The sequence below is a fragment of the Canis lupus genome, chromosome 10, assembly GCF_003254725.2.
Source record: "Canis lupus dingo isolate Sandy chromosome 10, ASM325472v2, whole genome shotgun sequence".
NCBI lineage: Eukaryota > Metazoa > Chordata > Mammalia > Carnivora > Canidae > Canis > Canis lupus.
This window is the reverse complement of record NC_064252.1, coordinates 17,108,603-17,180,691: the sequence shown is the minus strand read 5'-3', so window position 1 is coordinate 17,180,691 and position 72,089 is coordinate 17,108,603. Positions and strand designations below refer to the sequence as shown.

The following is a 72,089-nucleotide window of genomic DNA, read 5'->3' as shown; positions in this document are numbered from 1 at the left end:
ACAGAGATATCTTCACATATTCTACAGCACCTTTCACAACACCCAAGATAAAGGAAAAGACTTCATGTTTATTGATTAACAAAAGGAAAAAATTAATCTCTACAATGAAATACTATCCCACGTTAAGAGGAAGGAAATCTTGGGCAGCCTGGGTGGCTCAGTGGTTTAGTGCCTGCCTTCAGCCCAGGACCTGATCATAGAGACCCGGGATCGGGTATAATTAACTAATTATATATACATGTTTCAATGCAAGTAGACTGGCTATTTGTTACATAGTTGAGAAAAATATCATATTTTCACCATGCTTACACCTTACATGGGGAGAAATGGGATGAGGGTTAGAATAAAGCTAGTATCTATAAAAAGTGTAACTTTGGAAAATGCCCAAAGTGTAAAAAGTAATGTGTGTTTGTGACATTAATTGAAACATAGACACTCATATTCACAGGGTGACCTTTGGGCAACCATTTAGATGAAGGTAGCAACATGTCCCCGCAAATACAGAACTACATACCCATTTTGGGAGAAACAATAAGGAAGACATTGTAAACCATTGATAAAACAATGTCAAATATCCTCCATATCAACCTTTCTGGATTCACACTTAATTTCTGAAATGAATAATTTGAGTATATAATTTGGGACAGTACCAAAACCTGGAAATAGATGTGGCCATATTTCCCCCTGTGAGGACCTTTGTGGTGACAAAGGTGAGGGGTGTGGGTCACCTGTTCTTCCAAGTGATCATGAGGGATGCAGGATATAATAGGAAGTAAGACATGTTTTCGAAATGGAGGCACAATATTAAGACAGCTAGTTTGGTAGAATAACCAAAAAATAGAAATGGAGGACTAGAACTAACGAAAACACATAGGTACGACTCCGCATGACAATTCGGGGAGAGGAAACATTAAACAATAAGAAAAATAGTTTGAAAAACAGTTAACTATCCAGTTGGTAACAAAGACATCTTCAGAAGATCCTTATAAACATACCTTCGCAGGAGCAACAATTGAGATTGCCCATCATCAAAGATGCTAGATAGAGAGCTGAGAACTCACTCAATATCAACTTTGAACTGCTCAGCTCAAAGAGTAGAGTTGGGAAGAAAGGCAGAGGTATATTTCTCATCACCATGGGAACGTGTGACATCATAGTCCTTTCACAGTGAATGCAGCTGCACAGCAACCAACTTCTGCTGTCTAGACGGGAGTATATCTGGGGAGACAAGGGTGGTATTTGAGAGGAAACACTTTGTAACAGAATCTCTATTTTGAGCTTCCTGAGGACCCTACACACTGTTTTCCAGAGTGGCTGTTCCACGTCTCATTCCCATCGTCAGTGTCAGAGGGTACCCCTTTCTCCAAATCCTCGCCAACAGTAGTTGTTAAATTTAGCCATTCTCACCAGTGTAATTTGGTATCTCATTGTGGGTTTGATTTGTATTTTCCTGTTCACAAGTGATGTGGAGCATTCTATCACGTGCCTTTTGGCCACAAGTAGGTCCTCTTTGGAGAAATGTCTTTTCCTATGCTCTCCATTTCACAAGTGATATTAAATTATGTCATTAAAATATAAAAGTTAAAAAGGAAAGATTTCAAAAAGAAGAGTTGATTAAATAAGAAATTAGGTGAATTGGGAATATATGAAAAAATAGAGTACAATTTTATCTTGAAAGAAAAATGAATCATAAAAGAAAAACCTTGAATAGCTATGCTATGTTCCCCCAGTTGTGGAAGTTCCAGTACTGTTGGTCAGGAAATGTGCAGGTCACCTGTCCTTCCAGGTGATTGTCCCAGGAATAGCCTGCTGCACATATTCTCAGGTGTCTCTGCCTGGGTAGCTTCACTGACCTTGTCAGGGAGCCAGTCTCACTGTAAGCTGTTTGCTCTATGAGCATTTTGTTCCCTAGAATCTTTCATGCTTATTTTGGGGGTGAGAGGAAAAAAGACCAGCACATCGATCTCCAGCCCCAGAGATGAGTGATGCGATGATTGACAAATCTGGAGATGCCAAATTGCCTGCCTACTCCAATTACCCCCTCGTAGACATGGGGGGGAGACACTGAAATATGCAAAGTTTAGGTTTCCTCAGGCAGAGTCTTTGCTGCTTTTGCTCTCATCCCCCTCTTCCTGGAAGAAGTGGAGGTTTATCCCTTTTTGTGGTTGCTGACCCCCCTGCAAGGAGAAGATTCAACTTCTCCAATGGTCACCCACTCTGCGTCTCCCAGATGAATGGGGAGGATGTATTCCAGTCCCCTGTATGGACCCAACATGGACCACGGTCATCTGGCCCAGCCGGTGATCTTGGTTGATGGCTCCACAACCTAAACATTCTCCCAGGCTTGCTGATTTAAATTCATTTTCTTGAACCAATACTTGGGAACTCTGCTGGCTCAGGCACATGGGTACTTTCTGGCCTCCGGGAATATAGAGATCCCTACTAACTTACTTGTGGTTCTGCACCATTTCACCAATGAGCCCATTTTAGGGAGGAAAGTCTCTTGAGGAGCAGATTTCTAAAGGTCCAGATTTTGAATTTCAAGGCTCTTTCACTTTCCTGCAGCTGGCTTACACGTGCTCCCACCCCCACTCTGCCCATTATCCTCTGATAAATCCATTCCATTTTATTTCTCCACACTCCACTGTGCATAATTTTTTCACTTTTTATTTATAGAGTCAGCCATTCTTGTTTAGACTTCAGCTTGAATTCACTGGTGTTTAGGATGGCTTGAAAGTTATGTAGCTAAATATAGGGGACTAGCTGACATGAGGACCTCTACCCCACCATCTTACATCCATTTGAAATTTGTTTTCTAATGGGTCTAATCCAAACTGATTCAGATGATTAGTCCATGAAACCTGTCTTTTCCCAAGAAATTCAAGTTTGTTTTTCAAATAAATTCAGCTTTATTTAGGATCACGTAAACTAGAGACAACTAGGCTGTCCCTCTATAAGCGAATGAAAGAGAAACTTCAGTTCAACCCATACATGGAAATACTATTTTGTAATAAAGTGATTGAGCTCTTAAGGAGCCTCTGTGTCTCAGTCGGTTAAGCTTCTTACTGGATTTTTCCACAGATCATGACCTCAGGATCTTAGTTCAAGCCACGCAACAGCCACGTGCTGTGCCTGGAGCCTGCTTAAGATTCTCTCTCCGTCTTCCTCTGCCCTTACCCCTTACACTTGCACTTTTTCCCACTAAATAAATATTAGAAATAAAATAATTGAGGTATCAAGCCACCAAAAAGACATGGATGAACATTAATTGAACAATTAAAAGTTAAAAAAATAAGGAAATCCCAAACAGTGACATGTTTTATGACTCTAATTGTGAAAAAAAAAGAAAGCTGTACAGATGACAAATCTAAATGGTTACTAAGATTTCTATAGAAAGTGCATAAGCATTAACAGTTGAATCATGGGAATTAAAGGCAGTGAACTGACACTGTACATGGTGCATGCATGATATTATGCATTTGTCAAAACCTGAACTATGGCACATCACAGAGCTGACCTTCATAGAAATGGTAGACTTCAATGAATAACAATATCACTATACTGGTTTCTTCTTCATGACAAAGGTATGTTCTACAATGATGCAAGGTTTAATAACTGTGGAAATTCTGTGCCAGGGAATAGGGATATAGGGAAACAGATTATATTACTTGTTCAATTATTCTGACTTATTCTAAATAATAAAGTCTATTCATTAAAAAGTAATAAGATCAATTTTTGGTAATGTTTAACAACAAACTAATAATCAAACACTAGCTTCATAATATCTACCATCGAATGAGATCAAACTTGAGTTGTAAATTAAATTTTTCTACTGTGGTTATAAAGTAATGACTCAATAGAAAATTAAAATGTACACACATGAAACGAAAATAATATGCCTTAGTATGATTCTCGTAGGTATGCCACACTGAGTAAACTAGAATAATGATTCATTTTATTATTTTTTTTAAGGCAGAAAGAGAAAGTATGAGGAGAGGAGGGGCAGAGGGAAAAAGAAAATCTAGAGCAGACTCCATAGCCAATGCGGAACTCAACATGGGGTTCAATTTCAGGATCCAGAGATCATGACCTAAGTAAAAATCAAGAGTTAGACACTTAACTGACAAAGCCACCCAGGTGCCACTAGAATAATTAATCTTGAATCAACTCAGTGAATGAATTTCCATGGTATCTTCCATTGAATAATTTGTATAGTATGTCCTTTTTTTTTATTTAGTATGTCCTTTGTTATCTCCAAGATACAGGATTTGCTGTCCCACATCCTCAAGGAGATAGCAGATCGATTTGAAAGGTTAGGAATGTTGTTGTCACATGTACTTGAATAAGACCCTGGGAAATGCATTACAATACAGTGAAATGCTGACCTCTTGCTGTCAAAACCATACAAGAATGAGTGATAATTTTCTCAGCGTTCAAATATTTGATCCCATTACTCATCATTTACCATGCAGAGCCACCTGTGTGAGAGTGTGCTTTAGAAGGTCTTGGAGTTGACACACATTTAAACTACCCAACAGAAAATAAAACTGCTGACTTTAGTGCTAAAAACAATAGGGAGGGATCCCTGGGTGGCGCAGCGGTTTGGCGCCTGCCTTTGGCCCAGGGCTCGATCCTGGAGACCCGGGATTGAATCCCACATCAGGCTCCCGGTGCATGGAGCCTGCTTCTCCCTCTGCCTGTGTCTCTGCCTCTCTCTCTCTCTCTCTCTCTCTCTCACTCTCTCTCTTTCTGTGACTATCATAAATAAATAAAAATTAAAAAAATAAAAAAATAAAAACAGTAGGGAAACCTCAAAAGACTTTATTTTTTTCTGAAACACAGAGGTCTTTTATTTTTTTCAAGTAAATCAGATTATTTATTTATTTATTTTTATTGTAGATCAATATGCCAATATATATTTACTCAGTAAACATTCTCAAAAAAACAAAACATACACAAAAAAACAAAATCATTACACAGCACATATTAGAGTCCTGATACCAAGGGTGGCCCAACAGTGCAGATCAGACCATGCTGGTAACCAAATGCCTCTGTATTCTCTAGCCCTCTATTTATAATGAGCAACAGTCCCAAAATTATTCTCTAGTTTTCTTCAAGCTTCACTTTATGTATTTGAGAGAAAGAGAAGAGGGTGAGAAGGGAGAGGGAGAGAGGCAAAAACATACCCTTTCCTGAGTGGAGAGCCCTGCACTAAGCTTGATTTTAGGTCTCAGAGAGCCTGACTTGCGCTAAAGGCAGACTCGTAAATGCCTGAGCAACTCAGGCACCCCTACCTGAGTTATTCTTGAGTGGTATAAAAATGTACTGATGGGTACTCTGTGTCCTTCTAGATGCACCCTATGATCCTTTGGTCATTACTCTCTTCCAGATGATCTGAATGGAAGTGATACTTAATGATATCAACGTTACTAGTGAAACAGTCACTTAATTGTCCACCTTGTGGACAAGGTATGATCCCATGTTCAGGATTCAGCTCCATGTTGTGTTATAGCTCATGGGTAGCCTACTTCTCATTCTAACCCTGTCCCCACTCATGTTCTCTATTTCCATCCCTTTCCCTTTCTCTCCCCCAAATCAATCAATCACTCCTAACTAACCGGCTCTGCAGGTTGTAGGGCAGCACAGCCTGGGAGCTTGATTACAGCAGTGCAGGCCCCGGAGCACAAGGCACCAGGGGACATAGCCCAAGATCCTATGCTCCCCTGGGGCAGGTGGAGGCCAGGAGGACACAGGAGAGCAGGGACACTCCGGCCACAAAGTGCCCCGAAGCTGTACAGATCAGCAGCCCCCGCCCCTGCCCCAAGAACAACCAGGCCCCTGTGGACTGGGAGCTGTGGAAGTTACTGCTGGACCTGACTTCAGAGCCGGAGAGCTGGCCACCACCGCTGTTGTTGCTCCTCCTCCTGTCACCCTGTGCCTGGGATGGAGCTGAGCAGCCAGGGAGCAGACACATCACAGGATAAACAGCTCCCATTGAGCCATGAACTTGGCAGGGGGCGGGGCAGCTCCCACAGGTTCACAGACCTGAGAATCAGCACAGCAGCCGCTCCCCAAGGAGACCAGCTGAAAGGGCAGGGGAAGCAAGATCGTGACCAAGCACCGCTGGAAAGTTCCAGGGGAAGTCTAGGGACTTATATAGAATCAGAGGATACACCTCCTTGTTTTTTGTTTTCTGTTTGTTTTACCCCCACCCATCTTTTTCTCTTTCTCTCTTTTTTCCATTACAACTTGTTTTTAGCAACTCTGCACTGAGCAAAATAACTAGAAGGAACAACTCATCACAAAAGAAAGAATCAGAAATAGTACTCTCTCCCAGAGTTACAAAATTTGGATTACAATTCAATGTCAGAAAGCCAGTTCAGAAGCACAATTATAAAGCTACTGGTAGCTCTGGAAAAAAAGCATAAAGGATTCAAGAGACTTCATGACTGCAGAATTTAGATCTATTTAGCCCGAAATTAAAAATCAATTAAAGGAGAGGGAGGAGCAAGATGGCGGAAGAGTAGGGTCTCCAAATCACCTGTCTCCACCAAACTACCTAGAAAACCTTCAAATTATCCTGAAAATCTATGAATTCGGCCTGAGATTTAAAGAGAGACCAGCTGGAATGCTACAGTGAGAAGAGTTCGCGCTTCTATCAAGGTAGGAAGACGGGGAAAAAGAAATAAAGGAACAAAGGCCTCCAAGGGGGAGGGGCCCCGCGAGGAGCCGGGCTGAGGCCGGGGCGAGTGTCCCCAGGACAGGAGAGCCCCGTCCCGGAGACGCAGGAGCTGCACCGACCTTCCCGGGCGGAAAGGGGCTCGCAGGGAGTTGGAGCAGGACCCAGGAGAGCGAGGATGCCCTCGGGCTCCCGGGGACAGTAAAGGCAACTGCGCGCCCAGGAGAGTGCGCCGAGCTCCCTAAGGGCTGCAGCGCGCACGGCGGGACACGGAGCAGCTGGAGGGGCTCGGGCGGCGGCTCCGCGGAGGGGGGCTGCGCGGCCGGGGAGCGCGAATCCAACAGCGCAGGCTCCGGAGCACAGGGCGCCGTGACACAGCCCAGGATCCGGCCTCCCCCGGGACAGGCAGAGGCCGGGAGGGCCCAGGACAGCAAGGACGCTCCTGCCCCGAGCTGAGCAGATCAGCGGCCCCGCCCCGGAGCCTCCAGGCCCTGCAGACGGAGTTCCTGCCGGAGCTGAATCCAGGTTTCCAGAGCTGCCCCGCCACTGGGGCTGTTCCTCCTGCGGCCTCACGGGGTAAACAACCCCCACTGAGCCCTGCACCAGGCAGGGGCACAGCAGCTCCCCCAAGTGCTAACACCTGAAAATCAGCACAACAGGCCCCTCCCCCAGAACACCAGCTAGACTGACAACTTCCAGGAGAAGCCAAGGGACTTAAAGAACACAGAATCAGAAGATACTCCCCGGTGGTTCTTTTTTTGTTTGTTTGTTTTTGTTTTTGTTTTGTTTTGCTTTTTGATTTGTTTCCTTCCCCCACCCCCTTTTTTTCTCCTTTCTTTTTCTTTCTCTTTTTCTTCTTTTTTTTTTTTCGTTTTTTTTTCTTTTTCTTCCCTTTTTTTTTCTCTTTCTCTTTTCTTTCCTTCTTTCTCTCCTCTCTTTTTCTCTTTTTCCCAATACGACTTGCTTTTGGCCACTCTGCACTGAGCAAAATGACTAGAAGGAAAACCTCACCTCAAAAGAAAGAATCAGAAACAGTCCTCTCTCCCACAGAGTTACAAAATCTGGATTACAATTCAATGTCAGAAAGCCAATTCAGAAGCACTATTATACACCTACTGGTGGCTCTAGAAAAAAGTATAAAGGACTCAAGAGACTTCATGACTGCAGAATTTAGAGCTAATCAGGCAGAAATTAAAAATCAATTGAATGAGATGCAATCCAAACTAGAAGTCCTAACGACGAGGGTTAACGAGGTGGAAGAACGAGTGAGTGACCTAGAAGACAAGTTGATAGCAAAGAGGGAAACTGAGGAAAAAAGAGACAAACAATTAAAAGACCATGAAGATAGATTAAGGGAAATAAACGACAGCCTGAGGAAGAAAAACCTACGTTTAATTGGGGTTCCCGAGGGCGCCGAAAGGGACAGAGGGCCAGAATATGTATTTGAACAAATTCTAGCTGAAAACTTTCCTAATCTGGGAAGGGAAACAGGCATTCAGATCCAGGAAATAGAGAGATCCCCCCCTAAAATCAATAAAAACAGTTCAACACCTCGACATTTAATTGTGAAGCTTGCAAATTCCAAAGATAAAGAGAAGATCCTTAAAGCAGCAAGAGACAAGAAATCCCTGACTTTTATGGGGAGGAGTATTAGGGTAACAGCAGACCTCTCCACAGAGACCTGGCAGGCCAGAAAGGGCTGGCAGGATATATTCAGGGTCCTAAATGAGAAGAACATGCAACCAAGAATACTTTATCCAGCAAGGCTCTCATTCAAAATGGAAGGAGAGATAAAGAGCTTCCAAGACAGGCAGCAACTAAAAGAATATGTGACCTCCAAACCAGCTCTGCAAGAAATTTTAAGGGGGACTCTTAAAATTCCCCTTTAAGAAGAAGTTCAGTGGAACAGTCCACAAAAACAAAGACTGAATAGATATCATGATGACACTAAACTCATATCTCTCAATAGTAACTCTGAATGTGAACGGGCTTAATGACCCCATCAAAAGGCGCAGGGTTTCAGACTGGATAAAAAAGCAGGACCCATCTATTTGCTGTCTACAAGAGACTCATTTTAGACAGAAGGACACCTACAGCCTGAAAATAAAAGGTTGGAGAACCATTTACCATTCGAATGGTCCTCAAAAGAAAGCAGGGGTAGCCATCCTTATATCAGATGAACTAAAATTTACCCCAAAGACTGTAGTGAGAGATGAAGAGGGACACTATATCATACTTAAAGGATCTATTCAACAAGAGGACTTAACAATCCTCAATATATATGCTCCGAATGTGGGAGCTGCCAAATATATAAATCAATTATTAACCAAAGTGAAGAAATACTTAGATAATAATACACTTATACTTGGTGACTTCAATCTAGCTCTTTCTATACTCGATAGGTCTTCTAAGCACAACATCTCCAAAGAAACGAGAGCTTTAAATGATACACTGGACCAGATGGATTTCACAGATATCTACAGAACTTTACATCCAAACTCAACTGAATACACATTCTTCTCAAGCGCACATGGAACTTTCTCCAGAATAGACCACATATTGGGTCACAAATCGGGTCTGAACCGATACCAAGAGATTGGGATTGTCCCCTGCATATTCTCGGACCATAATGCCTTGAAATTAGAACTAAATCACAACAAGAAGTTTGGAAGGACCTCAAACACATGGAGGTTAAGGACCATCCTGCTAAAAGATAAAAGGGTCAACCAGGAAATTAAGGAAGAATTAAAAAGATTCATGGAAACTAATGAGAATGAAGATACAACCGTTCAAAATCTTTGGGAAGCAGCAAAAGCAGTCCTAAGGGGGAAATACATCGCAATACAAGCATCCATTCAAAAACTGGAAAGAACTCAAATACAAAAGCTAACCTTACACATAAAGGAGCTAGAGAAAAAACAGCAAATAGATCCTACACCCAAGAGAAGAAGGGAGCTAATAAAGATTCGAGCAGAACTCAACGAAATCGAGACCAGAAGAACTGTGGAACAGATCAACAGAACCAGGAGTTGGTTCTTTGAAAGAATTAATAAGATAGATAAACCATTAGCCAGCCTTATTAAAAAGAAGAGAGAGAAGACTCAAATTAATAAAATCATGAATGAGAAAGGAGAGATCACTACCAACACCAAGGAAATACAAACGATTTTAAAAACATATTATGAACAGCTATACGCCAATAAATTAGGCAATCTAGAAGAAATGGACGCATTCCTGGAAAGCCACAAACTACCAAAACTGGAACAGGAAGAAATAGAAAACCTGAACAGGCCAATAACCAGGGAGGAAATCGAAGCAGTCATCAAAAACCTCCCAAGACACAAGAGTCCAGGGCCAGATGGCTTCCCAGGAGAATTTTATCAAACGTTTAAAGAAGAAATCATACCTATTCTCCTAAAGCTGTTTGGAAAGATAGAAAGAGATGGAGTACTTCCAAATTCGTTCTATGAAGCCAGCATCACCTTAATTCCAAAGCCAGACAAAGACCCCGCCAAAAAGAATTACAGACCAATATCCCTGATGAACATGGATGCAAAAATTCTCAACAAGATACTGGCCAATAGGATCCAACAATACATTAAGAAAATTATTCACCATGACCAAGTAGGATTTATCCCTGGGACACAAGGCTGGTTCAACACCCGTAAAACAATCAATGTGATTCATCATATCAGCAAGAGAAAAACCAAGAACCATATGATCCTCTCATTGGATGCAGAGAAAGCATTTGACAAAATACAGCATCCATTCCTGATCAAAACTCTTCAGAGTGTAGGGATAGAGGGAACATTCCTCGACATCTTAAAAGCCATCTATGAAAAGCCCACAGCAAATATCATTCTCAATAGGGAAGCACTGGGAGCCTTTCCCCTAAGATCAGGAACAAGACAGTGATGTCCACTCTCACCACTGCTATTCAACATAGTACTGGAAGTCCTAGCCTCAGCAATCAGACAACAAAAAGACATTAAAGGCATTCAAATTGGCAAAGAAGAAGTCAAACTCTCCCTCTTCGCCGATGACATGATACTCTACATAGAAAACCCAAAAGTCTCCACCCCAAGATTGCTAGAACTCATACAGCAATTCGGTAGCATGGCAGGATACAAAATCAATGCCCAGAAGTCAGTGGCATTTCTATACACTAACAATGAGACTGAAGAAAGAGAAATTAAGGAGTCAATCCCATTTACAATTGCACCCAAAAGCATAAGATACCTAGGAGTAAACCTCACCAAAGATGTAAAGGATCTATACCCTCAAAACTATAGAACACTTCTGAAAGAAATTGAGGAAGACACAAAGAGATGGAAAAATATTCCATGCTCATGGATTGGCAGAATTAATATTGTGAAAATGTCAATGTTACCCAGGGCAATATACACGTTTAATGCAATCCCTATCAAAATACCATGGACTTTCTTCAGAGAGTTAGAACAAATTATTGTAAGATTTGTGTGGAATCAGAAAAGACCCCGAATAGCCAGGGGAATTTTAAAAAAGAAAACCATATCTGGGGGCATCACAATGCCAGATTTCAGGTTGTACTACAAAGCTGTGGTCATCAAGACAGTGTGGTACTGGCACAAAAACAGACACATAGATCAGTGGAACAGAATAGAGAATCCAGAAGTGGACCCTGAACTTTATGGTCAACTAATATTCGATAAAGGAGGAAAGACTATCCATTGGAAGAAAGACAGTCTCTTCAATAAATGGTGCTGGGAAAATTGGACATCCACATGCAGAAGAATGACACTAGACCACTCTCTTGCACCATACACAAAGATAAACTCAAAATGGATGAAAGATCTAAATGTGAGACAAGATTCCATCAAAATCCTAGAGAAGAACACAGGCAACACCCTTTTTGATCTCGGCCATAGTAACTTCTTGCAAGATACATCCACGAAGGCAAAAGAAACAAAAGCAAAAATGAACTATTGGGACTTCATCAAGATAAGAAGCTTTTGCACAGCAAAGGATACAGTCAACAAAACTCAAAGACAACCTACAGAATGGGAGAAGATATTTGCAAATGACATATCAGATAAAGGGCTAGTTTCCAAGATCTATAAAGAACTTATTCAACTCAACACCAAAGAAACAAACAATCCAATCATGAAATGGGCAAAAGACATGAACAGAAATCTCACAGAGGAAGACATAGACATGGCCAACATGCATATGAGAAAATGCTCTGCATCACTTGCCATCAGGGAAATACAAATCAAAACTACAATGAGATACCACCTCACACCAGTGAGAATGGGGAAAATTAACAAGGCAGGAAACAACAAATGTTGGAGAGGATGCGGAGAAAATGGAACCCTCCTACACTGTTGGTGGGAATGTGAACTGGTGCAGCCACTCTGGAAAACTGTGTGGAGGTTCCTCAAACAGTTAAAAATATACCTGCCCTACGACCCAGCAATTGCACTGTTGGGGATTTACCCCAAAGATACAAATGCAATGAAACGCCGGGACACCTGCACCCCGATGTTTCTAGCAGCAATGGCCACTATAGCCAAACTGTGGAAGGAGCCTCGGTGTCCAACGAAAGATGAATGGATAAAGAAGATGTGGTTTATGTATACAATGGAATATTACTCAGCTATTAGAAATGACAAATACCCACCATTTGCTTCAACGTGGATGGAACTGGAGGGTATTATGCTGAGTGAAGTAAGTCAGTCGGAGAAGGACAAACATTATATGTTCTCATTCATTTGGGGAATATAAATAATAGTGAAAGGGAAAATAAGGGAAGGGAGAAGAAATGTGTGCGAAATATCAGAAAGGGAGACAGAACGTAAAGACTGCTAACTCTGGGAAACGAACTAGGGGTGGTAGAAGGGGAGGAGGGCGGGGGGTGGGAGTGAATGGGTGACGGGCACTGGGTGTTATTCTGTATGTTAGTAAATTGAACACCAATAAAAAAAAAAAAAATAAAAAAAAAAAAAAAAAAAGACTGCTAACTCTGGGAAACGAACTAGGGGTGGTGGAAGGGGAGGAGGGCGGGGGGTGGGAGTGAATGGGTGACGGGCACTGGGTGTTATTCTGTATGTTAGTAAATTGAACACCAATAAAAAAAAATCAATTAAAGGAGATGCAGTCCAAAGTGGAGGTTCTAACGATGAAGGTTAATGAGGTAGAAGAACAAGTGAGTGACATAGAAGACAAGTTGATGGCAAGGAAGGAAGCTCAGAAAAAGGAGAAAAACAATTAAAATCATGGGGAAAGGATAAGGGAAATAAATGACAGCCTCAGAAGGAGAAATCTACGTTTAATTGGGGTTCCAGAGGGAATTAAAGGTGACAGACGTCCAGAAAGTGTATTTGAACAAATCATAGGTGACAAATTCTCTAATTTGGGGAGGGAAACCGGCATTCAGATCCAGGAGAGAGAGAGATCTCCTGCTAAAATCAATAAAAACCGCTCATCACCTTGACATTTAATAGTGAAACTTGCAAATTACAAGATAAACAAAAGATCAATAAAGCAAAAAGAGACAAGAGATCCCTAACATTTATGGGGAGAAGTATTAGGTTAACAGCAGACCTCTCCACAGAGACCTGGAAGGCCAAAAGCGGCTGGCGGGATAGATTCAGGGTCCTAAATGAGAAGAACCTGCAGCCAAGAATACTTTATCCAGCAAGGCTCTCATTCAGAATAGAAGGAGAGAGAAAGAGCTTCCAAGATAGGCAAAAACTGAAAGAATATGTGACCACCAAACCAGGTCTCCAAGAAAAACTAAAGGGGACTGCAAAAGCAGTCCTGAGGGGGAAATATATCACAATACAAGCATCCTTCAAAAAACAAGAAAGAACTCAAATACAAAAGCTAACCTTCAGCCTAAAGGAGCTGGAAAAGGAACAACAAATAAAAGCTTCCACCAACAGAAGAAGGCAGTTAATAAAGATCCGAAAAAAACTCAATGAAAGAGAGACCAGAAGAATGGTGGAATAGATCAACAAAACCAGGAGTTGGTTCTTTGAAAGAATTAATAAGATAGATAAACCATTAGCCAGCCTTATTAAAAAGAAGAGAGAGAAGACTCAAATTAATAAAATCATGAATGAGAAAGAGAGATCACCACTAGTAGCAAGGAAATACAAACAATTAAAAAAACTTATTATGACAGCTTTATGCCAATAAACTAGGCAATCTAGAAGAAATGGACCATTTCTGGAAAAACACAAACAACCAAAACTGGAACAGGAAGAAATAGAAAACCTGAACAGGCCAATAACCAGGGAGGAATTTGAAGTAGTCATCAAAAACCTCCCAAGACACAAAAGTCTAGGGCCAGTCTGGTTTCCCAGGGGAATTCTATCAAACGTTTAAAGAAGAACCCATACCTATTCTGCTAAAGCTGTTCAGAAAGATAGAGATGGAGTACTTCCAAACTCATTCTATGAGGCCAGCATCACCTTAATTCCAAAACCAAAGACCCCACCACATAGGAGAATTATAGACCAATATACCTTATGAACACAGATGCAAAAATTCTCAACAAGATACTAGCCAATAGGATACAACAATACATTAAGAAGATCATTCACCATGACCAAGTGGGATTTATCCCCGGGATGCAAGGCTGGTTCAACACTCGTAAAACAATCAATGTGATTCATCATACCAGCAAGAGAAAAATCAAGAACCATAGGATCCTCTCAATAGATGCAGAGAAAGCATTTGACAAAATACAGCATCCATTCCTGATCAAAACTCTTCAGAGTGTAGGGATAGAGGGAACGTTCCTCAGCATCGTAAAAGCCATCTGCGAAAAGCCCACAGCAAATATCATTCTCAATGAGGAAACACTGGGAGCCTTTCCCCTAAGATCAGGAACAAGACATGGATGTCCACTCTCACCTCTGCTATTCAACATAGTACTAGAAGTCCTAGCCTCAGCAATCAGACAACAAAAAGACATAAAAGGCATTCAAATTGGCAAAGAAGAAGAAGTCAAACTCTCCCTCTTCGCAGATGATATGATACTGTACATAAATCTCAAAAAACTCCAACCCAAGATTGCTGGAACACATACAGCAATTTGGCAGTGTGACAGGATACAAAAGCAATTCCCAGAAGTCAGTGGCATTTCTATACATTAACAATGAGACTGAAGAAAGAGAAATTAAGGAGTCAATCCAATTTACAATAGCACCCAAAAGCATAAGATACCTTGGAATAAACCTAACCAAAGAGGTAAAGTATCTGTACCCTAAAAGCTACAGAACATTTCTAAAAGAAATGGAGGAAGACACAAAGAGATGGAAAAATATCCCATGCTCATGGATTGGCAGAATTCATATTGTGAAAATATCAATGTTACCCAGGGCAATTTACACGTTTAATACAATGCCTATCAAAATACCATGGACTTTCTTCAGAGAATTGGAACAAATCATGTTAAGTTTCGTGTGGAATCACAAAAGATCCTGAATATCCAGGGGAATATTAAAAAAGAAAACCATATCTGGGGGCATCACAATGCCAGATTTCAGGTTGTACTACAAAGCTGTGGTCATCAAGACAGTGTGGTACTGGCACAAAAACAGACACATAGATCAATGGGACAGAATACAGAAGTGGATCCTCAACTTATAGGTCAACTAATATTCGACAAAGGAGGAAAGACTATCCACTGGAAAAAAGACAGTCTCTTCAATAAATGGTGCTGGGAAAATTGAACATGCACATGCAGAAAAATGAAACTGGATCATTCTCTTACACCAGACACAAAGATAAACTCAAAATGGATTAAAGATCTAAATGTGAGACAAGATTCCATCAAAATCCTAGAGGAGAACACAGGCAACACCCTTTTTTCACTTGGCCACAATAACTTCTTGCAAGATACATCCACGAAGGCAAGAGAAACAAAAGCAAAAATGAATTATTGGGACTTCATCAAGATAAAAAGCTTCTGCACAGCAAAAGAAACAGCCAACAAAACTAAAAGACACCCTACAGAATGGGAGAAGAGATTTGCAAACGACGTATCAGATAAAGGGCTAGTATCCAAGATCTATAAAGAACTTATGAAACGCAACAGCAAAGAAACAAACAATTCAATCATGTAATGGGCAAAAGACATGAACAAAAATTTCACAGAGGAAGACGTAGACATGGCCAACAAGCACATGAAAAAATGTTCTGCATCACTGGCCATCAGGAAAATACAAAACAAAACCACATTGAGATACCACCTCACACCAGTGAGAATGGGGAAAATTAACAAGACATGAAACCACGAATGTTGGAGCGGATGTGGAGAAAGAGGAACTCTCTTGCACTGTTGGTGGGAATGTGACCTGGTGCAGCCACTCTGGAAAACTGTGTGGAGGTGCCTCAAAGAAAATGAGTGAGAATATCAGTGAGAATGACAAACATGAGAGACACCTAACTCTGGGAAACAAACAAGGGGTAGTAGAAAAGGAGGTTTGTTGGTGGTTGGGGTGTTTGGGTGATGGGCACTGAGGGGGACACTTGTCGGTATGAGCACTGGGTATTATGCTATCTGTTGGCAAATTAAACTCCAATAAAAATAATTTTTTAAAAATAGAGCTGTACACTTACATGACTGAGTCATCAAGGTGTCCCTAGAATAGTTATATTTAAATCCATGCTTGAATTTCCATGGTACCTTCAATTGAGCCATTTATATGATGTCCTTTGTTCTTATACCCAATGGAATGTCCTTGCTCACTTGAGGAGGCACAGAGATTTACAACCCTTGGTATGTATTATTTTTGGAGTCTCCTGAACCTAAACTCTTCAAACAGCAATGAAATAGAATAACATCTTAATATCTTACTGTCAGAAGACCATAAGGAGTGACTGATAACCTTTTCATAGTTCAAAATTTTTGATCCCATTCTTCATTGTTTGCCTAGAAGAGCCATCTGATTCAGGGGTTCTGATTCATTGGGGCTCAAATAAGACATGGAATTGCTCTATACTTAAAACTCAAAAAAAAAGACTCGAGACAATGTAAAATGATGCAGTCACTATGACAAACAATATGGAAGTCCCTCAAAATTTTTTTAAAAACTACAATATACAGCAGCACAATGACTCTTCAGAAACACATTTCAAAGATTTAAATCTGAACTTCGGAGAGATATCTGCATGTTCTGCACTAGTCACAACAGCCAAACTTATAGAAACAAATTTATGTCTACTGATGATCAGATTGAGTCTACCCATAAAATGGTATATTATCTCACCTTCAGAGGAAGGAAATCTTAACATTGTTGACAACATGGATGGCCCTGGACGCCATTATGTTAAGGGAAATGAACCAGGAGTTGTAAGACAAATACTGCATGATGTAACATTGGAAACTCGAATAGCCAAAGGCAAAGAAGGAGAAAGTCAAATAGTCGCTGGGGGAAAGAACAAATGAGGAAAGGTTGGTGATAAGAAATTAAATATGTTCTGGAAGGCCTCTTCACAACATAAAGTCCTTGATTAAGCAAGTTGTATTATATTTCTGAAAGTCACTGGGATGGTGTTTCAAAGGCGGGGCCTAAAGTAACGAAGATGGGGAGCACATTAGCAGCTACTGTGTGGGCAAATCCTTCTGTGACACAATAGAAAATGAAGGAACAACACATTCATTGAAAGCATGATGTTGGTAACTTACCAAGAGTTACCAAACTGATGGGTGGCGGGTCCAGAAGAGGAATGCAGTTGTTTCAGTTTGGATAAGATTCTCATAACCCCTGAAATGTCCCTTAGGCACATGAGTTCAAGTCAAATACTCCTGGACCTGGAGCTCTGTCAATCTATTCCTCAAATTCTCCTGCTCTAGGTTCACTACGGGAGATATTCCATACCCTGGAGGCGGTCCCTGAGCAAAAAGAGAAAAGTGAAAATTCTAAATCAATCTCCCACCTCCCACCCTGACCCCAACTACAATGCATTTCCCCAAGTACAGCCTCTTAGAATGGACAAGAAGCTGAAGTGTGGCCCTCCTCCCCAGCATTCACACTATCAGCTGTGTCACTGAGAGCACTCCCTTGGACCACCTGACCACCCTCAGTGACCAGTGAGTGGTCTGCCCATCTCCCAAACTGACTCAGAATCCATGACATTCTAAAGCAACTGTCAAATGGCAGCTCTGCCTGCAGTTGGATTTCCTTCAATTGACCAACCATGATGAGCACTTACTATGAATTAAAGTAGGAAAGTGGTTACTTGGGTTATAGACAGGTGGCTTAATGGATGAAATCTAAGCCACACATGGTTCCACTGACTGTGGGTCTCAGTAACTGTGTGAGCAGCTGGGGATAAGGTCTGCCAGGCAGTGGGCATTGGCTGCACTAGCTCTGAGTGGGCCCCTTTCCTGCTCCTTCCTTGCTTCCTCAGATCCAGTCAATACAGACTTCTCATTATTCTGTAGACCTTACTGTGGCATGTACTAGGTCCCATTCCTCTGCACAGGACCCTTCCTGGAGGCTTGGTTGTCTCAGGAACTTAAGCATCTGACTTGTCAGAGTACATTCACTAAGGTTATGGGATCCAGTCCAGAAATGGGCCCACACACGATTAGGATAGATGTGCCCCCTCATATTGGGACATGTTTAAACAGAGGGCACACCCAAGCAAATTATTCACTCTTGGCATCATCAAAAGACTAAATTAACCGTGGCACTTAGTAAATGTACTCATGTGTTGGTAGGTATTTTAGGTGACCGCATCGCTTTCCTAAAACAGAATTAGGATCTTTCATAAGGGAAGAAGAAGACATAGAGGAAGGGGTAAGAATTGGTTATAAACGACACCACTATATTATAAAACAACCTTTTTTAACCCATGGGGATATCCTGAAAATGCACTACCATAAAGAAAGCCATTACCATAATACAATTATGCAAAATGAAATAGATACAAAACAAACTAATTAAATAATCAGGCAATTAAAAGTTCCAGGCAGACTAGGAAATGACTTTCCATTTCATTCATGAATTGAAAGAGGTGCTGTTGAATAGTAACTCATCTCCTGCTGTCACCCAAGCTAAACCCAAAATTGGAGACCTTACTCATAAACATACATAAAAACAGAAATGAAACTTTTACGTGGATCACAACCCATTGGTAGAGATGAATGGATAAAGAAGATGTGGTTTATGTATACAATGGAATATTACTCAGCCATTAGAAATGACAAATACCCACCATTTGCTTCAACGTGGATGGAACTGGAGGGTATTATGCTGAGTGAAGTAAGTCAATCGGACAAGGACAAACAGTGTATGTTCTCATTCATTTGGGGAATATAAATAATAGTGAAAGGGAATATAAGGGAAGGGAGAAGAAATGTGTGGGAAATACCAGAAAGGGAGACAGAACATAAAGACTCCTAACTCTGGGAAACGAACTAGGGGTGGTGGAAGGGGAGGAGGGTGGGGGGTGGGGGTGGGTGGGTGATGGGCACTGAGGGGGACACTTGACGGGATGAGCACTGGGTGTTATTCTGTATGATGGTAAATTGAACACCAATAAAAATTATTTTATTAAAAAAAAGATATTTTGCAAAGGGTTTTAATTTTGCATTAAAGGAGACAAGAAGGGCAGTGGGAGGGCCTGCAGGTGACACACCTTGGTGTACCACACCCTAAATGAATCACCCAGGACATCTGTAAATAGTGTAATCAAAATCAACACTGCAAAAAAGGTATATCTTCTTGGTAAAACAAGACCAAGCCCTAGAAAAACCCTCCAGTTCAAAGGAATGAAGGTGTTACAAGGAAAAACGAAACACTCAGATTCCTCTGTAGGCTTATGGATTTAAGATGAATTATCTAGAAATATGCACAGTCATTCTCATCAATCCCTGGTACAACCCGGTGCTCCTAGTTGTTTCTTAAATGTTACTCGTGTTAGTGCTGCTCATCCTTGGAGGAGACATATCCTATGCACTGTAGATATCAAATAGCCCACAGATTTTCCTTTACTCCCCACCTAAGGGTCACCACAACCTGTGACCCCTTAACTGAAAACACTAAACTTTTCTTCAGTGTGATTCCTGCCCTGCAGATTTACTTGGGAGAGACTTTCCAAAATTGATTGTAATATTGAATGTACACCATATGGACAATGACTTAAAGTCCCATGGGTCTATCATAACTGAGATGTATCTTCTCTGGATATGATTTTGCCTCCTCCATTAGAGCAACATACCTTCCACAAGGATTTTGGTTGTGTACCTGACATTTCCAGGCTACAAATCCCATTGGCATAGGTAAAAGAATCAGAGCACGACCTAGAAATGAGGAGAGGTAGTCAACAAAACAATTACCTAAACTTCCTCAATTTCCTTTGAGGTGGAAAGAAAGGATCAAAGTTGTAATTAAAAGTCTTTTACCCAAAGTCTTCATATACCCTCCACTAGTGGTAATACCATCTCTGTACTGCCAGAAAAGGCACCAAATGAAGGAAGATACTGATTTGTTTAGGATATTAGGGTAATCAACAAAATTATTTTTTTCTTCCTGTTAGGACATTGCCCAAATGCTGAACTGTTATCAATTCTTCCAAAGCTACTTGCTGCACTACACTGAATATTTGGTCTACTTTCTCAGTGTGCCTCTAGATCAGGAGTCAATCTATTTATCTCTCTCCAGAACAGTACCATGGTATTCCTGGACAATAATGGCCTAGGAGTTTACCCAAAGCCTCTTTGGTTTTCCCCTGTGCCTGATCAAGACTGAAAGTAATTTAGGGTTCCCTTGTAATTCAGTTCTTTTCATATTTTAAGATTTTATTTATCCATGTGAGAGAGAGAGAGAGAGAGAGACAGATACATAAGCAAAAGGAGAGGCCAGTTCCCTGTAGGGAGCCTGATATGGAGCTTGTGATCATGAACTGAGCCAAAGGCAGATGGTCAACCACTGAACCACCCAGGTGTTCCTGTAATTCCTTTCTTTTTCTTTAAAATTTTTTAATAATAAATTTATTTTTTATTGGTGTTCAATTTAGCAATTGAACAGAATAACACCCAGTGTTACAGAATAACACCCAGTGGTCATTCCGTCAAGTGCCCCCTCAGTGCCCATCACCCATTCACCCCCACCCCCCGCCCTCCTCCCCTTCCAACACCCCTAGTTCGTTTCCCAGCTGTAATTCCTTTCTTATACAATAAGTGAACGATCTTCCACTCATCCAGAGGTGAAAAAAAAAAAGTAAAAAAGAATCCAAGAACTAGATTCCAAACATCACAAAAAGAAATATAGAGATTCAAAGGAAATTACAATTTTGCTAAATAATTTCATTATTCATTAAATAACCTATTTAAAGAGGGGAATTATTTTCATTCATCCATTAAAATAGGCAAAACTTTAGGAAACCTGTGAAATCCTTTGGTGCAAATAGACACTAGGAAGGATGGTTATTCAGTCCATTTCCTTCGGTTACATACTGGTTCTTTCATTGTAAATTAGGAGCTGGAAGAACCGCAGATATAGGAATTTCATAACCCAGACTACAGGGCACTACCTTACTACATGCAGAGATGGTAACAAATTAAAGATATCTTAGGATATTACCCAAGTTTTCAGCACCAAGGCAAATGTTCCATAAATAGTCTGGACAGCCTATTCCTGCTCTTCAACTGGAAATGTTTCTGAAGGAAACACAGATGGGAAAAACTTCCCTGACACATCACTGAAAGGGAAATTATCAAGTATTTTTTTCTTTTTTTAATTTATTTTTTATTGGAGTTCAATTGGCCAACATATAGCATAACACCCAGTTCTCATACCATCAAGTGCCCCCCTCAGTGCCCAACACCCCCAACACCAACCCACCTCCCTTTCTACCAACACTTGTTGGTTTCCCAGAGTTAGGAGTCTCTCATGTTCTGTCTCCCTTTCTGATATTTCCCACTCATTTTTTTCTCCTTTCCCTTTTATTCCCTTTCACTATTTTAATATTCCCCAAATGAATGAGAACATACAATGTCTGTCCTTTCTCAATTGACTTATTTCACTCAGCATCATATCCAGTTCCATCCACATCAAAGCAAATGGTGGGTATTTGTAGTTTCTAATGGCTGAGTAATATTCCATTGTATACATAGACCACATCTTCTTTATCCATTCATCTTTCGATGGACACTGAGGTTTCTTCCACAGTTTGGGTATTGTGGACTTTGCTACTATGAACATAGGGGTGCAGGTGCCCCAGCGTTTCACTGCATCTGTATCTTTGGGGTAAATCCCCAGCAGTGCAATTGCTGGGTCGTAGGGCAGATCTATTTTTAACTCTTTGAGGAACCTCCACACAGTTTTCCAGAGTGGCTGCACCAGTTCACATTCCCAAAAACAGTGCAGGAGGGTTCCCCTTTCTCCACATCCTCTCCAACATTTGTGGTTTCCTCCTTGTTAACTTTCCTCATTCTCACCGGTGTGAGGTGGTATCTCATTGTGGTTTTGATTTGTATTTCCCTGATGGCCAATGATGTGGAACATTTTCTCGTGTGCTTGTAGGCCATGTTTATGTCTTCTTCTGTGAGATTTCTCTTCATGTCCTTTGTCCATTTCATGATTGGATTGTTTGTTTCTTTGCTGTTGAGTTTAAGAAGTTCTTTATAGATCTTGGAAACTAGCCCTTTATCTGATATGTCATTTGCAAATATCTTCTCCCATTCTGTAGGTTGTCTTTTAGTTTTGTTGACTGTATCCTTTGCTGTGCAAAAGCTTCTTATCTTTTTTTTTTAATTTTTTTTATGATAGTCACAGAGAGAGAGAGAGGCAGAGACACAGGCAGAGGGAGAAGCAGGCTCCATGCACCGGGAGCCCGATGTGGGATTCGATCCCGGGTCTCCAGGATCGCGCCCTGGGCCAAAAGCAGGCGCCAAACCGCTGCGCCACCCAGGGATCACAAAAGCTTCTTATCTTGATGAAGTCCCAATAGTTCATTTTTGCTTCTGTTTCTTTTGCCTTCCTGGATGTATCTTGCAAGAAGTTACTGTTGCTGAGTTCAAAAAAGGTGTTCCCTGTGTTCACCTCTAGTATTTTGATGGAATCTTGTCTCACATTTAGATCTTTCATCCATTTTGAGTTTATCTTTGTGTTTGGTGAAAGAGAGTGGTCTAGTTCCATTCCTCAGCATGTGGATGTTTAATTTTCCCAGCACCATTTAATGAAGAGACTGTCTTTCTTCCAATGGATAGTCTTTCCTCCTTTATGGAATGTTAGTTGACCATAAAGTTCAGGGTCTACTTCTGGGTTCTCTATTCTGTTCCATTGATCTATGTGTCCTTTTTGTGCCAGTACCACACTGTCTTGATGATCACAGCTTTGTAGTCCAACCTGAAATCTGGTATTGTGATGCCCCCAGATATGGTTTTCTTTTTTAAAATTCCCCTGGCTATTCGGGGTCTTTTCTGATTCCACACAAATCTTACAATAATTTGTTCTAAATCTCTGAAGAAAGTCCATGGTATTTTGATAGGGATTGCATTAAACGTGTAAGGTGCTCTGGGCTACATTGACATTTTCACAATATTAATTCTTCCAATCCATGAGCATGGAATATTTTTCCATCTCTTTGTGTCTTCCTCAATTTCTTTCAGAAGTGTTCTATAATTTTTAGGGTATAGATCCTTTACCTCTTTGGTTAGGTTTATTCCTAGGTATCTTATGCTTTTGGGTGCTATTGTAAATGGGATTGACTCCTTAATTTCTCTTTCTTCAGTCCCATTGTTAGTGTATAGAAAAGCCATTGATTTCTGAGCATTGATTTTGTATCCTGCCACGAAACCAAATTGTTGTATGAGTTCTAGCAATCTTGGGGTGGAGACTTTTGGGTTTTCTATGTAGAGTATCATGTCATCGGTGAAGAGGGAGAGTTTGACTTCTTCTTTGCCAATTCGAATGCCTTTTTGTCTTTTTGTTGTCTGATTGCTGAGGCTAGGACTTTCAGTACTATGTTGAATAGCAGTGGTGAGAGTGGACATCCGTCTCTTGTTCCTGGTCTTAGGGGAAAGGCTCCCAGTGTTTCCCCATTGAGAATGATATTTGCTGTGGGCTTTTCGTAGATAGCTTTTACAATGCTGAGGAACGTTCCCTGTATCCCTACACTCTGAAGAGTTTTAATCAGCAATGGATGCTGTATTGTGTCAAATGCTTTCTCTGCATCTAATGAGAGGATCATTTGGTTCTTGGTTTTTCTCTTGCTGATATGATGCATCACATTGATTGTTTTACGTGTGTTGAACCAGTCTTGTGTCCCGGGAATAAATCCTACTTGGTCATGGTAATTAATTTTCTTAATGTATTGTTGGATCCTATTGGCTAGTATCTTGTTGAGATTTTTTCATCCATGTTCATCAGGGATATTGGTCTGTAATTCTCCTTTTTGGTGGGGTCTTTGTCTGGTTTTGGAATTAAGGTGATGCTGGCCTCATAGAACGAATTTGGAAGTACTCCATCTCTTTCTATCTTTCCAAACAGCTTTAGTAGAATAGGTATGGTTTCTTCCTTAAACGTTTGATAGAATTCTCCTGGGAAGCCATCTGGCCCTGGACTCTTGTGTCTTGGGAGGTTTTTGATGACTGCTTCAATTTCCTCCCTGTTTATTGGCCTGTTCAGGTTTTCTACTTCTTCCTGTTCCAGTTTTGGTAATATGTGGCTTTCCAGAAATGCATCCTTTTCTTCTAGATTGCCTAATTTATTGGCGTATAGCTGTTCATAATATGTTTTTAAAACAGATTGTATTTCCTTGGTGTTGGTAGTGATCTCTCCTTTCTCATTCATGATTTTATTAATTTGAGTCTTCTCTCTCTTCTTGTTAATAAGGCTGGCTAACGGTTTATCTATCTTATTAATTGTTTCAAAGAACCAACTCCTGGTTTCGTTGATCTGTTCCACAGTTCTTCTGGTCTCGATTTCGTTGAGTTCTGCTCGAATCTTAATTAACTCTCTTCTTCTGCTTGGTGTAGGATCTATTTGCTGTTTGTTCTCCAGCTCCTTTATGTGTAAGGTTAGCTTTTGTATTTGAGTTGTTTCCAGTTTTTGAATGGATGCTTGTATTGCGATGTATTTCCCCCTTAGGACTGCTTCTGCTGCATCCCAAAGATTTTGAACGGTTGTATCTTCATTCTCATTATTTTCCATGAATCTTTTTAATTCTTCCTTAATTTCCTGGTTGACCCTTTCATCTCTTAGCAGGATGGTCTTTTACCTCCACGTGTTTGAGGTCCTTCCAAACTTCTTGTTGTGATTTATTTCTAATTTCAAGGCATTATGGTCTGAAAATTTGCAGGGGACCAACCCAATCTTTTCGTATTGGTTCAGACCCGATTCGTGACCCAGTATGTGGTCTATTCTGGAGAAAGTTCCATGTGCATTTGAGAAGAATGAGTATTCTGTTGAGTTTGGATTTAAAGTTCTGTAGATATCTGTGAAGTCCATCTGGTCCAGAGTATCATTTAAAGCTCGCGTTTCTTTGGAGATGTTGTTCTTAGAAGACCTATCGAGTATAGAAAGAGCTAGATTGAAGTCACCAAGTATAAGTGTATTATTATCTAAGTATTTCTTCACTTTGGTTAATAATTGATTTAAATATTTGGCAGCTCCCACATTCGGGGCATATATATTGAGGATTATTAAGTCCTCTTGTTGGATAGATCCTTTAAGTATGAGATAGTGTCCCTCTTCATCTCTCACTATAGTCTTCGGGGTAAATTTTAGTTTATCTGATATAAAGATGGCTACTTCTGCTTTCTTTTGAGGACCATTTGAATGGTAAATGGTTCTCCAACCTTTTATTTTCAGGCTGTAAGTGTCTTTCTGTCTAAAATGAGTCTCTTGTAGACAGCAAATTGATGGGTCCTGCTTTTTTATCCAGTCTGAAACCCTGCGCCTTTTGATGGGGTCATTAAGCCCGTTCACGTTCAGAGTGACTATTGAAAGATTTGAGTTTAGTGTCCTCATGATATGTTCAGTCCTTGCTTTTGTGGATTGTTCCACTGAACTTCTTCTTAAAGGGGAATTTTAAGGGTCCTCCTTAAAATTTCTTGCAGAGCTGGTTTGGAGGTCACATATTCTTTTAGTTTCTGCCTGTCTTGGAAGCTCTTTATCTCTCCTTCCATTTTGAATGAGAGCCTTGCTGGATAAAGTATTCTTGGTTGCATGTTCTTGTCATTTAGGACCCTGAATATATCCTGCCAGCCCTTTTTGACCTGCCAGGTCTCTGTGGAGAGGTCTGCTGTTACCTTAATACTCCTCCCCATAAAAGTCAGGGATTTCTTGTCTCTTGCTGCTTTAAGGATCTTCTCTTTATCTTTCGAATTTGCAAGCTTAACTATTAAATGTTGAGGTGCTGAACGGTTTTTATTGATTTTAGGCGCGGATCTCTCTATTTCCGGGGTCTGAATGCCTGTTTCCCTTCCCAGATTAGGAAAGTTTTCAGGTATGATTTGTTCAAATACATATTCTGGGCCTCTGTCCCTTTTGGTGCCCTCAGGAACCCCAGTTAAACGTAGGTTTTTCTTCCTCAGGCTGTCATTTATTTCCCTTAATCTCTCCTCATGGTCTTTTCATTGTCTGTCTCTTTTTTCCTCAGTTTCCCTCTTTGGCATCAACTTGTCTTCTATCAGTCACCCATTTTTCTCCTCGTAAACCCTCGTCGTTAGGACTTCTAGTTTGGATTGCATCTCATTCAATTGATTTTTAATTTCTGCCTGATTGGATCTAAATTCTGCAGTCATGAAGTCTCTTGAGTCCTTTATGCTTTTTTCTAGAGCCACCAGTAACTGTATAATAGTGCTTCTGAATTGGCTTTCTGACATTGAATTGTAATCCAGATTTTGTAACTGTGTGGGAGAGAGGACTGTTTCTGATTCTTTCTTTTGAGGTCAGGTTTTCCTTCTAGTCATTTTGCTCAGTGCAGAGTGGCCAAAAACAAGTTGTGTTGGGTAAAGGAGAAAAAGAGAGAAAGAAGGAAAGAAAAGAGAAAAAAAGAAAAAAGGAAGGAAAAAAAGGAAAAAAGAGAAGAAAAAGAGAAAGGAAAAGAAAGAAAGGGAAAAAAGGGTTGGGGAAGCAATCAGAAAAAAAAAAAAAACTACGGGGGAGTATTTTCTGATTCTGTATACTTTAAGTCCCTTCAGTTCCCCTGGAACTTGTCCGTCTAGCTGGTCTTCTGGGCAAGGGGCCTGTTGTGCTGATTTTCAGGTGTTAGCACTTGGGGGAGCTGCTCTGCCCCCTGTCTGGTGCAGGACTCAGTGGGGGTTGTTTATCCCGTGAGGCCCCAGGAGGAACAACCGTAGTGGCGGGGCCAGCTCTGGAGCCCTGGAGTCAGCTCCCGCAGTAAGTACGGAGCTCTCGGTCTGCAGGGCCTGGAGGCTCCGGGGGCAGGGCTGCTGATCTGCTCAGCAGGGGCAGGAGCGTCCTTGCTGTCCTAGGCCCTCCCGGCCTCAGCCTTTCCCGGGTGGAGGTCGGATCCTGGGCTCTGTCCTGGCGCCCTGTGCTCCGGATTCTGCACTCTTGGATTTGCGCTCCTGACCGGGCAGCCCCCTCCGCCGAGCTGTTGCCGGAGCCCCTCTGAGCTGCTCCCGGAGCCACGCAGCCCCCTCCGCACGGAGCCTCTTCCTCTGCGGGAGTGGCCTCCGAGCTGCTCCTGGGTCCAGCCGTGCGGGCTGCAGCCCATTAGGGAGCTAGGTGCACTCTCCGTGGGGCACAGGTGTCTGTTAGTGTCCCAGTGAGCCTGAGGGCATCCCCGCCCTCCTGGGGTCCAGCTGTTAACTCCCTGCAGGCGCCTTTCCGCCCGGGAAGATTGGAGCAGCCCCTATTTCTCTGGGACTGAGCTCACCTGTCCTGGGGGCACTCGCCCCGGCCTCAGCCCGGCTCCTCCTGGCGCCCCTTCCCCTTGGATGTCTTTTGTTTCTTTAATTCTTTTTTCCCCGTCTTCCTACCTTGATAGAAGCAGGAACTCTTCTCACTGTGGCATTCCAGCTGTTCTGTCTTTAAATCTCAGGCCGATTCGTAGATTTTCTGGATGATTTGAAGGTTATCTGGGTAATTTCGTGGGGACAGGTGATTTGGGGACCCTACTCTTCCGCCATCTTCCCCTTCCTCCCTGTATCCCAAAGATTTTAAATGGTTGTATCTTCATTCTCATTAGTTTCCATTAATCTTTTTAGTTCTTCTCTATTTTCCTGGTTGACCCTTTCATCTTTTATCATGATGGTCCTTAACCTCCCCCTTTTTGAAATCCTTCCAAACTTATTGTTGTGATTTAGTTCTAATTGCAAAGCATTATGGTCTGAGAATATTCACCAATCTTTTGGTATCGGTTCAGACCTGATTTGTGACCCAGTATGTGGTCTATTCCGGAGAAAGTTTCATGTGCACTTGAGAAGAATGTATAATCCGTTATGTTTGGATGTAAATTTTTGTAAATATCTGTGAAATCCATTTGGTCCAGTGAATCACTTAAAGCTCTTGTTTCTTTCGAGATGTTGTGCTTAGAAAACCTGTCGATTGTTGAAAGCGCTACATTGAAGTCACCAAGTATAAGTGTTTTATTATCTAAGTATGTCTTAACTTTGGTTATTAATTGATTGATATACTTGGCAGCTCCCACATTCGGGGCATATATATTGGTGATTGTTTATTCCTCTTCTTGGATAGATCCTTTGAGTATGATATAGTATCCCTCTTCATCTCTCACTGCAGTCTTTGGGATAAACTTTAGTTTATCTGAAACAAGCACGGCTACCCCTGCTTTTTTGAGGAGCATTTGAATGGTAAATGGTTCTCCAACCTTTTATTTTCAGGCTGGAGGCATCCTTTTGTTTAAAATGAGTCTCTTGTAGACAGCAAATAGATGGGTCTTGCTTTTTTTTTTTTTTTTTTTTTTTGGGTCTTGCTTTTTATCCAGTCTGAAACCCTGCATCTTTTGATGGGTTCATTAAGCCCATTCATGTTTAGAGTTACTATTGAAAGATATGAATTTAGTGTCATCATGAGACCTATTCAGTTCCTGTTTGTGTGGATCGTTCCCTTGGATTTCCTCTTTCTTTTACAGTATCCCCCTTAATATTTCTTGGAGAAGTGGTTTGGTGTTCACATATTCTTTTTGTATCTGCCTGTTTTGGAATCTCTTTATCTCTCCTTCTATTTTGAATGAGAGCCTTGCTGGATAAAGTATTCTTGGCTGCATGTTCTTCTCATTTAGGATGCTGAATATATCTTGCCAGCCCTTTCTGGCCTGCCAGGTCTCTGTGGATAGGTCTTCTGTTAATCTAATATTTCTCCCCATAAATTTAGAGATTTCTTGTTTCTTGCTGCTTTGAGGATCTTCTCTTTATCTTTGGAATTCGCAAGTTTTGGTCACTGCAGAGTGGCCAAAAACAAGTTTTACTAGAAAAAACAGAAAAAGAAAAAAAAGAAAAAAGGGTGGGGGGGAACATGCAGATAACAAAAAAAGGGGGGAGTATCCTCTGATTCTATATACTGTAAATCCCTCGACTTCCCCTGGAACTTTCCAGCGCTGCTTGGTCAATAACTTGCTTTTCCACTGTCCTTCCAGCTGGTTTTCTGTGGGAGGGGCCTGCTGGTCTGATTCTCAGGTGTGTGCACCCGGGGAACTGCCCAGCCCCCTGCTAGCTTTCCACGAATTGGATAAGGCTCACCCACCTCATGGAGGGGAATCTGTTTCACTCAAAGTTCACCAATTTCAATGGTAATCTCATCCAAAAATATTCCAGCCAATTGACACATTATATTAATAATTATGTTTAGGAAATCTTTCCCTACCTCCAAGTCAAACATTGACTCTGTTGGTTGTCAGGAGTTTCTCCATAATTCTTGTATTTACATAGTATTGTTGTACCCACATGATGACTGTATATGAAAAGAAAATGACATTGAAGCTGATAAGTTACTTCTCCAATTTTTCTTCAGCACTTATTATTTGTGTGTTTTTAATAGAGAAACAGAAAAGTTTTGTCATTTCCTTACTGAAATGAAACAGAATTATCTAAAGCCTATATAGAAAAGAGGCTTTTTACTATACTTTGATGCTGTCTTGGCAGTGAAATCCCGTATAAATTGGGTTGTGCTTATATAACTGATATGGAATTGATCATCATGTGAATTGTGAATGTGATTATCATTCATCAGGAAATTCTAGGATATTATAATGAGACAATTATAAGAAATCTGCAAAATAACTCAGACACCAGGAGATTTCTTTATTCATGATCGTTGAATCTGGAGAAAGCAAATATTTTGACACATACAAATCTGATGCTCCAAAGTATTGTGCTTGATCAAAGTTACATAAAATAATGTGCAAGGTCGGCAGTTTTTCAGTACGTTTTTAAAATGTACTTTGTTAATTTTAAGTTTTTTAAATATTTTATTTTTTTATTCATGAGAGAGAAAAGGTAGGGACACAGAAAGACAATTTTAATTTTTAAAAAAGATTTTATTTATTTATTAGTGTTAGTTTCTTTATTTAAAGGAAAAGCACATTTTACAGTCTATTAACTGGATAGTGGCACACATTATTTTGCTTAAACTATTGAAATAAACTGTGTTCATTGATTCTGACATCTTTAAAATCTTTCTTCAGTTATATATATATATATATATATATATATATATATATATATATATATAACTTCTGTCTCTCTCTATATGTAACTTATATCTTTTTCCATTCATCCATTAGAAAGGACGAATATCCACCATTTGCTTCAAGGTGGATGGCACTGGAGGGTATTATGCTGAGCGAAGTATGTCAGTCAGAGAAGGACAATCATCATATGGTTTCACTCATATGAGGAATATAAAAAAATAGAGAAAGGGATTATAGTGGAAAGGAGAGAAAATGAGTGGGGAAAATTAGACAGGGAGACAAACCAGGAGAGACTCCTAACTCTGGGAAACAAAGGGTTGGGGAAGAGGAGGTCAGAGGGATGGGGTGACTGGGTGATGGGCACTGAGGGGGGCACTTGGTGGGAGGAGCACTGGCTGTTATGCTGTATGTTGGCAAATTGAACTTCAAATAAAAAAATATATATCTTCCTTTCTCACTTGTGGAAATGAACATGACTTAGCACATATTTCCACTTGAAGATAATTTATTCCCCAAGCTCTTTGATGGTAATTGGCCATAAATGACCCATCTTTAAGGGATACTTAATTTTATGGGAGACAGAATGTAGATATTTACATCTAAAGTCTGAAGAAGGCTCAAATATGAAGCTCTCTAGCTTCTTAAAGTGATATTTTTCCTGAATTATTTTCCAGGAGGAGGAGAAAGAGATTATTAAATTGTTTATAGGAAACAAAGCATGTATGTTTTCAAAAGTTCTAACCAGACATCATAGATTTGAAATACAAGCTGAAGTGTCAACAGCGTCAGCAGTGAGCATCCAACCCCAGGTTAGTAAATAGCCTTTGATAGACATTTAGTGAATCTGTTTCTGAACATACAAGTCAACCAGAGATCAATACAGTCTATTATTTTTTTGCATTAAAGTCATTGTCAGTTGAAGTCAAATTTTGTCATTGTTGTATTTGTTTCCTAAGTAGCATTTGTAGGTATGCAAAACCGTCCTCATTTGCTTCTGAGTATAAATTCAACATTTATCAAACTTTAAAATGTGTTTGTAAGTCATGAAATGTTCTCTGAAATCTGAACCCTGTTTAAACTCACTTCCTCCACTTCTTTTAACATCCTTTTTCAAAAGTGTATTGCTATATAATTTGCATACCATGAAGTTCACTCATTTCCAGTGTACAATTAAATGGTTTTTAGCATATTTACAGAGTTGTACAACTGTCACCAATATCTAATTTCAGAGCACTTTTAATTCAATAGCAAGTAAAACATTTCTTTTTTTGCTTGTTTGCCATGTTTTCATCTGATTGCTTTGACGTTCTGTTCACCTAATCTCTAAAAAACACTAAATGAAACGCAGTTATGTTTTAGGTTTACATGAGGAAAACTTCATGGCTGTAGAGCACAAGTATACCAATAAAAGAACAGCCATTGAGTTTTGTTGACTGTATCCTTTGCTGTGCAAAAGCTTCTTATCTTGATGAAGTCCCAATAGTTCATTTTTGCTTTTGTTTCTTTTGCCTTCGTGGATGTATCTTGCAAGAAGTTACTATGGCCGAGTTCAAAAAGGGTGTTGCCTGTGTTCTTCTCTAGGATTTTGATGGAATCTTGTCTCACATTTAGATCTTTCATCCATTTTGAGTTTATCTTTGTGTATGGTGAAAGAGAGTGGTCTAGTTTCATTCTTCTGCATGTGGATGTCCAATTTTCCCAGCACCATTCATTGAAGAGACTGTCTTTCTTCCAATGGATAGTCTTTCCTCCTTTATCAAATATTAGTTGCCCATAAAGTTCAGGGTCCACTTCTGGATTCTCTATTCTGTTCCACTGATCTATGTGTCTGTTTTTGTGCCAGTACCACACTGTCTTGATGACCACAGCTTTGTAGTACAACCTGAAATCTGGCATTGTGATGCCCCCACATATGGTTTTCTTTTTTAAAATTCCCCTAGCTATTCGGGGTCTTTTCTGATTCCATACAAATCTTAAAATAATTTGTTCTAACTCTCTGAAGAAAGTCCATGGTATTTTGATAGGGATTGCATTACAACAAAACTCAAAGACAACCTACAGAATGGGAGAAGATATTTGCAAATGACATATCAGATAAAGGGCTAGTTTCCAAGATCTATAAAGAACTTCTTAAACTCAACACCAAAGAAACAAACAATGAAATCATGAAATGGGCAAAAGACATGAACAGAAATCTCACAGAGGAAGACATAGACATGGCCAACATGCATATGAGAAAATGCTCTGCATCACTTGCCATTAGGGAAATACAAATCAAAGCCACAATGAGATACCACCTCACACCAGTGAGAATGGGGAAAATTAACAAGGCAGGAAACAACAAATGTTGGAGAGGATGCGGAGAAAAGGGAACCCTCCTGCACTGTTGGTGGGAATGTGAACTGGTGCAGCCACTCTGGAAAACTGTGTGGAGGTTCCTCAAAGAGTTAAAAATAGACCTGCCCTACGACCCAGCAATTGCACTGTTGGGGATTTACCCCAAAGATACAAATGCAATGAAACGCCGGGACACCTGCACCCCGATGTTTATAGCAGCAATGGCCACGATAGCCAAACTGTGGAAGGAGCCTCGGTGTCCAACGAAAGATGAATGGATAAAGAAGATGTGGTTTATGTATACAATGGAATATTACTCAGCTATTAAAAATGACAAATACCCGCCATTTGCTTCAACGTGGATGGAACTGGAGGGTATTATGCTGAGTGAAGTAAGTCAGTCGGAGAAGGACAAACATTATATGTTCTCATTCATTTGGGGAATATAAATAATAGTGAAAGGGAATAGAAGGGAAGGGAGAAGAAATGTGTGGGAAATATCAGAAAGGGAGACAGAACGTAAAGACTGCTAACTCTGGGAAACGAACTAGGGGTGGTAGAAGGGGAGGAGGGCGGGGGGTGGGAGTGAATGGGTGACGGGCACTGGGGGTTATTCTGTATGTTAGTAAATTGAACACCAATAAAAAATAAAATAAAAAAATAAAGAAAAAAAAAAAAAAGAACAGAGAGACAAGGGCAGCCCGGGTGGCTCAGCGGTTTAGCGCCGCCTTCAGCCCAGGGTGTGATCCTGGGTGACCCAGGATCGAGTCCCATGTCCGGCTCCCTGCAAAAAAAAAAAAAAAAAAAACTTCTAGGACAAATTAAAAAAAAATAAAACAACAGCCATTATGGTCTGTAATATGTAAGTTAGCTGGTGTCAGGTCATCTAACTTAACTTGTGAAGAGATCCTGAGTTGTGATTATACCCATTGTGTCTTGGCGGTGGTTAAATTTAAATTTATAATCCCATTCTAAAGAGGGGTAGCACCTATAGGCAAAGAATCTTGCAATGAAATCTTTTAATAAAATCCATTTAGAAAAGTTTAAAAGGAACAAAAGGATTTTGAGTCCATTATCCTGATAAAAACCTGCCTGAGACTGTTGCCATTCAGTGGGCTCAAACAGATAAAATAGACATGAATTCCTCTAGATTTTAAAATTCTATCACTATATGTTCCCATCATCAGAATATTTCAAATCCGGAATATGTTACTTTAGTTCCCTGTAAGAGAAGCCTTACCAAACTGTTGTTTCATGTTATAGTCTTCAATCTTATAAAGGGCTAACATACTAAGAGTTCATACAAAGGACAGTTCTGCATCTTTTGTGAAATTACTCTGAAGAATTCTGTTCAGTATCTTTATAAAAAGGTTTATGCAATATCTTCCTCTTAGTGAGAAGACTGGGGTGTCACCTCATTTCCGTGATAAACTAATAATGAGACCTATCCATTCCATCCCAGTTCTTCTGGAAGTTCAGAACTACATTTTTAATAAAACGCTGAACTTATCAATCACTCATGTATATTGTAAAAACTACTCCATCCACCCAAAAAATTATTGCATGGGTTCTATGTTCTGGTCCTTGTTGAGAGCTCTTGCAAAATATTTCTTTCATTGAAGCCACTCTAAAATCCTGTCATAAGTAGTCAGTTTATACACAGTAAACCTATAAATGATTGGATCGTTGGCTCTTTAATCGCAAACCCAACTGATTGAGATGATAAGAGCAGTAGTAAAATGTGGGAAAGGGGAGCTGTGTGAACCTTATGTTAATAGGTTTAGTTTCTTTTATACTTATTGCTTTATTAACTGATTTAAGTGAGATTGGTAAACTGTCAGTGTTACATAGACACGGTCTGAATAGTGAGCTTGTGAATGAACAAATGAATACGGAAAGAAGAGATAATTTCACGGCTACCAGGAGAAGTCTCAGAAACTGTCTGGATTGCCAAGATTTCAAAGAAAGCATTGTGGACATAACTGCATAATTCCATAAATCTGTTTAAAAAACATTGTTTCTTACACTTAAAATGGGTGAATTTTAGTGCATAGGTACATTTTATCTTAATAAAGTAGATTTAAAAAAGAACAAAAGGAAGATTCCAAGCAGCCTTAATATGAGAGAAAAGCAAATTCTCTGGCTGGGCTGGGCTTTAATCTTCTCTGTATTGCATTTTGAATTAACATCTTACAAATTAAAATTACATTCAGATAAAATTTAGGTCATCAATTTCATGTGCCTGATATTTGACAGGCCCCTTCATATCCACCTCCTTTCTTCATATGGATTCAGAACACAGCCTGAAACTGGAGATAATGAAGTTGCAGAATTATTCCTTGGTGTCAGAATTTGTGTTGTATGGACTCTGCATGTCATGACATCTCCAGCATTTATTCTTCATGTTTTTCTCTGGGATCTATGTGGCCAGTGTGCTGGGTAACCTCATCATGTGGTCACCGTAATTTCTGACTCACACTTGCACTCCTCTCCTATGTACTTCCTGCTAGGAAACCTATCTTTCTTAGACATATGGCTCGCCTCCTTTGCCACCCCCAAGATGCTCAGGGACTTTCTTAGTGACCGAAAGCTTATCTCCTTTGGAGGATGTATGGCTCAAATCTTCTTCTTGCACTTTATTGGCAGGGCTGAGATGGTACTTCTGGTTTCCATGGCCTATGACAGATACGTGGCTATATGTAAACCTCTGCATTATATGACCGTGATGAGACGGCAGACCTGCGTGGGGCTGGTGTTGGTCTCATGGGTCATTGGCTTTGTGCATTCCATCAGTCAAGTAGCCTTTACTGTGAATTTACCGTACTGTGGCCCCAATGAGGTGGACAGCTTCTTTTGTGACCTGCCTCCTGTAATCAAGCTTGCCTGCATGGACACCTACATCTTAGGTATCCTTATGATCTCAGATAGTGGATTACTCTCCATGAGCTGCTTTCTGCTCCTCTTGGTCTCTTACACTGTCATCCTCATCACTGTCTGACAGCGTACTGCTGGTGGCATATCCAAAGCACTCTCCACTTGCTGTGCACACATCATGGTTGTCACACTCTTCTTTGGGCCCTGCATTTTCATTGATGTGTGGCCTTTCAGCCGGTTCTCTGTGGACAAGCTCCTGTCTGTGTTTTACACCATTTTTACTCCACTCTTGAACCCCCTTATCTACACACTGAGAAATAAAGAGATGAAAATAGCTATGAAGAAACTGTGTAACCACCATGTGACTTCTCGTTGAATCCCAACTTTCCATAGGCCTACATGTTCTTACTCATTTAGGGGATATAATTTCTTTAATATGATTTGTGCAAAGATTTCACTCTGATGTTTTACTGATATAATTTGTATTGTGTTATATTGCAGAGAAATAGTTGTAGTTCACAACAAAAATCATGTATATACTTCTGTATAATTTTATGCTTTAAATAAAATTTTATGACATTATAATATCACTACCTGATATTGTATGGTTTATATTACATTATAATAATTATATTATTTTGGGGATCCCTGGGTGGCGCAGCAGTTTGGCATCTGCCTTTGGCCCAGGGCGTGATCCTGGAGACCCAGGATCGAATCCCACGTCGGGCTCCCGGTGCATGGAGCCTGCTTCTCCCTCTGCCTGTGTCTCTGCCTCTCTCTCTCTGTGGCTATCATAAATAAATAAAAATTAAAAAAATAATTATATTATTTTAATATAATTTTACTGGGTGATGGGCACTGAGGGGGCACTTGACAGGATGAGCATTGGCTGTTATGCTATATGTTGGCAAATAGAACTCCAATAAAAAATATACAAAATAAAATAAAAACAGTTGAAATAATTTTATATTATAAACATAATTTGTAAGTATAAAATGGCATTGTAATATAATATTAGTATACTTACATAGTAATTACAATATAATATAACTTCATTATGAACACACATACATGTACATACATACATTTAACTCCATACATTCCCTTCAGAATGCACTTGCAAATTATATTTCTTTCTTTGTTAAATCAGATTTCTCTTACTAGTATTTTGTGTAAAATATTAATAGGAAATGAATTTAATTTCCTAAATATAGTTCAATACAGCATGAGCTATTAGTTCATAGGCATTCAAGACATAAGACACTCAGCACAAGGAAGCTAGTTGAGAATAAAATGCCTTAGGAATCTCCTGGCATTGAAAGCCTGAGAGAAGGAAAAAGACACTATTTAAAGGTCTTATTGATTTAAAAAGTATACTTTTTCTTATAAATGTGTATTATGCTTAAACTCTTTAGTTAAAAAAATGAATGTATGCCAGTAAAATTCAATTACAGAAGTTCATTTTCTCACAGGAAAAAATCAGTATTTCTGGCTCAGTATTTCATGTTGTAAAATAAGCTACTGTGTTACTATTTAAAGTGACTGTGTGATGGGCACAGAGGGGGGCACTTGATGGGATGAGCACTGGGTGTTATGCTATATGTTGGTAAATTGAACTCCAATAAAAAAATTAAAAAATAAAGTGCATTGGTTTAGAAAATTAATAAATTTTTACCCACAGACTGTAAATAAACACTACATTTACACTGTCTTACTGAGTCAATTCTGTCCCTTGGGGAATCATCTATTCAGAAGTGTGCTTGAGTACCACAGATTCAGATCTCATGCTGAATTTTTAGATGTCTTTGGATCTCAAGAAGATAATCATAAGCAAGAGGTAACTTTTGTATTAGCTAAACTAATGGTTAAAGAGTTCAGTTTTCTTGTACTTCGATTCTGAAATGTCACACAAAAGGAGAGAATCAGGTAATGAGTAAATTACTTGAGTAACTGGATGAAACTGCCAATAATTTTAGACAATGTTTCCTTTTTTTAAAGACTTTATTTATTCATGAGAGACACACAGAGAGACAGAGACACAGGCAGAGGGAGAAGCATGTTCCCCACGGGAAGCCTGACATGTGACTTGATCCCAGGTCTCCAGGATCACATCCTGGGCTTAAGGCAACGCTAAACCACTGAGCAACCCAGGCCGCCCCTAGACAATGTTTGCAATAAGGAGACGCATGCTCCAGAGCACTTCTGGCTTCTCTTATGGCTGTAATGTCACACATTTTCACAAACACTAAAAGAACACAGATTGAAAACAGCTGCTTTAGGATAAATTTCTCAGGAGTCCTCTTGTTTGGCACTGTAATAATACTGTATTTTGATTTTATAAACTTTGGGCATAGTCAAATTCTATGATGAATTACACCCATCTATGCGAACATTTAAAGAGCTTAAAAGAGATATATGCTGTCTATGTGCACTGCAGCATTATGTATAATAGTCAAGATATAGAAGCAACCTAAGTGTCCAAATGCAGATGAATGGATGAAGAAGTGGTACCTATATTTATATTTTTTTATATATCTGTATATTACCTATATCATGGAATATTGGAATATTATGTGGGAAGGCACTTCTGTTGCCTCTGAAATTTTGAAATAACATCAAAAGAGACAGCATCAGGTGTCAGTGTTGAGCTATGGACGGAGTGGGCCCAGAAGCTGTCCTGGAACAGCACCGTCCACACCCTGCCAGCTGTGCTCATGTGCAGCGCTCAGTGCTTTGGGGGGTCCTGGGGTCCTGCGCAGGCGCGACAGGGAGCAGGGCCAGGTGCCCGGGCTGCCAGTGTTCCTTCAGAGTTCTATGCTTGCAGGTCGCCGGCATCCTCTGGCTGTGGAGGCTGGGGTGTCCAGAGGGCCTCGGGGTGGGATTCACTGTTGCTCAAACTGCTGGGGGGGTGCTGGCTTTGTGGAGCCTCAGGTGGGCGTGGGACCCCTCTAAGGGCAGCGAGGCCTGGGGGCAAGATCTGCTGCTGCTTAACACAAAGGGGTGGGGGTGGGGGCTGGCTGCGTGCATGGGATCTCAGGTGTGCATGGACCCCTCAAAGGGCACCGAGGACTTCCCATAGGCTCAGGGGTGCTGGCTGGCGGGGACTCCTCCAGGGGACCACCAGCTTCCCATTGAGGACTCCGAAGATGTCACGAGCCACTTGATGGGGACCCTGGATCTCCAACAGGTAGGTGACGCCAGGTCACGGAGAAGATCCGGATGGCGTCCTAGTTTGGGACCTCCTTGGGGGAGGTTGTGCCTCTCCTTGTGTCCTGTGCCTACAGGACATGTCCTTGAAGGGTCCCACTTAATGGGCCGACTGAAGGAGTGTCCTCTGGACAGGCTTCTGGTGGCGTCTTCTCTCCTCCAGCTGCGTAGTGGGGCATGTGTTGTGGTGATATTTCCCAGTACTTACAGATTGAGAATAGGTCGGTGGTGCACTTGACCTTCGTCCCAACCTTGGACAGCCACCTGTCAGGGATGTGGCGGTGATTTCGTAGTTGTGTGGCTCAGACAGCAGCTGTGGTCAGCCTGGTCCCAAAAATGATGGGGAAAATAAGTTATAAGTTGTCGTTGTTGCCTCAGTGAGGGGGTGATTATACTCTTACAGGTAGTCCTAATTAAAATGCCAAATTCGAGGGCTTCCAGAGAGTTCATTGAACAAGACTCAGAGAAGGGCCTAGTCTTTCAGTGTCTTCTATTTCAATTGAGGCGGCATTCTTTTGGGAGGAAACCACATCATAGCTACTTCAGATTCTGCAGTGGTTCCACAGTGCCTGTAATGTGGAAAAAATAGATTTCCTTTTAAATTATCGCTTTTCCATCTGTTTTGGATTAATTTCCTTAGTTTTATTGATGTAATTGACTTTGTAGACCTTAATACATAGCCATTTTATATCAAGATATGTCTAGTACTATTTATACATTTATTATTCAAGTAATAAATGTCAAACACCTGCTATAGTTCAGATTACATCAGCAGAACGAGGAGCAAACATAGAGTATTTAAGAACACATTCTTAGTTGAGTGGAATGAAAGCAAGGGAACGATCACAAAATATGCTGTCATGTGAGATCTATGATAGCGATAAACATGATATCTGAGTGCAGGAGAGGGAAACAATCCAGTCTTGTTGGTTAGGAAAAAGTTCCTTTCTTACATCAGTTTTTCTTTGATTTCTGAGGATTCTGTATTTTGTCCTGTTATTACACACACACACGCACAGCATGTTCAGCACAGAACCAGTCCTGTAGTAAATGCTGAAGTAGATGCTAGATCCCACAGGCATTTCCGACTGTTTAGAAGCATCCATGACTCTTATCTGCAGTCTCTTCTCACCATTCCATCTTGCTTTGGTCAGATTCATGAAAATGGATGTGGACCCTTGCACTATTTCACCTTAGGTGCAGAAATCTCTAGTTGTCTAGATTGAAGGAGTATGCCTGCCTGATTTGTTAGTGAAACTTGAGTTACCAAAGTCACCAATTTTCCCCAAATTGTGGGGTTTTGTAGGGAATTTGTCAGTCAGTGTACAGGCAATGCAGCTATAGATTTTAAGTGGAGGAACTTCTTTGAATTTTGAGGAAGCCTTTTATGAAACACATTTTCCTGTTTTTGAAATAAGATAAAATCCAAAATACTTTGTTTTCCTAAGTGTAATTTGAAGACCGCCCACGTTAAAATCACCTGCAATGCTTTATGAATGCAAATAATCTGGGTCCTTCATCGCCCTGCTGAATTAGTATTCTGGGACAAAATCCCAGAAATGTGCTTTTTACACCAAGATGCTTCAGATAATTCTAATTCACAATCATGACTGAAAAACGACCGGATAATTGTTGGCATCATCCATCTGCAGGGGTAGCTGCTTTAAGGGTCGGTTAGAAGGATTTGCTTATGTGAGAAGTCTCTATTAATGGACCAGAATATAGTCTCAGAAAAATGTGACTAGGACATATTGATTCAAAATTTGTGATCTCATAAAATGTGTTGTTTATGGACAGATGAGTCTATCACTGAGAAGGTGCTGTGAAGTTGAGGCATCCTAAACATTTCTTCTCTCCCTGCAGTCATGAAGGGATCAGCTCTTTCCTCTTTCAATTCTCTGTGAGATATCGTTAACTGCCTTAAAAACTTTGAAAAACAAAATGGCAAGCTTGGTTTTGCCACTTAGCAATTCAAACCACGCTGGAATCCAGAAAGCCCAGATTTCAGAGGGGCAATATTTAGAGAGCTATATCTCCTATAGTCACTGTATAATCACTATCTGGTCTCAGGAGTGTTTTTCTTTCATGTCAATATTTAAACAGCTTTTAAATCAAATGATTTTGTATAAAGAATTCTTCAATGTAAGTAATTTCTAAATGTTAAATTCTCAAAGGGGAGCCTCCAAATGTAAAGATTTCCATTGGAAGTAAAATTCCATTCCTATACATGGGGAAATATTTTTTTTCATTTCTCTCTCTTTCTCCTTGATCTCAGATGCAGTTTGAAGATGAAAAGATTAGGGAGACTTTCACAGAAATAAATATATGTCCAATCATTGTATCTCCTTGTATTGCCTCCTTCATCCATTCGGAGGACCCAGATGATCTTGATGAAGGAAGTGACTCTTGCAGTTTTATGGTTCTGCTTAAGAAACACATTCACCACGGTTCATTTCTTTAAATTAATTACCAGAGTTCTATTTGTATTTAAAGCTATTTAATGTCTAATTCCACCCTCAGCCTGTAAACCTCCTGAAGTCAGGATCACTGTTTTACCTCAGAACTTGACATAGCTCTAGGCAAATGGTAGATACTCATTAGGAATATTAGTTGTGCTCATTAAGTATATTAGCTGAATGGATAAGTCAACGCATTATATTTTTTAAAAAAACATCTTATGGCTGTTACTGGATATTTCTTCTTAATGCCAGAGTTAAGGAAAGCTCAAATCTGTGTTTTTAAATGATAATTTTTGTTAAATTCTTGATTTATTATTATGGTTTTGGTATTTTAGGTTTTCACCAGGCAAAGCCAATGTATGAATCAAATTATTCTGATGTGTTTTGGTTTATATCCTTGGCACTTTCTACCTATAGACCAGCACTGAATTTTCTCCTTGCCTTTTCTTCAGTGTTTTATGTAACAGTTATCCTGGGAAACCTCCTTGTTGTGTTTAGAGTGATGTTTACCCTTACTTACATTCCACTATGTACTTCCTTTTAGCAAATCTCTCATTCATTGACTTGTGTCTTTCCACCTTAATGATTCCTAAGAAGATTCATGACCTGCACTCAGGGCACAAAACCATATCCTTCCAGAGATGTGTCATCCATTTATTTGTATTTCATGTCCTGGGTGGATCTGAGATGGTGCTGCTCATTGCCATCTTGGATGGTCTTGGATCGCTATGTGGCCATATGTAAGCCTCTCCACTATCTGACTATCATGAGCCCGCAGATGTGAATTTTGCTTCTGTCTGGTGCTTGGGCTGTTGGCCTCATTCATTCAGTGGCCCAGTTAGCTTTCGTTGTCCACTTGACTTTTTGTGGTCCTAATGAGATAGACAGCTTTTGCTTTGAAACTTCCTTGGTTCATCAAACGTGTCTGCGCAGACCCTTACAGGATGGAATTCATGGTGACTGCCAACAGCAGGTTCATTTCCATGGGCGCCTTCTTCTCATTGCTTATCTCCTAAGTTTTCATCCTGGTCACTCTCTGGAAACGTTCCTCAGGTGGTTTGTCTAAGGCCTTTTCTACTCTGTCAGTGCACATTAAAGAAGCTGTGGTCTATGTATACAATGGAATATTACTCAACCATCAGAAATGGCGAATACCCACCATCTGTCTGGACGTAAATGGAACTGGAAGGTATTATGCTGAGTGAAGTAAGTCAATCAGAGAAGGACAAACATTATATGGTTTCATTCATATGGGGAATATAAGAAATAGTAAAAGGGAATAAAGAGGAAAGGAGAGAAAATGAGTGGGAAGTATCAGTGGGGGTGACAGAACATGAGAGACTCTTAATTCTGGGAAAGGAACGAGGGGTGGTGGAACGTGAGGTGGGCAGGGGGACGGGGTGACTGGGTGATGGGCACTGAGGGGGGCACTTGATGGGATGAGCACTGGGTGTTATGCTGTATGGTGGCAAATCAAAATCCAATAATAAATAAATAAATAAATAAATACATACATACATACATAAATATTTGTTGAGTTAAGAGAATGGAATTTTAGGGATCATTAGTGATTTCATTATGAACTGAAAAATACTGTCAACATAGGTTAGATTTTTTAAATTATTGAAGTATCATTAACATACAGTGTTATGTTAGTTTCAAGTTTAAAATATAATTCTACAATTCTGTGCATTAGGCAGTGCTCATTATGAGATAAGTACTCTTAATCCCCTTTGTCGATATCACCCATCCCCCACCCATCTTCCCTCTGGCAACCAACCTATTTGTTTTTTGCATTTAAGAGCCTGTTTTTTTATATTATATATTTATATTATATATTTTTTATATATAAATTTATTTTTTATTGGTGTTCAATTTGCCAACATACACCCATTTTTCCCATTTTCCCCATTCTCCTCCTCCCTCTGGCAGCTATGTTTATTCCCTGTATTTATGGCTATGTTGCTGCCTTTTATTTGGAAATATTTTTCATGAAGCATCCATTCAAATTGTTTCCTCAGTTGTTAGATGGATCGTGTGCATTATTTTTATTGACATTATACAAAAAGTTGTATAATAAAATCTTTAGCTGAATAGATATTTGCAATGGTCTAATCCTTCTGATGACTCACCTTTTCACTTTCTTACTGGTGTATTTTAGTAAACAGAAGTTCTTTAATGATGTCGTTTTTTAAACATATGGTTAAAGACATTTCTATTTTAATAAATCATCTCTATAAGTCATGAGAATATTCTCCTGTAAACTAGATACTTAAATATTTTGGCTTTCACATTTAGGGATAGTATCTGTTTTATTTTATTTTATTTTATTTTATTTTATTTTATTTTATTTTATTTATTATTTTATTTTACTTTATTTTTTATTTCTTTTATAAATTTATTTTTTATTGGTGTTCAATTTGCCAACATATAGAATAACATCTAGTGCTCATCCCATCAAGTACCCCCCTCAGTGCCTGTCACCCAGTCACCACCACCCCTAGTTCGTTTCCCAGAGTTAGGAGTCTCTCATGTTCCGATAGTATCTATTTTAAATTAAATTTTGTACGTGATGTGAGGTAGTTTTATTTTCTTTATGGATGCTCAATTGACCTAAAAACGTATTAAAAAGACCATTAATTTCCCATTGGGTTGCAAAGGAGACTATCTGTAGATATCATGACTGTGTAAGTTTGGGCCTGCATTTCAATCTGCTGTGTTAGATTTCTGTTATTTTGCTGATAAGTACTGTCCTAATCACGTTAGGCTTTATATTAAATCTCAATATCTTATACTGTACATTTTACTCCATTCCATAATGCTTTGTATTTTTTAGGCTCTATGTGTTTTCACCTACAGCTTAGAACCAATATCTCAATTTCTTTAACCATACTTTTAAAATTTTTTCTAGATTAGTTGTAGCAACTTTGGTAAATTCACATAGAATAGATATTACATTGAATCTGTAGTTCACTGTTATAGTGTGGAAATCTTAACATTACTTCCAATCCATGAATGCAGGATGTATTTACATTTATTTGTGTCTATAATTTCGTTAATCAATTGTACAGTTTTCACTGTACAAGTCTTTCACCTCCTTGGTTAGATTTATCCATAAGTATTTTTTTACATAAGTATTTTTTGATGCAATTGCAAATGAAATTGATTTCTTAATTTCCTTTTTGGGAAGATGGCGGAAGAGCAGGGTTCCCAAGTCACCTGTCCCCATCAAATTACCTAGATAACCTTCAAGTCACCCTGAAAATCTACGGATTCGGCCGGAGATTTAAAGAGAGAACAGGTGGAATGCTACAGTGAGAAGAGTTCACACTTCTATCAAGGTAGGAAGACGGGGGGAAAAAAGAAATAAAGAAAAGGCATCCAAGGGGAGGGGGGCCGTGAGGAGCCAGGCTAAGGCTGGGGCGAGTGCCCCCAGGACAGGAAAGCACCATCCAGGAGAAACAGGACCTTCACCAATCTTCCCGGACAGAAAGGGGCTCGCAGGGAGTTAGAGCAAGACCCCAGGAGGGCGGGGATGCCCTCAGGCTCCCTGGGACACTAACAGGACCTGCACGCCAAGGAGAGTGCACTGAGCTCCCTAAGGGCTGCAGCGGCACACGCATTGACCCGGGAGCAGCTCGGAGGGACTCGGGCGGCGGCCCTGCCCGGAGGAGGCTGCCTGGCTGGGAGCGCGAATCCAACAGCGCAGGCCTGGGAACACTGGGCGCCCGGACACAGCCCACGATCTGGCCTCCCCCCCGCCCCCGGGACAAGTAGAGGCCAGGAGGGCCCAGGACAGCAAAGAGGCTCCTACCAAAAGCTGAGCAGATCAGTGGCCCCACCCCCGGAGCCTCCAAGCCCCTGCAGACAGAGAGCTCCATAGTTACTGAGGGGGCTGAAGCCAGGGCTCCAGAGCTGGCCGCCACCACTGTGGTTGTTCCTCCAGGGGCCTCACCGGGTAAACAACCCCAACTGAGCCCTGCACCAGGCAGGGAGCAGAGCAGCTCCCCCAAGTGCTAACACCTGAAAATGAGCACAACAGGCCCCTCCCCCAGAAGACCAGCTAAATGGACAAGTTCCAGGGGAAGTCAAGGGACTTAAAGTAGACAGAATCAGAAGATACACCCACGTGTTGGTTTTTTTTGCTTTTTGATTTCTGTTTGCTTACCCCACCCTATTTTTTCCGTTTTTTTCTTTCACTTTTTTCTTCTCTTTTTTCTTTTCTTCTTCCATTTTTCTTTTCTTTTTCACTTTCTTTCCTTCTTTCTCTCCTCTCTTTTTCTCCTTTTCCCAATACTTGTTTTTGGACACTCTGCACTGAGCAAAATGACTAGAAGCAAATTCCAACCTCACCTCAAAAGAAAGAATCAGAAACAGTCCTCTCTCTCACAGAGTTACAAAATATGGATTACAATTCCATGTCAGAAATTCAGAAGCACTATTATAAAGTTACTGGGGGCTCTAGAAAAAAGCATAAAGGACTCAAGAGACTTCATGACTGCAGAATTTAGATCTAATCAGGCAGAAATTAAAAATCAATTGAATGAGATGCAATCCAAACTAGAAGTCCTAATGACGAGGGTTAACGAGGTAGAAGAATGAGTGAGTGACATAGAAGACAAGTTGATGGCAAAGAGGGAAACTGAGGAAAAAAGAGACAAACGATTACAAGACCATGAGGATAGATTAAGGGAAATAAACGACAGCCTGAGGAAGAAAAACCTACATTTAATTGGGGTTCCCGAGGGCGACGAAAGAGACAGAGGGCCAGAATATGTATTTGAACAAATCATACCTGAAAACTTTCCTAATCTGGGAAGGGAAACAGGCATTCAGATCCAGGAAATAGAGAGACCCCCCCCCTAAAATCAATGAAAACCGTTCAACACCTTGACATTTAATAGTGAAGCTTGCAAATTCTAAAGATAAAGAGAAGATCCTTAAAGAAGCAAGAGACAAGAAATCCTTGACTTTTATGGGGAGGAGTATTAGGGTAACAGCAGACCTCTCCACAGAGACCTGGCAGGCCAGAAAGGGCTGGCAGGATATATTAAAGGTCCTAAATAAGAAGAAAATGCAGCCAAGAATACATTATCCAGCAAGGCTCTCATTCAGAATGGAAGGAGAGATAAAGAGCTTCCAAGACAGGCAGGAACTGAAAGAATATGTGACTTCCAAACCTGCTCTGCAAGAAATTTTAAGTGGAAGAGATCAACAGAACCAGGAGTTGGTTCTTTGAAAGAATTAATAATATAGATAAACCATTAGCCAACCTTAATAAAAAGAAGAGAGAGGAGACTCAAATTAATAAAATCATGGAAGAGAAAGGAGAGATCACTACAAACACCAAGGAAATACAAACAATTTTAAAAACATATTATGAACAGCTATACGCCAATAAATTAGGCAATCTAGAGGAAACGGACGCATTCCTGGAAAGCCACAAACTACCAAAACTGGAACAGGAAGAAATAGAACACCTGAACAGGCCAATAACCAGGGAGGAAATTGAAGCAGTCATCAAAAACCTCCCAAGACACAAGAGTCCAGGGCCAGATGGCTTCACAGGGGAATTCTATCAAACGTTTAAGGAAGAAACCATACCTATTCTACTAAAGCTGTTTGGAAAGATAGAAAGAGATGGAGTACTTCCAAATTCGTTCTATGAGGCCAGCATCACCTTAATTCCAAAACCAGACAAAGACCCCACCAAAAAGGAGAATTACAGACCAATATCCCTGATGAACATGGATACAAAAATTCTCAACAAGATACTAGCCAATAGGATTCAACAATACATTAAGAAAATTATTCACCACGACCAAGTGGGATTTATCCCTGGGACACAAGGCTGGTTCAACACCCGTAAAACAATCAATGTGATTCATCATATCAGCAAGAGAAAAACCAAGAACCATATGATCCTCTGATTAGATGCAGAGAAAGCATTTGAAAAAATACAACATCCAATCCTGATCAAAACTCTTCAGAGTGTAGGGATAGAGGGAACTTTCCTCGACATCTTAAAAGTCATCTACGAAAAGCCTACTGCAAATATCATTCTCAATGGGGAAGCACTGGGAACCTTTCCCCTAAGATCAGGAACAAGACAGGGATGTCCACTCTCACCACTGCTATTCAACATAGTACCGAAAGTCCTAGCCTCAGCAATCAGACAACAAAAAGACATTAAAGGCATTCAAATTGGCAAAGAAAAAGTCAATCTCTCCCTCTTTGCTGATGACATGATACTCTACATAGAAAACCCAAAAGCCTCCACCCCAAGATTGCTAGAACTCATACAGCAATTTGGTAGCATGGCTGGATAAAAATCAATGCCCAGAAATCAATGGCATTTCTATACACTAACAATGAGACTGAAGAAAGAGAAATTAAGGAGTCATTCCCATTTAAATTTGCACCCAAAAGCATAAGATACCTAGGAATAAACCTCACCAAAGAGGTAAAGGATCTATACCCTCAAAACTATAGAACACTTCTGAAAGAAATTGAGAAAGACACAAAGAGATGGAAAAATAATCTATGCTCATGGATTGACAGAATTAATATTGTGAAAATGTCAATGTTACCCAGGGCAATTTTCACGTTTATTGCAATCCCTATCAAAATACCATAGACTTTCTTCAGAGAGTTAGAACAAATTATTTTAAGATTTGTGTGGAATCAGAAAAGATCCCGAATAGCCAGGGGAATTTTAAAAAAGAAAACCATATCTGGGAGCATCACAATGCCAGATTTCAGGTTGTACTACAAAGCTGTGGTCATGAAGACAGTGTGGTACTGGAAGAAAAACAGACACATAGATCAATGGAACAGAATAGAGAACCCAGAAGTGGACCCTGAACTTTATGGCCAACTAATATTCGATAAAGGAGGAAAGACTATCCATTGGAAGAAAGACAGTCTCTTCAATAAATGGTGCTGGGAAAATTGGACATCCACATGTAGAAGAATGAAACTAGACCACTCTCTTTCACCATACACAAAGATAAACTCAAAATGGATGAAAGATCTAAATGTGAGACAAGATTCCATCCAAATCCTAGAGAAGAACACAGGCAACACCCTTTTTGAACTCGGCCACAGTAACTTCTTGCAAGATACATCCACGAAGGCAAAAGAAACAAAAGCAAAAATGAACTATTGGGACTTCATCAAGATAAGAAGCTTTTGCACAGCAAAGGATACAGTCAACAAAACTAAAAGACAACCTACAGAATGGGGGAAGATATTTGCAAATGACGTATCAGATAAAGGGCTAGTTTCCAAGATCTATAAAGAACTTCTTAAACTCAACAGCAAAGAAACAAACAATCCAATCATCAAATGGCCAAAAGACATGAGGAGAAATCTCACAGAGGAAGACATAGACATGACCAACATGCACATGAGAAAATGCTCTGCATCACTTGCCATCAGGGAAATACAAATCAAAACCACAATGAGATACCACCTCACACCAGTGAGAATTTGAAAAACTAACAAGGCAGGAAACCACAAATGTTGGAGAGGATGCAGAGAAAAGGGAACCATCTTACACTGTTGGTGGGAATGTGAACTGGTGCAGCCACTCTGGAAAACTGTGTGGAGGTTCCTCAAGGAATTAAAAATAGACCTGCCCTACGACCCAGTAATTGCACTGTTGGGGATTTACCTCAAAGATTCAGATGGAATGAAACGCCGGGACACCTGTACCTCAATGTTTCTAGCTGCAATGTCCACAATAGCCAAACTGTGGAAGGAGCCTCGGTGTCCATTGAAAGATGAATGGATAAAGAAGATGTGGTATATGTATACAATGGACTATTACTCAGCCATTAGAAACGACAAATACTCACCATTTGCTTCGACACAGATGGAATGGAGGGTATTATGCTTAGTGAAGTAAGTCAATCGGAGAAGGACAGTTTATGTTCTCATTCATTTGGGGAATATAAATAATAGTGAAAAGGAATATAAGGGAAGGTTGAAGAAATGTGTGGGAAATATCAGAAAGGGAGACAGAACATAAAGACTCCTAACTCTGGGAAACGAACTAGGGGTGGTGGAATGGGAGGAGGGCGGGGATGGGGGTGGGTGGGTGACGGGCACTGAGGGGGACATTTGACGGGATGAGCACTGGGTGTTATTCTGTATGTTGGTAAATTGAACACCAATAAAAATTTTTTTATTATAAAAAAATTAGAAGTGAATCACAACAAGGACTTCAAACATGTGGAGCTAGGACCATCCTGCTAAATGATGAAAGGGTCAACCAGGAAATTAAGGAAGAATTAAAAAGATTCATGGAAACTAATGAGAATGTAGATACAACCGTTCAAAATCTTTGGGATGCAGCAAAAGCAGTCCTGAGGGGGAAATACATTGCAATACAAGCATCCATTCAAAAACTGGAAAGAACTCAAATACAAAAGCTATCCTTACACATAAAGGAGCTAGAGAAAAAAACAGTAAATAGATCCTACACCCAGCAGAAGAAAAGAGTTAATAAAGATTTGAGCAGTGAACATAAAGACTCCTAACTCTGGGAAACGAACTAGTGGTGGTGGAAGGGATGGAGGGCGGGGGTGTGGGGGTGTGTGGGTGACGGGCACTGAGGGGGACATGTGACGGGATGTGCACTGGGTGTGATTCTGTATTTTGGTAAATTGAGCACCAATAAAAAATTATTTTATTAAAAAAAAAAAGATTTGAGCAGAACTCAATGAAATCGAGACCAGAAGAACTGTGGAACAGCTCAACAAAACCAGGAGTTGGTTCTTTGAAAGAATTAATAAGGTAGATAAACCATTAGCCAGATTATTAAAAAGAGGAGAGAGAAGACTTAAATTAATAAAATCATGAATGAGAAAGGAGCGATCACTACCAATACCAAGGAAGTACAAACAATTATAAAAACATATTATGAACAGCTATACGCCAATAAATTAGGCAATCTAGAGGAAATGGACATATTTCTGGAAAGCCACCAACTACCAAAACTGGAAAAGGAAGAAATAAAAAACCTGAACAGGTCAATAACAGGGAGGAAATTGAAGCAGTCATCCAGAACCTCCCAAGACACAAGAGTCCAGGGCCAGATGGCTTCCCAGGCGAATTCTATCAAACGTTAAAAGAGGAAACTATATCTATTCTACTAAAGCTGTTTGGAAAGATAGAAAGAGATGGGGTACTTCCAAATTCGTTCTATGAGGCCAGCATCACCTTAATTTCAAAAACCAGACAAAGACCACACCAAAAATGAGAATTACAGACCAATATCCCTGATGAACATGGATGCAAAATTCTCAACAAGATACTAGCCAATAGGATTCAACAATACATTAAGAAAATTATTCACCATGACCAAGTAGGATGTATTCCTGGGAGACAAGGCTGGTTCAGCACTCATAAAACTATCAATGTGATTCATCATATCAGCAAGAGAAATACCAAACTTTATGATCCTCTCATTAGATGCAGAGAAAGCTTTTTGAAAAAATACAGCATCCATTCCGATCAAAACTCTTCAGAGTGTAAGGAGAGAGAGAACATTCCTCAACATCTTAAAAGCCATCTACGAAAAGCCCACAGCAAATATCATTCTCAATGGGGATGCACTGGGAACCTTTCCCCTAAGATCAGGAACAAGAAAGGGGTGTCCTCTCTCACCACTGCTATTCAGCATAGTACTGGAAGTCCTAGCTTCAGCAATCAGACAACAAAAAGACATTAATGCATTCAAATTGGCAAAGAAGAACTCAAACTCTCTCTCTTTGTCCATGACATGATAAACTACATAAGAAACCCAAAAGCCTCCACCCCGAGATTGCTAGAACTCATACAACAATTTGGCAGCATGGCAGGATACAAAATCAATGTCCAGAAGTTAGCTGCATTGCTATACACTAACGATGAGACTGAAGAAAGAGAAATTAAGGAGTCCATCTCATTTACAATTGCACCCAAAAGTATAAGATACCTAGGAATAAACCTAATGAAAGAGGTAAAGGATCTATACCCTAAAAACTATAGAACACTTCTGAGAGAAATTGAGGCAGACACAAAGAGATGGAAAAATATTCCATGCTCATGGATTGGCAGAATTAATATTGTGAAATGTCAGTGTTACCCTGGGCAATTTACACATTTAATGCAATCCCTATCAAAACACCATGGACTTTCTTCAGAGAGTTAGAACAAATTATTTTAAGATTTGTGTGGAATCAGAAAAGACCCCGAATAGCCAGGGGAATTTTAGAAAAGAAATCCATATCTCGGGGCATCACAATGGCAGATTTTAGGTTGTACTACAAAGCTGTGGTCATGAAGACAGTGTGGTACTGGAAGAACAACAGACACATAGATCAATGGAACAGAATAGAGAGTACAAAAGTGGACCCTCAACTTAACGGTCAACTAATATTCGATAAAGGAGGAAAGAGTATCCACTTGTAGAAAGACAGTCTCTTCAATAAATGGTGCTGGGAAAATTGGACATCCACATGCAGAAGAATGAAACTAGACCATTCTCTTTCACCATACACAAAGATAAACCCAAAATGGATGAAAGATCTAACTGTGAGACAAGATTCCATCAAAATCCTAGAGGAGAACACAGGCAACACCCTTTTTGAACTTGGCCACAGTAACTTCTTGCAAGATACATCCACGAAGGCAAAAGAAACAAAAGCAAAAATGAACTATTGAGACTTCATCAAGATAAGAAGCTTTTGCACAGCAAAGGATACAGTCAACAAAACTAAAAGGCAACCTACAGAATGGGAGAAGATATTTGCAAATGATGTATCAGATAAAGGGCTAGTTTCCAAGATCTATAAAGAACTTCTTAAACTCAACAGCAAAGAAACAAACAATCCAATCATCAAATGGGCAAAAGACATGAACAGAAATCTCACAGAGGAAGACATAGACATGGCCAACACGCACATGGAAAATTCTCTGCATCAGTTGTCATCAGGGAAATACAAATCAAAACCACAATGAGATACCACCTCCCACTAGTGAGAATGGGGAAAAATAACAAGGCAGGAAACCACAAACATTCGAGAGGATGCAGAGAAAAGGGAACCCTCTTACACTGTTGGTGGGAATGTGAACTGGTGCAGCCACTCTGGAAAACTGTGTGGAGGTTCCTCAAAGAGTTAAAAATAGACCTGCCCTATGACCCAGCATTTGCACTGTTGGGGATTTACCCCAAATATACAAATGCAATGAGACGTCGGGACTCCTGCACCCCGATGTTTCTAGCAGCAATGTCCACAATAGCCAAACTGTGGAAGGAGCCTCGGTGTCCATTGAAAAATGAATGGATAAAAAAGATGTGGTTTATATATACAATGGAATATTACTCACCCATTAAAAATGACAAATACCCACCATTTGCTTCAACGTGGATGGAACTGGAGGGTATATGCTGAGTGAAATAAGTCAATCGGAGAAGGGCAAACATTATATGTTCTAATTCATTTGGGGAATATAAATAATAGTGAAAGGGTTTGATGGGAAGGTTGAAGAAATGGGTAGGAAATATCAGAAAGGGAGACAGAACATAAAGACTCCTAACTCTGGGAAATGAACTAGGGGTGGTGGAAGATGAGGGGGCCGGTTTGGTGGTGAATGGGTGTCGGGCACTGAGTGGGTTACTTGCCGGAATGAGCTCTGGGTGTTATTCTGTATTTTGGCAAATTGAACACCAATAAAAAATAAATTTATTATTAAAAAAATTTCCTTTTGGGCTCTTTATTGTTAGTATATAGAAATACAAGGGATTTTTCTTTTCATTTTTTGGTTAAATTCCAGTTAACATACAGTGTAATATTAGTTTTAGGTGTAAATTTACTGATTCAACACTTACATACATCACCCAATGCTTATCCTAGCAAGTGCAAGTGATTTTTTTTGTGTTGGTTTTATGTCCTACAAATTTGCTGAATTTGTTTCTTAGTTCAAAAGTTGTTTTGATGAAATCTTCGTGATTTTCAACATAAAAGATCATGTAGTGTACAAGCATATTTTATTTCTTCCTTTGTGATGTGGATACTTTTTCTCTCTCCTTTTTGCATAATTCCTTTGGATTATACTTCCAGTATTATGTTGAATAGAAGTGATGGGAATGGACATTTTCCCCTTATTCCTGATCCAGATGGAAAGATTTAGTGTTTCATCACTGTAATGTTAGCTGTTGCTTTCCATAAATGTTACATTGAAGTACCTTGCTTCTTCTATTCCTATTCTTTTTTTTGTTTCTAGTTTTTATTTTTATTGATATATAATTGACATACAATGTTATATTGCTTCAGATCACAACATCTTAATTCACAATTCTATACCGTACTCAATGCTTACCACAATAAATGCAGTTACCAACTGTCATCATACATTATATGATATTATTGACTATATTTTTAAGCTATCTTTTTCATCCCTATCACATTTATTTTATAACTGTAAGTTGCTACCTTTTAATATCCTTCATCTGTCTCATCTATCCCCCATACTCCCCCCCCCGGCAATAATTAGTTTCTTCTCATTTAAGAGTCTCTTTTTTGTCTATTTCAGTGGTTTTTGTGATTTCACAAGTAAGTGAAATCATATGGTATTTATCTTTGTCTGACTTATTTCACTTAGCATACTACCTTCTGGATCCACCCCTGTTGTCAAAAATGGTGATATTCATTCATTTTTTATGTCTGAGTAATATTGTTATGTATATATATCCATTCATCTATTGATAGACAATTGGGTTACCTCCATATCTTGGCGACTGTAAAGAATTCTGAAGTGAATATAGGGTACCTATATCTTTTCAAATTAGTGTTTTTGTTTTCTTTGTATAAATACCCAGAAGTGGAATTACTGGATCATATGGTAGCTCTATTTTAATTTTGCAAAGAGACCCCATTTTGTTTTCCTTAGTGGCTGCACCAATTTACATGTCCACCAACAGTGCAAGAGAGCTCCCTTTTCTCCATATTGTCTCCAACACTGTTATTCTTGTCTTTTTTTATACTGGCCATTCCAGCAAGTATGCAGTGATATCTCATTGTGGTTTAGATTATCATTTCACTAATTAATGATGTTCACCATCTCTTTCTGTGTACTTCTAGCCATCTGTATGTCTTCTCTGGAGAAATGTTCAAATCATCTGCTGCTTTATTAATTGTTTTATTTATTGTTTGTTATTGACTGGTGTGTTTTTTAATACATTTTGCATATCAAACCTTTATTAAACACATTGTTTTATAAATGTCTTCTATTCTGGAACATGCCTTGTCGTTTTGTTAGTGGTTTCCTTTATTGTACGGAAGGTATTTAATGTGATGTAATCTCATTTGTTTATTTTTGCTTTTGTTACTCTTTACTATTGTGGTCAGAAAAGATGCTTTATAGTGTTCTTAAATTTCAGTTTTCTTAAATTTATTGAGAGTTGTTTTGTGGTCTAATAGGATCACTTCTTTATAATGTTTCATGTGAATTTCATATCCATTAGATTTGTGGCAGAGAGTACTACCTTTGGTTCTATCTTTTGTTGTGAACTCCTCCTCTGAGTTATTTTATACAGAGAAGAATGGATAAACAAGTGAACAGAATAAAAAATATCAACCAGGCTCAGGGGTTAAGCATCTGTCTTAGGCTCAGGGTGTGATCCCAGAGTCCAGGGATTGAGTCCCATATTAGGCTCCCCACGTGGAGCCTGCTTCTCCTTCTGCCTATGCCTCTGCCTCTCTCTGTGTGTCTCCTCAATAAATAAATAAAAATATTTTTAAAACTATCAACCACAACCCAAGCAAAATACACACTAGACAAATCTGACGAGGTCAGAAAGCAAAACAGAAAAGCAAAAATAATTAATTAATTAATTAATTAAATTGCAAAAGAAAAAACGAGGGATGAGAGAGAATATATTCTCACAGGGTGGACAAAACAGGGTAATCCACTTGTTCCTGAGTTTTGGTCTATGTGATAAAAGACACTAAATCCCAAAATTGTAAAGAAAGCAGAATTTATATATACAAAAATAAAATTGAATAAAGGAGCCAAAAATGAAGCATATTTCTAAAAAATGTAAATGTAAAAAGTGAAAGTTACAATCTAAAAACAACGAGTTGATAAAATAAGATACTAGTTGAAAAGGGAAAGAAGAAAAGAGAAATGGAAAAATTTAAATTGAAAGATAAGGGCAGTCCTGATGGCCCAGCGGTTTGGCATTGCCTTTGGCCCCGGGGTATGATCCTGGAGACTCGGGATTGAGTCCCGCATTGGGCTCCCTGCGTGGAGACTTCTCCCTCTGCCTGTCTCTCTCTCTCTCTCTCTCTGTGTCTGTCATGAATAAATAAATAATCCTTAAAAAATGAAAAATAAATGTATCATGAGAAAGAACCTCCAATTCTGTATGCTATTTTCCCTTAGCCTGGCGTTTTATGGTCTTGTAGGGTCCGTAAGTTTGCTGTGCACCTGGTCTTCCAGTTTGTCTTCTGGGGGAGGGGATGTCTGTGCTGCTTCTCAAGTGTCTTTGCCTGGGCAGAGTCACACTGCCCCTTGTCAGGGGACCAGGCTCACTATAAGCTTGTCCTCAGTTGGATTTTCTTCCCTGAAGGCTTTCTGCACTGAATCCAAACAAAATTAGTAGAGGTCACATCCCTATCCCCAGAGCTGAAAGATCATAGTCCCTTCTCTTCAGCAAACTCAAAGGGACACACGGTTCTTAATTTTGCCTGTGCCACAGGCCACAGACTCCTGCAGTGCATGCCCACACCAGTCCTCCCTGGGGCAAGTTGGAGTGTCCCATCCCACTGCACTCTGCAGGATGCTGACACTGAGTGGCCACGGGAATGCCCCTTCCTAAGGGAAGGTGGAGGGCCTCCTGGAATTGTCTATTTTATTTTTTTAATAATAAATTTATTTTTTATTGGTGTACAATTTGCCAACATACAGAATAACAACCAGTGCTCATCCTGTCAAGTGCCCACTCTCAGTGCCCGCCACCCAGTCACCCCCACCCCCAGCCCTCCTCCCCTTCCACCACCCCTAGTTCGTTTCCCAGAGTTAGGAGTCTTCCATATTCTGTCTCCCTCTCTGATATTTCCCACTTATTTTTTTCTCCTTTCCCCTTTATTCCCTTTCACTATTATTTATATTCCCCAAATAAATGAGACCATATAATGTTTGTCCTTCTCCAATTGACTTATTTCATTCAGCATAACACCGTCCAGTTCCATCCATGTCGAAGCAAATGGCAGGAATTGTCTTTCTTGCCATGAGAGCTATTGGTCAGTGGCTTCTGCACTCACTCTGCCCCTCCCATGGGATGGCCAAGGGTCTTAGCATTCCAGTTCTATGCAGGTTCCCCAGGTGGAAGGTGGCCATTGAATCCACTGGGGTCCCAGCTCAGAGTCTATGGTTAACTTAGTTGAGAGCCCCGTCATGGGATCACCAATCCCAACCAGTTTCCCCTTTCCAGTGCTTGGGAACTCCACCAGCTCAGGCACTCCTTTTAACTCTGTGACTCCAAGATACTGAGACCCCACCATCCCACCTAGAGTTCTGCCCATTTCACCACCTAAGCACCTTTCAGGCAGGGATATCTGTCGCTGGAGAGATTTCTAAGGGTTCTCACTTTGTCCTCCAGGGGAATACCACTTTCCAGTAGTCAGGTTACAGAGGCTCCCTGCCCCTGCCATTTATCTTCTGATATCCCCTCTCAGATTCACTTCTCCGCACTTCCTACCTTGCAAAAAGTGGTCACTTTTTTACTTGTAGAGTTCCAGATATTCTTTTCTCACACCCCAGGTTGAATTCATGGGTGCTCAGAAAGCTTTGATAGTTATCTAAGTAAATTCAAGGGACCCGATGAAGCGAGATCCTCCACTCTTCTGCTGTCTTGCCTTTCTTCCTGATATAGTATATCTAACTCTCTTTTTTTATTTTGATGCTCTAAATGTTTTCCGTTGCATTGTCTTCCAGCTCACTGATTTGTTCTGTTTCATCCATTCTGCTGCTGAACACTTCTAGTATATTTTTCAGTTCAGTTATAACTTCTGCTTAGTACTTTATTATATTTTTTACCTTATAGTTTAAGCTCTTCCTGTGTTCATCCATTCTTCCCCTGAGATTGGTGAGCATCTTTATAACTATTACTTTGAACTCTATCAAGCAGGTTGCTTAGCTCTGTTTCATTAAGGTCTTTTTCTGGGATTTTCCATATTCTTTGGTTTAGAACATAGTCCTCTATGTCCTTTTGTTTCTCGCTCTTTGCTGGTCTGTATATATTAGGTGAGGTCACTACTTCTCTTAGTCCTGAAAGAATTGTTTTGTGTACAAGTTTTTTTCTACATTGGTGAGAGTGCAATCTCCCTTGATCACCAGAGCCAGGCACTCTGTTTGGGCTGTGTATGCCTGCCTGCTGTGATAGGGCCACACTTGCACAAGGAAGTCAGGGCTTGGGACACTTGTCTGGCCATTATCATACTTGGGTACTGCACAGGGAGAGCAGGGTTTAAGTCATTTGCTTTTTCAAGTGGTACCTTGGCTACTACATGGCATGGGCAGGGTTCAGGGCACTCTTCTAGCCCTTCTGTTTACATATCAAATGCTGAAAAAAGGGGCAGGACTCCAAATGCATACCCATCTTGATTGCAGCTAGCTCTCTGTGCAGGGTGGATGAAATTTGTCCTCCAATGCTAGCAGACTAAAAGGGAAGGCACAAAAAATGGCATCTCTCCGGGGCTTTTTCCATAACAAGTTACAGTGAGGTTGCAAAAATACTGTCAATGAGTGCTTCTATTCCTGGACAAAGTCCCTTCAAGTTCCTGCCTCTCCAGCAGCTGCTTTAAAATTAGTAAATTGGTCTCCCTTGCTTATGAACTAGGGATTGCTTTTGCACTGGATTACAGGGTGAGAAGGATTGCATACAAGCCCTTTAATATTGGGTATCCATTCTTTACTGTTCTGTAGTCCTAGTTTTCATCCCCATAGATGTCTAAAAGAGGACATTTTGTCATCTTTTATTTCCAGTGTTGGACCCTAAGGTCTGGGTGCCTGATATGATGTACATTCCCTTCACCCCTTGAGGGAGAGTTCTCTATTTTCCCTCCAAATTTGGAATTACTGCCTCTGGGGTATAGTTTTCCTAAACCTGTGGCTGTCTCTCTTCTATCCTCCTGGATGCCTCTCTTTTGTCTTTTGTTGCGTGTGTTTATCTAATTTTCAGACCTCTCTCAAAGGAAAATTATTCCATACATAGCTGTAAATTTGTTGTGTCTGTGGGAGGAGGTGTATTCATGTCTTCCTGTGCTAACATTTTCAACACATTTCTTCTCCTTTAGTTTTGATAGTTTTAACTGATAGACTATTCTTGATTAATAGTGGGTATTTTTTCTTTTTTTAAGCACTTTGAATAAATACATTTGCTCCCTTTGTGAAAGTGTGCAAGTTAATGATGGTAAATATAATTAATATTCTTATAGAAGCTCCATTGTATGTGACAAATTGCTTTTCTCTTTCCTTTTTGAAGATTTCTTTTTTGTTTTTGATTTTAGACAGTTTGATTATAATGTAGTTCTGTTCAGACTTACTTCAGTTGGAGTTCTTTAATTTTTTTTGATCCAAATGTCCATTACTTTGCTCAGATTTTGGAAAATTTTGATCATTATTTTGTCAAATAAGCTAAGCCCCTTTCTGAGTTCCCACAGGCATATATTGGTTCACTTACTGGTGTTGATAAGGTCCTTAGGCTTTTTAAAGTTTTCCTAAATTTTTGGTCTTCTATACCTTTGGTTGCATAATTTCAAATGATGTATCTTCTAGTTCACAGATTTCCTCTTACTTTCAAGTCTGATGTTGAACCCCTCTAATGAATTTTTCACTTTAGTTACCATATACATACATATATACATATAGAAAGAGATAGGGATTTTTAAAATTATTTTAGAGAGAGAGTGGGAGAAAGAATGCCAGCAGGGTGTGGAGGAGCAGAGGGAGAGAGAGAGAAATCTTAAGCAGGCTTCATATCTAGTGCAGAGGCCAACATGAGACTCAGTATCACAACCCTGAGATCATAATCTGAGCCAAAATCAAGAATTGGACACTTAACCATCTAAGCCACCAAGGTGACCTCTAGTTATTATATTTTTCAGTTCCAGAATTTATGTTTGGCTGTTTTTTTTAAAGTTCCTTTCTCTTTGTTGATATGCCATTTTGTTCATGTATCATTTTCCTGATTTCATTAGATTGTGTATCTACGTTTTCTTTTAATTCATTGAGCATCATTTTTTTTTTCCACTGAGCATCTTTATGACAGCTATTAAAGATTCTTTATCAGGCAGTTCATAGATGATACTTTCCTTTAGGGTTAGTTCTAGGATTTTATGTTGGTCTTTTAATTGGGTCATGCTTCCCTGTTTCTTTGTATAGCTCTTGTTTTTTTTTTTTTTCTGGAATTTGGGCAGTAGAAAAAAAAAGGACCATCTCATTCTATGCGACTGGCTTTTTTCAAGAGGAGATCTCTGTCACTCAACCTCATGGGAGCTTCTAGGGCTTCTAAAACGTGTTGTGGTATCTTCCTCCCCCAGCATTGGTATTTGGAACTGCCTGCTTGCCTTTGGTTTTGGCGGCTTTTATTTTATTCCTTTTAACTCAACATGAATATTTATTTCATGAACAGCTGCTTGAATACAAAATATGTAGCTTAAGCAAATTGAAAATGAAAAATATTGCAATTAAAACTAAAAGCATTTAAGAAGTACACTGTCTTGAAAGCAATGGATTTTATTTGCAGACAATTGAAAAGGTTGTAAACAGTATATGATGAGTATCAACGAACAACAAAAGAAATAGTTTGCTGAAATTAGAAAATACTAATGAGAACTGTATAAAGAGTTGTACATCTTGCCTTCATATTGCTCCAGCCAACACTTAAAGCAAAAAGATATTTGAGGAAAAACTTAATAAGACAGACTGTTGGGGAATCATTTCAAAGAGCAAAATATCAGACCAATTTTGACTTTGCTTCTATCCTGAAATTGCATTTCTAATTTATAAAACTTAATTGTTTCCATTCAGGAATTTATATCCTCCAGGTCTTTAGAAATCTAAAATTTTCAAATCATATTTCTTTTTTCCTAAATTAAACTTGTTTTTTTTAAGGAAAATTGAAAAATACAGAAAAATATAAAAAAGAAAACATCTACAACACTCATATCATGGTAGGATATATTGTATCATGGCAGCTTTCTCATGTAGTCATGGTAAATATGTTTTTTTAAATAATAAATTTATTTTTTATTGGTGTTCAATTTTCCAGCATAAAGAATAACACCCAGTGTTCATCCCATCAAGTGCCCCCCTCAGTGCCCGTCACCCATTCACCCCCACCCCCTGCCCTCCTCCCCTTCCACTGCCCCTAGTTCATTTCCCAGAGTTAGGAGTCTTTATGTTCTGTCTCCCTTTCTGATATTTACTACCCATTTCTTCTCCCTTCCCTTCTATTACCTGGCTTCCCATTAGGGCTCTTTTATCAGCTTGAATGTAATTTCCCCTGTATTTGATTTTTTTGAATTTTATCTTAATGCATTCCATATATGGATTTGTATTAAAGTTTACTTAAAATTTTATTTAAAATTTGCTAAACAATTGGAAAAAACAGGATCTTTTGATTCTATTTTCCCACTTGCACTAACTTTGTCAAATAGTTTAATGTTACACCTAAGCCATATGATTTGTCTATTTGTCTATTGTGGTTTTGAACAGGATTGGGGTTTCTATTCATTATTTATATTTTTCTGTTTTTTTCTACTTTTATATAGCTTTCAGGCTTTTTCTTTTCAGTTTTCTCCTCTTTCATTATCATTTCCCCAAATACCTGCCATGTTGACAGCTTCAAACTCTTAGGTGTCTCTTTATTCAGGACATTCATTTCTTTTTTTGTTTGATTAATTAGAACGATTTTTGTGTTTTACTATTAGACAATAATTTCACCAATCATTTCTGGTAAAGAGATTCTTTACTAAGTTAAATTCCTTTTATTTCTTTTTTATTTTATCAAGAATGAAGTTTAGTTTTATCTATTGCCACTATCAAGTGTTCCTATGTTTTTCTGTATTTAAAAAATATTTATTTTAGAGAGATAGTAAGTGATGGAGGGGGTAATAACAGAGGGACAGGGAGAGGGAGAGAATGTCCAGCAGACTCTGTGCTGAGCACACAGCCTGATGCAGAACTTAACGTATTCTTTCTCCAGCTTCAAAGCCCAGTTTTTTCTTGAGAGTTTATAAACAATTGTTACATTAAAAATGTATTAGAACTCTTGAAGTATTTTGCTAGTTCCCCATGTGTACTGATCTATGTAGGAGTTGGGGGTCCTAGGTCAGGGAAAATTCCAATAAGTGAATGTCATTAAACCTTCCTTCAATGAAACGTCAAGTGATATAGATCATGACCTGAGCTAAAATGAATAGATCAATGCTTAACCAACGGAGGCACCCAAATGCCCCTATGATTTTCTCTATTAATTGGTAAATATAATATGTTTTTTCAGTATATACTTTCATGTATACATAGTGTTGGACCATTAAAGAAGCAAATTTTACTTGATCATATTGTATTATTTGGAGTTTTTATGATAGAATATGGTTTTAGTTTATATTAGGTATCTTTGTTTTTTTAAGATTTTACTTACTTATTCATGAGAGACACACAGAGAGAGAAGCAGAGACACAGGCAGAGGGAGAAGCCTACTCCAGGAACATGCCCTGGCCAAAGATAGGCACTAAACCACTGAGCCACTCAGGGATCCCCTATATTAGGTATCTTTGTAACTATCATACCCATAGGCTCAACAATTAAGGAATAATCATGTAAAAGATTGTATATCCATATATACTAATGTCATACCATGAAACGATTAAAAGGTATTATCAAATTGTAATTAACTACATAGGAAGTTTTCATAGATGTCTTTCTTACTTAAAACAATTTTACTCATACCTAAAGAATACATATCTCAAAATGGTTGGGGCAAACAAGTTGGAGTTATGATGAATAATATGAAACAAAAGAAAAGAGTCTTTAATATGTGTCAGCGCACACACTCCTAGTCTCTGTGTTAACCTATATTCCATAGACTTTTCTCTAAGCTTGGAACTAGGTCTCATTGCCAGAGTCACCATTTTTCCTTTATCGCCAGAGGGATTATTTCTTATCACACCTGAACATTTTTCCTTTATCGCCAGAGGGATTATTTCTTATCACACCTGAACAGCAAATATGCCTGCCAAAATCATTTTGTGTGTTTGTATATCTCTTGTTGTTCCAAATAACAATCCTTGAGTTAAAGTAGGAAACATGTTTGAATTTGAAACAAATTTCAGCATGCTGAGTAAGGAGCAGAATAGGAAACCGGGTTCAGCAGGGCCATTGTGTGTTATAAATTCCCTCTCTAGAGAGCTACTCCCCAAAGATGATCTTCACAGAAAGGTAAAAGAGCTTAATATATCAGCTGTTCATTTGGTTCTCTGTAAATCATGAGACTATGATTCTCTTTGTTTCCTCTTGCTTTGTCAGTTTATGTAAGCAAGAGAACTATAAAAGAGAAAGCCTGAAGAAGTCCATGACTGATTTCATCATGTTCTTCTCCTGAGAGAGTCAGCAGTTCTATGCATCCCCACTGTATTATATTTATTTTTTTCTGAGATCTGAGATGAGAGTTCTCACTCTGATATAGAAGATGGTGTTCAACAATGCAGATTTTTCTGATACCCATCTGGTATCTTCAGGTAATGTAAAGCTCACCTGACTCATAAAGCTCCTCTATTTCCTCCATCCAACCCTCTCTAGTTTTATATTAGTTTAAATTCCACTTAATATGTGAATTATGAAACTATTCTTTCTCCAGAATCAAAGCCTAGTTTTTTCCTGAGCACTCATAAGCAAATGTTACTTTAAAAATGTATTAGAACTCTTCAAATAGTTTGCCAGTTACCCATATGTAGAGCTCTATGTAGGAGTTGGAGGCCCTAGGTCAGGGAAAATCCCAATAAGTGAGTGTGATTACACTCTGGTTCAATGGAACTTCAGGTGATGGACTGCCTCTATTGTTACTTTCTGTTACTTGTAGGGGATCGAAGACAAGGAAATTTAATTCCTGCTTGAGATTGCAAAATTTGAGGAACAGCTTTTGTGAGCACAGTCAACTTTGATGTAGCTTTATAAATGATGCATATTTGACTCTGCTGTCTGCTAGTATTTCATATCAATTGTGATCTTCATGAAAAGCATCACATAGATTAGGAATTGATTATGATGTATACGGCAATGTTTGATGTGAGAACAATATAATAGAACTTAGCTCCTTAACTTTCTTTGTAAAATAAGGCAGATTGACTGTAACTCTTTTTGAGTGTGTTTTTACTGAAGAGAGGTATTGAAGTGCATGATGTCTAGTAGATTTTTATTTTAATAATAGATTTTATTTAATCATTCTAAAATGAATATAGGGATATTTCACATAACCAAACACAATAAAACTAAAATCAGTCAAATTACAAACATCTGTATCTATTTATATTGTCCCCAAATAAGCTCGACATATTTCTCTCACAAATAGAGCAAGAATATTAAATATCAATAATATCAATATCTTTCTATGTTACAAATATTTAGCCGTGTTTATTCATTCCTTCTTCATTCACTGCTCAACCTAAAAATTGTAGATCTGGCACACTTGACTATTGTCACTCTGAAATAACTTTGATTATAAACCTTAGGATGACAGAAGATTTTTATTTTATTTACTATGTTCAGAACAGACTTAGAAATATATGAAAATCATGGGAATATCACTGCATGGATTATGGTACTTTGTTATTTACTGTCACACAGAATGATCTGTCCCTAAGCAAGGAATATGGCTAATGAACAATACTATAAGGCTATCTGTAATATGGAAATCTGTTATTTTTGCAGCTTTTAAAAAAAAAGAATATTCCAACGTAAATAATTGTTCTAGCTCTGTGAGTGAATTCATCCTTTTGGGCTTCCCTTATACCTGGGAAATTCAGATTCTCCTTTTCTCAATCTTCTGTGGAACTTATATTCTGACACTGACTGGAAATCTGTGCATTATCTGTGCTGTGAGGTGGGACCATCGCCTACAAACTCCAATGTACATCCTGCTGGCCAATTTCTCCTTCCTGGAGATCTGCTTTATCACCTCCACTGTCCCCAAAATGCTAGCCAACTTGCTGTCTGAGACCAGAACCATCTGCTTCTATGGCTGCTTCCTCCAGTTCTACTTCTTCTTCTCCGAGGGCACCGCTGAGACCTTATTCTTGTCTGCCATGGCCTTTGACAGGTTTCTTGCTATCTGCAGGCCCCTGCACTACCCCACTGTCATGACTGCTCAGCGCTGCATCAGAATAGGAGCTGGGTGCTGGGTGTGTGGCTTCTTATACTTCCTCTTGCCTATTTACCTCATCTCTCAGCTCCCATTTTGTTGTTCTAATAAGATTGATCACTTCCTGTGTGACCCAGGACCTCTTATGAAGCTGTCCTGTGTGCCAGCTCCTGCTACTGAGATCATCTGTGCCATCTATAACTCAGTCCTCATTTTCTCCACCTTATTCTTCATTACCAGCTCCTATACCTTGGTGATCAGAGCTGTGCTCAGGGTCCCCTCAGCAGAAGGTCGGCATAAGGCCTTCTCCACGTGTGGCTCCCATCTGGCTGTGGTGTCCCTGTTTTATGGCTCTATCATGGTTGTATATGTAAGCCCCACAGCAGGAAATCCAGCAGGGATCCAAAAATATGTGACTTTGTTCTATTCTGTGTTAACTCCACTTTTCAACCCTTTGATCTATAGTCTTCGAAATAAAGAAATGAAGGAAGCTCTGAGAAAGATATTTAGAATTGTAAGATTTAGTCAAAGGCATGAAAGAAATATTTGAAGAATTTGTTTACAACTGAAATGGTATAGGGAAATAAGTAATTGCAAATTTAACATTCACTTGTATTTATTGAATTAAGAAAATGTCTTTTGGTGAGAACAGATATATATTCAATTATAATTAAATGTTATTTAGTTAACCTGGCATCTGTCCATTTTGCCATTAGAGAGAAAAATTTACGTTGAACATAAAAATTTTCAAAGCTAAGAAAAAAATGATCACTCCTATTTCTGATATTTAGATTTAATACTAGTTAAAATTTTGCTGTCACTCTTATAGATGTATACATATTAGTCTATACTGTATTTTACATTTATTAGTAATATTTTTCTGATGAGTCAAAACTACCATATGCTAAATTTACAAAAACCATGCAGATTTTTCTGATGCCCATCTGGTATCTTCAGGTAATGTAAAGCTCACCTGACTCATAAAGCTCTTCTATTTCCTCCTTCCAATGCTTTCTAGTTTTGTATTAGTTTAAATTCCACTTAATATGTGAATTATGAAACTATTCTTCCTTCAGAATCAAAGCCTAGTTTTTTCCTGAGCACTCATAAGCAAATGTTACTTTAAAAATGTATTAGAACTCTTCAAGTAGTTTGTCAGTTACCCATATGTAGAGCTCTATGTAGGAGTTGGAGGCCCTAGGTCAGGGAAAATCCCAATAAGTGAGTGTGATTACACTCTGGTTCAATGGAACTTCAAGTGATGGACTGCCTCTATTGTTACTTTCTGTTACTTGTAGGGGGTCGAAGACAAGGAAATTTAATTCCTGCTTGAGATTGCAAAATTTGAGGAACAGCTTTTGTGATCACAGTCAACTTTGATGTAGCTTTATAAATGATGTATATTTGAGTTTGCTGTCTACTAATATTTCATATCAATTGTGATCTTATTGAAGAAGACCATTGAGTGTGTTATGAAGGACAATATTAGATTGTAACACTTGGTTCCTTAAGCTTCTTGGGAAAATATGGCAGATTGTGAGTAACTCTATTGCATTCAGACATTATTAACATTAACCAACTTTTCTAACATGCTGTCTTTTACTTATTGTTTTATGGGATATCTTTGTATAATGAATGCTATTTGTTTATTTGAAATTATTTTGGCATTTCTTTTCCCATAATTCATGAAATTTTTTGTTTTCCAGATTTTTTAAATTTTTTTCAGATGTTTTTTAAAATTCAATTAAAATTCTTAATCCCTTTAAGATTTGCCTTTTATCTGCCTTGTTTAATGAAGTTTTCTAATCGGTAGCACAGCATTTTCCTATAAAGATTTTGGTATTTTTTTTATTCTGTATTTTCAAATCTGCTACCCATATTCTGATCTTTTTTAATCTTCAGAATATTTCTTATATGTCAAAGATGAGGATATTTTTATGAATGGCTTTTTAAAATTTATTTCCTTTTGAAGAAAGACACTATTCCACATGTCAGTTTTTCAAATTGAAAATGTTTATAAAAACCCATTCTCTTTTTCCATGTATACATGTAACATGTATGTGTATATATGTAACATGTATGTGCATATACATGTGTGCATCTATAAAATAGGTTTTACTTTCTTCTGTCTTCAGTTACAGTGGAGAAACAGAGTAACAAATGGGAAGGTAAATAGAAAATTGAGGGAGGAGATGAGAAAAAATTTACTTGGATAGAAGGCTAGACTACAGGCAGCTATTAATATGAAATCTGGAGAAGATATAATCACATGTGAATAAATTATAGATAGGGAAAGAATTACAAAATGTTCACACATGAAGACACACATGCATGCATATATTCTGAATAGAAAGACACCAAACGAAACAAAGAGAAATAAGTAGACACTAAGATATTGAGATATTTCCACACACACATAGAAATAGTAGAATACATGAAGAAAAACATGAAGAGGGAAAACTCAAAGTTGATGGCAAACGTTATAGGAGATTATTGAGGGCTTATGTGGGCTACAACTGTGTAACACTGTGCCACACACTGAATCTACAGCATCAATATGTGTTCTTATCTGTGATTACTTTGGAATTTAGATGAAATTACTGGTTGTTCCTAAGTATGAACCCACTACTTTTCAAACTTCAAAGCTTATTATAAGAATAATCTTTAAGATGGTATATGATTCCATTAATTTAAAGAGTATATGCAACTGATATGTTATTGAACACTGCATCCAAAACGAATGATGTACGCTATATTGGCTAATTGAGTTTAAATAAAATATTTTATTTTATTTTATTTTTTTAAATAAAATATTTTAAAAAGAAACAATAAAGAGTATGAATGTATGTGAATTCATAATTAAGACCTTAGTACTATGGTTTAATTTATTTTTCTTCTTTATTTGTTGTTCATTTCCAAGCCATCTTTTATAGGTTAATTCTTCGGACATCATTGACAAATAAATGTTGCATATATTTAAGAGTACAATTACATGATTTGATATACATTGTAAAATGATGGCTATAGTAAAAGTAATTAACATGTCCATCACCTCCTATAGTTACTTTTTTCTTGATTCAGGTATAAGATGAATAAATTCTGTAGGTCTAATGTATAGCATGGTGACAAGAGTTTATAATAACGATTTGAATACTTGATGTACTGCTACATTCTCACATTTTATTTTTTTTCATTTTATTAACCCTTTATTTTTTATTATTTTTTAATAATAAATTTATTTTTTATTGGTGTTCAATTTACCAACATACAGAATAACACCCAGTGCTCATCCCGTCAAGTGCCACCCTCAGTCCCCATAACCCATTCACCCCACCCCCAGCCCGCCTCCCCTACCATCACCCCTAGTTCGTTTCCCAGAGTTAGGAGTCTTTATGTTCTGTCTCCCTTTCTGATATTTCCTACACATTTCTTCTCCCTTCCCTTATATTCCCTTTCACTATTATTTATATTCCCCAAATGAATGAGAACATACACTGTTTGTCCTTGTCCGATTGACTTACTTCACTCAGCATAATACCCTCCAGTTCCATCCACATTGAAGCAAATGGTGCGTACTTGTCGTTTCTAAAGGCTGAGTAATAGTCCATTGTATACATAAAACACATCTTTATCCATTCATCTTTCGATGGACATCGAGGCTCCTTCCACAGTTTGGCTATTGTGGACATTGCAGCTAGAAACGTCGGGGTGCAGTTGTCCCGGCGTTTCATTGCATCTGAATCTTTGGGGTAAATCCCCAACAGTGCAATTGCTGGGTCGTAGGGCAGGTCTATTTTTAACTCTTTGAGGAACCTCCACACAGTTTTCCAGAGTGGCTGCACCAGTTCACATTACCACCAACAGTGTAAGAGGGTTCCCTTTTCTCTGCATCCTCTGGAACATTTGTGGTTTCCTGCCTTGTTAATTTTCCCCATTCTCACTGGTGTGAGGTGGTATCTCATTGTGGTTTTGATTTGTATTTCCCTGATGGCAAGTGATGCAGAGCATTTTCTCATGTGCATGTTGGCCATGTCTATGTCTTCCTCTGAGATTTCTCTTCATGTCTTTTGCCCATTTCATGATTGGATTGTTTGTTTCTTTGGTGTTGAGTTTAAGAAGTTCTTTATAGATCTTGGAAACTAGCCCTTTATCTGATATGTCATTTGCAAATATCTTCTCCCATTCTGTAGGTTGTTTTTTAGTTTTGTTGACTGTATCCTTTGCTGTGCAAAAGCTTCTTATCTTGATGAAGTCCCAATAGTTCATTTTTGCTTTTGTTTCTTTTGCATTCGTGGATGAATCTTACAAGAGGTTACTGTGGCCGAGTTCAAAAAGGGTGTTGCCTGTGTTCTTCTCTAGGATTTTGATGGACTCTTGTCTCACATTTAGATCTTTCATCCATTTTGAGTTTATCTTTGTGTATAGTGAAAGACAGTGGTCTAGTTTCATTCTTCTGCATGTGGGTGTCCAATTTTCCCAGCACCGAAATTTAATAATTTTTCCCAGCACCATCTATTGAAGAGACTTTCTTTCAGTGGATAGTCTTTCCTCCTTTATCGAATATTAGTTGACCGTAAGGTTGAGGGTCCACTTCTGGATTCTCTATTCTGTTCCATTGATCTATGTGTCTGTTTTTGTGCCAGTACCACACTGTCTTGATGACCACAGCTTTGTAGTACAACCTGAAGTCTGGTATTGTGATGCCCCCAGCTATAGTTTTCTTTTTTAAAATTCCCCTGGCTATTCGGGGTCTTTTCTGATTTCACACAAATCTTAAAATAATTTGCTCTAAGTCTCTGAAGAAAGTCCATGGTATTTTGACATGCTTGCATTAAACGTGTAAATTACCCTGGGTAACATTGACATTTTCACAATATTAATTCTGCCAATCCATGAGCATGGAATATTTTTCCATCTCTTTGTGTCTGCCTCAATTTCTCTTAGAAGTGTTCTATAGTTTTTAGGGTATAGATCCTTTTCTTCTTTCGTTAGGTTTATTCCTAGGTATCTTATGCTTTTGGGTGCTATTGTAAATGGGTTTGATTCCTTAATTTCTCTTTCTTCAGTCTCATCGTTAGTGTATAGAAATGCCACTGACTTCTGGGCATTGATTTTGTATCCTGTCATGGTGCCAAATTGCTGTATGAGTTCTAGCAATCTTGGGGTGTTGGCTTTTTGGTTATCTAGGTATGGTATCCTGTCATCTGCGAAGAGGGAGAGTTTGACTTCTTCTTTGCCAATTCGAATGCCTTTAATTTCTTTTTGTTGTCTGATTGCTGAGGCTAGGACTTCCAGTACTATGTTGAATAGCAGTGGTGAGAGTGGACATCCCTGTCTTGTTCCTGATCTTAGGGGAAAGGCTCCCAGTGCTTCCCCATTGAGAATGATATTTGGCTTTTCGTATATTGCTTTTAAGATGTTGAGGAATGTTCCCTCTATCCCTACACTCTGAAGAGTTTTGGTCAGGAATGGATGTTGTATTTTGTCAAATGCTTTCTCTGCATCTAATGAGAGGATCATATGGTTCTTGGTTTTTCTCTTGCTGATATGATGAATCACATTGATTGTTTTATGAGTGTTGAACCAGCCTTGTGTTCTGAGGATAAATCCTACTTGGTCATGGTGAATAATTTTCTTAATGTATTGTTGGATCCTATTGGCTAGTATCTTGTTGAGATTTTTTCATCCATGTTCATCAGGGATATTGGTCTGTAATTCTCATTTTTCATGGGGTCATTGTCTGTTTTTGGAAAAGGTGATGCTGGCCTCATGGAATGAATTTGGAAGTATTCCATCGCTTTCTATCTTTCCAAACAGCTTTAGTAGAATAGGTATGGTTTCTTCTTTAAACGTTTGATAGAATTTGCCTGGGAAGCCATCTGGCCCTGGACTCTTGTGTCTTGGGAGGTTTTTGATGACTGCTTCAATTTCCTCCCTGGTTATTGGCCTGTTCAGGTTTTCTATTTCTTCCTGTTCCAGTTTTGGTAGTTTGTGGCTTTCCAGGAATGCGTCCATTTCTTCTAGTTTGCCAAATTTATTGGCGCATAGCTGTTCATAATATGTTTTTAAAATCGTTTGTATTTCCTTGGTGTTTGTAGTGATCTCTCTTTTCTCACTCATGATTTTATTAATTTGAGTCTTCTCTCTCTTCTTTTTAATAAGGCTGGCTAATGGTTTATCTATCTTATTAATTCTTTCAAAGAACCAACTCCTGGTTCTGTTGATCTGTTCCACAGTTCTTCTGGTCTCGATTTCGTTGAGTTCTGCTCTAATTTTAATTAACTCTCTTCTTCTGCTGGGTGTGGGGTCAATCTGCTGTTTTTTCTCTAGCTCCTTTATGTGTAAGGTTAGCTTTTGTATTTGAGTTCATGTTCCGAGTACTATTGAAAGATACGAGTTTAGTGTCATCATGATATCTATTCAGTCCTTGTTTTTGTGGATTGTTCCACTGAACTCTTCTTAAAGGGGAATTTGAAGAGTCCCCCTTAAAATTTCTTGCAGAGCAGGTTTGGAGGTCACATATTCTTTCAGTTGCTGCCTGTCTTGGAAGCTCTTTATCTCTCCTTCCATTCTGAAAGAGAGCCTTGCTGGATAAAGTATTCTTGGTTGCATGTTATTCTCATTTAGGACCTTGAATATATCCTGCCAGCCCTTTCTGGCCTGCCAGGTCTCTGTGGAGAGGTCTGCTGTTACCCTAATATTCCTCCGCATAAAAGTCAGGGATTTCTTGTCTCTTGCTGCTTTAAGGATCTTCTCTTTATCTTTGGAATTTGCAAGCTTCACTATTAAATGTTGAGGTGTTGAACTGTTTTTATTGATTTTAGGGGGCGGGTCTCTCTATTTTCTGGATCTGAATGCCTGTTTCCCTTCCCAGATTAGGATAGTTTTCAGCTATGATTTGTTCAAATACATATTCTGGCCCTATCTCCCTTTCGGCACCCTCAGGAACCCCAATTAAATGTAGGTTTTTCTTCCTCAGGCTGTCTTTTATTTCCCTTGATCTATCTTCATGTTCTTTTAATTGTTTGTCTCTTTTTTCCTCAGGTTCCCTCTTTGCCATCAACTTGTCTTCTATGTCACTCACTCATTCTTCCACCTCGTTAACCCTCATTGTTAGGACTTCTAGTTTGGATTGCATCTCATTCAATTGATTTTTAATTTCTGCCTGATTAGATCTAAATTCTGCAGTCTTGAAGTCTCTTGAATCCTTTATGCTTTTTTTAGAGCCACCAATAGCTGTATAATAGTGCTTCTGAATTGGCTTTCTGACATTGAATTGTAATCCAGATTTTGTAACTCTGTGGGAGAGGACTGTTTCTGATTCTTTCTTTTGAGGTTTCTGATTCTTTCTTTTGAGGTGATCTCAAAAGAAAGAATCAGAAACAGGAAGAGAGGTTTTCCTTCTAGTCATATTGCTCAGTGCAGAGTGGCCAAAACAAGTTGTATTGGAAAAAGGAGAAAAAAAGAGGAGAGAAAGAGGGAAAGAAAAGAGAAA

General features: G+C 39.2%; 1 protein-coding gene, 1 long non-coding RNA gene and 1 pseudogene across 2 annotated transcripts in view; 2 read left to right on the top strand and 1 right to left on the bottom strand.

The window, feature by feature from the left end:
• The window catches only part of LOC112665284 (uncharacterized), a 21,545-nt gene extending 3,827 nt beyond the window's left edge, over positions 1-17,718 (bottom strand). Inside the window, exons 1-3 of the long non-coding RNA XR_003140306.3 lie at positions 17,704-17,718; positions 17,358-17,564; positions 996-1,218 (exon numbers count right to left, since the gene is read on the bottom strand). This is a non-coding gene — a long non-coding RNA (uncharacterized LOC112665284). The remainder of the gene's footprint in view (positions 1-995; positions 1,219-17,357; positions 17,565-17,703) is intronic.
• A 17,241-nt stretch (positions 17,719-34,959) lies between these two features.
• On the top strand, positions 34,960-36,012 carry LOC112674940 (olfactory receptor 4K14-like; annotated as a pseudogene).
• Positions 36,013-62,926: 26,914 nt separating this feature from the next.
• Positions 62,927-65,144, top strand: LOC112674719 (olfactory receptor 11H6-like). Its single transcript, XM_025471142.1, has 2 exons — positions 62,927-62,975; positions 64,165-65,144. The coding sequence occupies exons 1-2, from the start codon at positions 62,927-62,929 to the stop codon at positions 65,142-65,144; spliced, it is 1,029 nt and encodes a 342-aa protein (XP_025326927.1).
• Positions 65,145-72,089: the final 6,945 nt, after the last annotated feature.

Coding starts and splice junctions, on each gene's coding strand:
- LOC112674719 (XM_025471142.1), top strand. CDS start 62,927: ATGGTGTTCAACAATGCAGATTTTTCTGATACCCATCTGGTATCTTCA. Junction 62,976..64,164: donor TACCCATCTGGTATCTTCAG/GTAATGTAAAGC, acceptor TTATTTTTGCAG/CTTTTAAAAAAAAAGAATAT.